The 69,001-nt window shown below is 36.4% G+C and overlaps 3 protein-coding genes across 4 annotated transcripts; 2 read left to right on the top strand and 1 right to left on the bottom strand.

The window, feature by feature from the left end:
- The first annotated feature begins 13,725 nt into the window (after positions 1 to 13,725).
- On the top strand, positions 13,726 to 46,041 carry LOC147070703 (uncharacterized). 2 transcript variants are annotated; one of them, XM_085948892.1, is made up of 22 exons: positions 13,726 to 14,499; positions 15,484 to 15,669; positions 16,621 to 16,758; positions 17,905 to 18,012; positions 18,663 to 19,014; positions 20,207 to 20,383; positions 24,174 to 24,292; positions 25,318 to 25,499; positions 25,606 to 25,732; positions 26,439 to 26,605; positions 26,982 to 27,128; positions 28,488 to 28,839; positions 30,012 to 30,200; positions 31,311 to 31,440; positions 32,006 to 32,074; positions 32,199 to 32,314; positions 32,458 to 32,730; positions 33,305 to 33,410; positions 39,208 to 39,305; positions 40,150 to 40,239; positions 42,360 to 42,477; positions 43,780 to 46,041. In XM_085948892.1, exons 1-22 carry the CDS (start codon positions 14,026 to 14,028, stop codon positions 43,911 to 43,913), a joined length of 3,852 nt encoding a protein of 1,283 aa, XP_085805018.1. In that variant the 5' UTR covers positions 13,726 to 14,025; the 3' UTR covers positions 43,914 to 46,041. The 2 variants fall into 2 exon arrangements, with proteins under 2 accessions (XP_085805018.1, XP_085805017.1); XM_085948891.1 differs by having other exon boundaries at positions 25,603 to 25,732.
- A 3,481-nt stretch (positions 46,042 to 49,522) lies between these two features.
- Tfb5 (transcription factor B5) lies at positions 49,523 to 61,080 on the bottom strand. The gene is made up of 2 exons (XM_085948902.1): positions 61,038 to 61,080; positions 49,523 to 52,560 (listed from the first exon to the last, which is right to left on the bottom strand). Exons 1-2 carry the CDS (start codon positions 61,070 to 61,072, stop codon positions 52,374 to 52,376), a joined length of 222 nt encoding a protein of 73 aa, XP_085805028.1. The 5' UTR covers positions 61,073 to 61,080; the 3' UTR covers positions 49,523 to 52,373.
- Positions 53,793 to 58,135, top strand: LOC147070702 (meiotic nuclear division protein 1 homolog). The gene is made up of 6 exons (XM_085949166.1): positions 53,793 to 53,882; positions 54,337 to 54,473; positions 54,730 to 54,835; positions 56,333 to 56,479; positions 57,136 to 57,231; positions 57,974 to 58,135. Exons 1-6 carry the CDS (start codon positions 53,793 to 53,795, stop codon positions 58,133 to 58,135), a joined length of 738 nt encoding a protein of 245 aa, XP_085805292.1.
- Positions 61,081 to 69,001: the final 7,921 nt, after the last annotated feature.

Genomic DNA, 69,001 nt, shown 5'->3' with positions numbered 1-69,001 from the left:
ACAGAATATTTACCGCAAAATTACGAGTTTTAGTTGTATCTTTCTAAATTCCAATGCGCCAATTTTTCTCGACACATAAATACAGGTCGGTAAGCCATTTAAGTTTTGAATAAACGCGAAGTCTCGGTCTATTCAACATTACATGCACGGTTATCCTCTTCCATTTTCTTTGCTTCTTCTTTGTAGCCATGTCAAATATGGCAGAGAGCATCTGTGGCAGAGCCGCACTCAAGGGGCCAAAGAGCCGCAGTTTGCCGACCACTGCCCTAGCCTGACGGCCCGTTTCAGGATGTGGGGGCCATGGTGTAGGTACACCGAGTGCAATAGACAAAAGACTGATAAACGAGATATTAGGCTGTATTGTATTGAGTAGGTTGTGTATGCAATACTTAATACTTTTTTTGTCCATTTTCGATTACTATATTGGAACCTCAATATTAAAAAACCAAAAATCTGCGATAAACATTCGGCGAAAAGAACGACTACACTCACTACGGTGGTGGTGTAAATCAAAAGAACATTTTTTTCGGTGGAATTTGGCATAAATATTGTAGTTCTCTAGACCAGTGTTCCCCAAACTTTCGACATCTGTGTACCCCTTCTATAATATTCGTCGAGTACTCCTCGTCAAAGAAAAATGCATGTACTTTAATAACAATCAAAATATATTTATATATTCCTTTTGTAGTACATAAACAAAATAATAAAAACGAAAAATAAAATTCATTCATAATAAAATATAAATAAAAGTTATATTATAAAAAATAACATTCATTGGTTATTAATTTTAATCTAAAAGCTGTTCTTTTTTTATACGTAATGTCTACAAATGCTGAACAAGCAACTTCACATAGATATGAAGTTGGAAAAAGCAAGATGTATTTCAGGAATGTCTCTGTTAAAACTGGATACACATGTTGCATTTGCAACCTAAATGATGTTTAAGTACACTCCTTATATTTATTTTGCAAGAATCCGTCTGAAGCTAATAATTCCATCGATTGCTCTTTTCCGCATGCGATAAACCTTCTAGCATGGATATTGTATTAATGCTTATTGCACCAGGCGTAGCCATAACCCGGTGCAGCGCATACCCCCACCAAACTCTTCCCGTACCCCAGGGGGTACGCGTACCACACTTTGGGAAACACTGCTCTAGACCAAGCGGGTAGCACAGTCGATATTATTTAAGTAATCTTTTAGCATACTAGGTACTATCACTCCCCTCCATTTTGCGTGTGTGTGTGAATTTTTCTCAACTGTCACTTTTATTTTTAGTTTTCTTTTTTTATCGTCTGTATTTGGGATGAAGGTGGATAATTGACACACTGGAATGGTTTCGGAAACGACGAGGTTTATTTGGTGTTAATATATACTATATGGTTACATTTTTTATCATTTAATTCTACGGAGCGCAAAATGTACGCGTTCGCGATTTTACTGCTTGTCGCGATCTGCCCGCCAAAAAAAAAAACCGTTGGACTCGCGAGCTGTGCACAATGCGACGTTGCCATACGTGTTTTTTTTGGACAATGTTGCCGGTCAGATATTATTTATTAGTGGTATTATACATTATTTAATTATTTTCGCAATCAGCCGTTATTATTTGTTGGCTTTGATACCGATTCGGGCGTCTCCAGGTACACAAAGACACACCCAAATGGGGACCATACGGGGGTGTCACAAGCGCACCTCTCTGGAAAGGCCCGAATGGGGTCGGGCCAACTAAGGGCTGATTACGATAGCGTGTGTAACTGGACAGTGCGGTGGCTTGATAAGGGGTGGTTGCGTCTCTAGACGTTGAAGGATCGAAGCCCCACCGGTACGTCGGCGGCCGGAGAGACTCGGATGCAGCACTGTAGCATAGTGGTTCGCGGTTCCCGGGCCCACCGTAAAGCTGCTGAGAGAGGAGGGCGCCGCGCCCAGCCCTCTCAACACCCTCGGACCGTCGGCAAACGGAGAGTTTCGGATGCAGCACTACGCCGCTTTGTAGGCGTAGTGGTTCGCGGCTCCCAGGCCTACCGTACGGGCGGATGCTGAGAGAGGACGCCGCACCCAGCCTTCCCAACAGCGACCGTCCGAAAATCAGTCGATCCCTCACGAAAGTGCATACCGGCACATTACTCGACCCCCTTTTTTGCTCGCTTGCCCTGCCGCGGCTATCGAATTACACGCACTGCACTGATATTATACTAATATAATATGCGAAAACTTAATTTTATACTTAAAATGGCTTTAAAGTTTATAAAAATAATTTTAAAAATATATCAGGGCCCGAAATGGACCGGAACGCCATTCTGCCTCATACAACCGCTCCGGGTTGTAAAATTTTTCACTTCGAGCACTGAAATAACTTAATATACATCGCTTCCAAACACAAAACACTTAAAACTAACTAATCTATGATGCTAATGGCTGAGGATGCTGCTTGGCTGCTTTCCGCTGATGGAGGCTGCTTTGCTCAGCTGAAGAAGGCCGCTTTGTAGCTCTCTTCATCATGGTGCATCTGGGCCAGGGCTGATTGCAAGGCTCACAGACACGCTGCTGTTGACGAAGAGGGCTCAAGCGGCTGATGATGCAGGGCATTTAATGCCGTTTTCCCTCGTTGGAGCCAGGGTCTTGCCCGATACACTCGTCCGTGGGCCAAGTTCGCTGGCGGATGCAGTTGGTCGGGAGTACATCGGGAGCCATGACTTCGCAATCCGGGTGTTTCTGCTCTTTTCTTCACTGGCTTGGCTTTGGCAGCATCCTCTTTCTACTGCTTATTATTATACTTTGTTGAGCGCCACCAGAGGCAAGCCTCTGGACGTTTTTTCCTCGCCGTTTCCTATTCCGGTGTTTGGATCTCAGGGTGTGTGTTCGGGTGAAAGAAATTCCACCTGCTTCTTGATTCCAGACGATCAAAATCAAGAAGCGTAGTCCCACGTTGACTGGGGCCACTTATCACTTCCCTCCATTTTGCGTGTGTGTGTGAATTTTTCTCAACTGTCACTTTTATTTTTAGTTTTCTTTTTTTATCGTCTGTATTTGGGATGAAGGTGGATAATTGACACACTGGAATGGTTTCGGAAACGACGAGGTTTATTTGGTGTTAATATATACTATATGGTTACATTTTTTATCATTTAATTCTACGGAGCGCAAAATGTACGCGTTCGCGATTTTACTGCTTGTCGCGATCTGCCCGCCAAAAAAAAAAACCGTTGGACTCGCGAGCTGTGCACAATGCGACGTTGCCATACGTGTTTTTTTTGGACAATGTTGCCGGTCAGATATTATTTATTAGTGGTATTATACATTATTTAATTATTTTCGCAATCAGCCGTTATTATTTGTTGGCTTTGATACCGATTCGGGCGTCTCCAGGTACACAAAGACACACCCAAATGGGGACCATACGGGGGTGTCACAGTACACATGTCCAGCATGGTCACTGTTCACTTCCAATCCTCCAGTCGCTGATGACACGCTCAACGGTTACCGCCACTATGCCTCCAATTTAATAAAAACTAGGAGAAACTGTACAAATATATCGCCGTGCATTGTGAAAATATGTAAAAATATTTATATGAAGAAGAAAAAGAGCCTATGGGACTAATTTACATTCTCCTCCTTGGGGCCCCCCCCCCAATAATAAATCCTGGGTGCGCCACTGATTGACACAACCTTTTCCAATTATTGGCACAGTTAATAGAGATCCAAAAAAGTGTATTAATCATGCAAATCAAACACGTTTTAAACTAGTATTCATACATTTATTCTTAGATAACATTATTTTTAAAAAACCTCAGAAGAAACAATGCTTATATTTAAATAAAAATCTAGTAAATTTGGGAACTAATTGAGATCAAAAGATTCTCAAAAAATATTTAGGTGTCTAAAATTAAATTACGTAAATTCTTATGATGTTAACCGTTTAAATATTTAATCATCATCGTTTAAAATGGCTTCCAGTTCTTCCAGCGTGTATGGTTTCTTACGACTGCTTAAAATTTTATCAAAGGGATCTCTAATCTCATCATTTTTCTTGTCTTCATCAACTATGGGATTCGAGACTTGTTGGTTAACTATTGGCATCAGAGGCTTGTTCAATCTTATATCGGCCAGTACTTTGATTCTTTTCGTTTCGGGTATCATATTCTCTTCTTTACATTAGGTTCTCTTTCCACTTGACATTCTCTTTTAGTTGTATTTTGCACAGGTACGAAGTGCACTTTCTTACTCTGTTTATTTATTAACGTTGCTGCTGTTTTTTTTGTAAGGTTTTCTTTTCTCCTTGTTTAGTTTTCACTTCCTTTTGTTTTTGGATTCTCTCCTCTTTTCTCTTCTTGACTTGTTCTTCTTTAAGACTTTTTTCTCTCCGTTCCTGGGTTTCCTTGCTTTGCCATTCATCTGAAGTTAAGACAAAGGAAACTCTTTCACTTTGTTTAACGCCTTTTCTTTGAGGTGTTTTCGGTTTTACTAAAACGTCACTTAATTTTACAGGGGTTAAATATTCTTTCTGATGACTAATAATATCCATAATCTCGCATTCTTTAACTACATGTTCTTCGCACGTTGCTATTAAATCACTCTCTGGAATCTCCATTTCGTTTTTATCTAAAGTAACTAAGTCACTTTCAAGCAAAGTTTTGTGTTCTTTTCTTTCAAATTTGTTTTTTCACATTTCTTCAATAGATTTCTGCACAGTAACTAAATCAAACTGTGAGTTATCAAGGTTATCCAAAAATAAAATTGGCATCTCTTCTATAGTGATTTCTTCTGTAAGGTTGTCCTATATGTAATATTTCTGATTCTTGGTGCTTTTCATTATGTTGGAAATAGTTCAAAAGCTTTTTCAGGATTTTGTCACTGTCTATTAGAAAGTCTTCGGTAAGAGTTTGTAAGGCATTCAATTTTTTCTCTCCCACTATGTTATAAAACGTATCTTTCGATAGAGACTTTTCTTTGAAATTGTCATTGTTCTTCTCTTCGGTATTTGATTTTTCAACAGTTTTCTGACGTATTAGGCATTTGTTAAAATTGATTGCATCACAATTCCATGGACATAAACCGGTGGTTCTAAAACCATTTATAATAGTAGAAGGCTTAATGCCGTTTTCAACAGCTTCCTTGAGCACAGGAACAAAATCTGTTTTTGTGAGTGCTGCTAAGGGGTTTTCAAGCCTCCACTTCAATACACTTTCTTTCCAAGCTTGCTTAAGTGGCCTGAATGCTGAAACATCGGCTGGCTGCAACAATCTTGTTGCGTTTGGATATAAAGCTACCAGAACTATGTCCAAGCTTTTACACAGTTCACTCACTTCCAGAGAGAGGTGCGTTTTGTGTCCGTCAACGAAAAGTAAAACGGGGAGTTGTCTTTTTGTTTTCAATAGATAAGAGTGTAAAACGTTTTTTATATAATCATAAAATACCTCTGCCTTCATCCATCCCGAATCGCTCAAACCAATACCCCAGTCTCCTGGCACATTTAATGTTATATCCTTAGGCAACCTTTTATTCGGAAATATGATCATCGGAGGCGTGGTATCTCCATTGGCAGAAAACGTGAATAGAACTGTCAGAGCAGATTTGGCAGATGCATGGTCTACTTCATAAACATCATTCTCACCTCTCATTGCAATAACCTTTCCACTTTTTGGGCATAGCTGAAAGTTTGACTCGTCACCGTTGAACACGTGACTTGGATCCGAGAGAATGGTGAAGTAACTGTTTTCTTTTAAGTAGGTTTCAATTCCAATAAACCAGTTTCTTATATCTTGCTCTGACACTGCCGCACTTGATGCTGTGACTGCCTCAGGTGCCCGTATACTTAATCTGGGATGACGATGCAAAAAGAGCTGGTACCATAATTTATTACCAGGTATTCCATCTTTGAATGGATTCTTTCTATTTGCTTTCTTTATGAAATGTGCAACACTCAATTGAACATCTAGTTTTCTTCTAGGGAATCCGCAGCAATCGGCAACAGTCTTCAATCCATTTCACCAAAGTCTCTTCCTCGTTTTTGGTTAATACTGTACTTGGTCCTGGAAGGTCTTAATGATCTACTTTCCGTAACCTGAACTGAATAGTTCCTCTCGGTACTTGAAAGGTTTTTGCGGCCAGTTTTTTACTCATACCGCACTTAACAGCCTCAAGTGCTTTTACCAAGTTATCATGGTTATATTTTTTTCTTTTTATTATTGTGTTGTCGAGAGTCTTCTTCTTCTCTTTCCTCTTTTTCACATTAACTGGATCCATTTTGAATTCTTCAGTCTGAAAATAAAGACACAAGCTATAATTTACCCTATTATTGGCACAAGCCAAAACCAATTATTAGCATGGGGGCTAACATTTGGAAAAAACGAGTGTAACACATTTTTATCAATGGAATTACTTAGAGCCTTAATGATATAAGCTATAGAAATTAAAATCTGTTAAAAATAATACTTTATCAAAATAACCAATTACTAGCACATGTGCCAATAATAGGAAAAGTACTCAGTCACGATACCAAATGTTGGCACCCTTTAAACATAGACAACGAACAATTAACCTTAAAATTAAATTTTAAATTCAAATGCCTGGCTTTATCCCGCAATCATTTAAATCGTCAGTTTATTGATAAACACTTAGATGTAGACAAAATAGCAAGGCTATTGAAACATTTTCTTACCATGGCACAAAGAAAATGGCGGAAAAAATCACAAAACACAACGGAGCACTTTCGACGCACTTTTTCCCGCTATTTTGTTAATCCTGGTGTGATGAATGTTGCTTGTCCTAAACAATATTAATTGCTGAATACATTTTTTATACTTGGCAAACTTAACTATGCTTACATTCGACGGTGTTTTGGCCAATTGATGTAACCCTCAAAATTGAAATTGTTCAGGAGAGAGTAAAAACTGTTTTTATCAGAAATATTCTATTATGAGGTATAAAAAAAAATATAAATAATATGACTATAATTATTGAAGTGTTTATTATTTACTAAAACACATGTATTTTGAACCAGTTTTACATAAAAAATGTTTCAAATTAGAAAATGAGGGTTACATCAATTGGATGGTTCAGTTATTGTCAATATCTCATTTTTATAGGAGATTCCTTATGGGTTACATCATTTGACTTTATTTATCATAAACATAACATTTTGTTAAATATATTTTTAAATTACAAATAAAACAAATTTATAATTATTAACATATTTTTTAATTGCTAAAAAGGAAGACAAATTCAAAAGAAATATAATTATTATATCTTAGTAGTAGTAGGTAGGTACCTTATAACTAAAAAGTAATGCATTGTTTTACTAAAAGTTTTAAACAAGAATTATGTTATAAAAAATAATGTATTATAGTTAAGTATCCATAGAATATTACATTATAAATTATTAGGTGGCTCATCTTCTTCGTCTGTTCCATTCAGTGTATCACCAACTGAACTGTGATGTCCCATTGTCAAATATTGTTCATGGTATCTGTATGGAATTATTTTATTTTGTACAAGTTTAGACAGATCTTTAAATTTGGCGGTTGAAATAGAAATTGGTGTTTCGTATAGGCATCGTTACGTACGGTTGGCTCAGATATTCGTCGGGAGACCTTCCTCTAGCAAAAATGTAAAGGTACTTTTCTCCGCATTAGGGTTCAATGAATAAGAAAAAAGTATGTGGTCAGAGTCTTTGGAGAACCAGGCCTTTTTAACATTTTTTAAACAATATTTTTTGATTAGCTTTATTTAATTTGGGGAGAATTGCATTCTGAAGACTTTTATAGTCTTTAAAGTCTCCATGGGTCATTATAATTACGTTGTATGGTTTGGGGTTGATTCTAGAATTACTTATTAGTGTTGGCCATTCAGATGACGCCCAAATAACTTGATTCTTTAAATTATTTTCAATTGTCTGTCCAGGTTCAAGGTATGTTATGCTGATATTTACAATATTTTTTTCTGTTCTTAAAAACCAAATGATACAGGCCAAAATTAGATGATTTTTATTCTGCCTGGGGCATGAATCACAGTACAGCGACACCATGCTCACTGAACCCTTTTCATCCACTATATTCAAATAGTCATTTAAAATTGTACAAATTTCATTGACTCCCCATGCCCATCCTGTTCCCCCCATAAAAGGCAATAACCATTTCTGGTCGCACTTTCATATAAAGTTTCATTAAAGATTGTGTATTTTCGTGAATAATAAAGTGTTAACATGTTGTTTCCATGTGGTGTGTTTATGACTTTTTGGAGATCAAAACACATAAAAAAATGGATTTTCCTTGGCTAAATCTTGTTCCTTTCAGTGTATAGATTTGGAAAACTCGGCTTCAGATTTGTGCCTTTTGTAGAAATAATTTTCTACATTTATTATATTCTCTTCAGCAATATTCTTTAATTTTTTCACATGTATGACATTATTTGTCTTTTTTTGGATGGCAGATACCTAAATTGAACTTTGTACGAAATACATCTTTGAACACTTTCTCAGAACATGTTATAAAATTGCGTATCTTACATTCGTCTTTGTATAACCTGTAAACAAATGATGTATACTTCAATTCTGCATTTAAATATTTTCGTGTAGTGCTTGCTCTACAGTAGTGCGAAGGAACTGCTGATAATTTTTGTATAAACACCTCAATGTCGTGCAAAACCTCTAAAGATGTTTTGTTTTTTGGAGTGTGTTTTCCACGACTATATCGTTTGGCTGTATGAAGTTCTGGTTTGTTTTGAATTGTGTAGAAAACCTTATTTTGGGAAATATTAAGGCTATACTTCAGCTGGGGCACGGTCTAAAACGATTGTGAAGACGCGACGCGAAGATTTTGCAAACGACGCTTGTAGAACAAAACATAATTTGTCATAAAAATTCAACATGCGTCCATTTAATTTCTATTAGTAATATTAATAATATATTCATTGACATGTTTTCTTTTTCGAGTAAATGGTAACGTTTTTTAGTCATCTTTACATGATTTAAGAATTTATTTCCCCGACGCCATCACAAAACAAATTGACGTGTTCACAGCTCGACTATTGTTCTCCGATTGGCAGCGAGTCTGAAATTTCGTCGCACCTATAATTGAAAATTATTTGCCTTTTCACCGAAGTATGCTCTTAAGAGTCTTAAGAGTATTTAATAAAAAATTCTGGCAAACTTTTCGGGTAGCGTTATTAACTGGAACAAAATAATATTCTCTTTTTATACACCTTATACTTTAAATACAACTCCGATCACTTGAAAAACCGCACGTGGCGAATAAACTTTCCGAATGAACACACAGGGCAAATGATGTAATCAACATAGAATAGTAGCTTACATCAATTGTCTTATGAGAAAAAGTCTTTGCAGTGGGTTACACTATTCAGTTACATCAAGTAGCCGGATCATATTTTTTATACCTAAAACTAAAGTAAAATGATGTTTCCCTTCCAAAAAGTGGTAAATTATTTTTTTTAATTTACAACATTTGGCCCAGACCTGCTCTGTCGTCTTTTAAATGAGATCTAATCATTAACTCATTTTCGTATAATTTGAGGGTTACATCAATGGCCAAAACACCGTCGATATCTTATATTCTTGTTGCTGCCAGCGCTCCATTGGCGAGCCAAAAGTCCGACGACAATAAGTCTTCAGATTTTTCTACGTTCTGCTACTGGCCAACAGACGTTCAACGAAACGAGTATATAATTAATTTGACGAGTAAAACAGTCGACTTTGACAGCATAGATAATATACGTATATCTGACAGTTAAATCGTGATGTCGTTAAATGATACCGACGTTTTATGTTTTTTGGGTTATTGGGTGGCAGATAATGTAATAACGAAGCAAAGGGTACACAAATACTGGGTGAAACATTGGATAAGGAAACGAACGACATTATCCCACACAAATTTAATACGAGAATTGCGTTTGCAACCGAGCGATTTCCGCAATTATTTGCGAATGTCGGAGGATGTATACACAGAACTGTATAATTTGGTCTCCCCATTTATTAAAAAAAAAAATACTATGATGAGGGAAGCTATTTCTCCTCATGATAGATTATGTGCAACCCTGCGATTTTTGGCTGCCGGCGGAACATTCACTGACTTGCATTATAGAACTGCGATTGGAAGACAAACTCTGGGCAAGATAATTCCCGAAACTTGCCAAGTCATCATTGACGTTTTGAAAGGAGAATATTTCAAGGTGTGTATTATATTATACGTCATCTAATAAAGTTGGGCAAATTTACAAATATATCATTAACAAGTAGACATTGGTTGGTCTTATAAAGTGAACGTTTAGTGGATTGTTTTACCTATATAAATCATAGACGGCAACATCATAAGAATGGCAGACAAGATGCATTTGAGATAGGTATATATATAGTCACAAATAAGGCCATCGTTGACATGCTAAATATTCAATAGACCATTAGAATGCTGTACCTAGCCAGGACTCTCCATATAGGCTGTAAGCAAGCTGCTTAATTATTCCTGTTGAATGTATTGTAATACTAGTCATATTCTTCGAAAAGCAAGCATGGAATTTGATTTCTAAATGAGGCCACATAATAATATAGGTTTGCTAACATAGCTCAAATACTTACCATTTGTTGTATCGCTTAAGCTAAGGTTTATAGGCATAAAAACAAACAAAAAAACAAATATTTTTACAAGATATTTATTCATACAAAAAACATTAATTTATTATACCGGCTTTTGTACATTTTTGCTTAATATACGATAAACTGGTTGAGTATGAACAGTAGTTGCTGGCGTTATTTTGTCACTTTGTCCCATAAAGGCAACTTCATGCATCAGCTTCTCGGCCAGCAATCTTTGTCCCTGTGACATCGATCGTAGTTTCATGGCCATCATTTTGCCAAAAACATCAAATTCATCTTCAGTCTTGCTTAGTTTGTCGGTGATTAATTCTAACACTTTGTTGGCGCTATCATTCGATTTTTTTCGTTTGAACGATGGGGGTTCTGGTGCTCTATTGAGATTCGACCTTGGAGTAGTCGACAACGTGGATGTTGAAGGCGAATATTCTATCTGTAAATAAAATGTTGATTATTTTTTGTTGCAGTTCCCTGATACGCACGAAGAAATGGAGACGATTGCAGAAGAATTTAATAGTAAATGGCAATTTCCAAATTGCCTGGGCGCAGTTGATGGGAAACACATTGCAATCGTGCCACCTGCAGGCGCCGGCTCCCACTTTTATAATTACAAACATTTCCACAGCATTGTTTTGATGGCGATTGCAAATGCTAATTATGAATTTATTTATGTTGATGTTGGAACAAATGGACGTATTTCTGATGGAGGCGTACTGAGAAAATCTGATTTTTTCAAACGTTTAGACGAAGGCAGATTAAAAATACCTGCACCAAAAAAACCTACTGCTAATTCTGATGCACTGCCATTTGTTTATATTGGCGATGAAGCCTTTGCATTACGTAACGATTTCATAAAGCCGTATTCACAAAGGCAATTAAATCACAGTAAAAGAATATATAATTATCGGACATGCAGAGCCAGGCGAATTATAGAAAATGTTTTTGGCATTTTAGCTGCTAGATTCCGCATTTTTCAAGCTCCAATAAACATGAAAATTGAAAATATCAATACAGTTGTATTAACTTGCTGTGTGCTGCACAACTTTCTTCGTCGCAAATCAACACATACTTATACTCCTTCTCATGACCTTGATAGGGAAAATCCTGAGACAGGTTTAATAGAGCTCGGACTGAGGTCACAGGACACCTTAGCGCCTTTGGAAGCAACGACTAATCGGAACTCGACTGCCAATGCTAAGAAAGCGCGAGGAGATTTCGAAAAATATTTTAATACTACCGGGGCTGTCACATGGCAAGAAAGTATGATAAGCAATAGATAAATTAAACCAATGTAACAATTTAGTTAAAATGTTTTACCTCAATACAATCTTCGTTGTTTAACGAGTTGGAGTAACTCTCATCAGGAGACATGTTTTCCAAATCGTCCACCATGCTGGATATTGAGCTCGATTCTGTAAAACAAAATGTAAATTGTTAAAATACAACATAATACTCAAACTTGTTTTTTATTATCTCTCCCCTAAGTACCCATTCCTTCATACGGTTAATATTGATATTGGTATAATTGGTGTAATCCAGTATATCGGGTATTTTCAAAATGTGTTTTCCGCTGTATTCCTCATAACCAAACTGTACCATTAATTTTGATTGATGATTGACGATTTATTGATTGTCTCTGAAGGAACCTAACTCGAGCGATTTTTGATTTTATGATCATTTCTTTTCTTCTTCTTTCGACCATGTCCGATCATAATATGGACCTCCACGGAGTGGAGGTTTGTATTGACAGATTTTGTTTTTACGAGAAATGGATGTCAGCCACTTGCTCAACATATTAGGTCCATACTCGGACTCATACACAAATTGAAATTCAATGTGTACTTGTCAGACCCAGGATTTGAACCTGGGACCCGACCACGACTCAATAAGCCGCGCTTCCACCGCCATGATCGTACCTATATATTATTATTTCTTACCTACCTCAGCAAAGAATAAATAATTTTATTGTGACTAGAAATGATTCATAGCTGTATGTTTTAATTGCTTAATAGTAGCTAATCTAATGCGATGTCACTTTCAGAGATACGACAATGTCATAGTCTGCACGTGTATAATAAATAGCTTTAAAGCATTCCCTCGTACCTATATATTATTATTATTTATTACCTACCTCGGCAAAGAATAAGAAATTTTATTGTGACTAGAAATGATTCATAGCTGTATGTTTTAATTGCTTAATAGTAGCTAATCTAATGCGATGTCACTTTCAGAGCTAGGTACGACAATTTCATAATCTGCACGTGTATAATAAATAGCTTTAAAGCATTCCTACGTACCTTCCATTTGGTCGTTCAAGAACTCCAAATTTTTATAGTACCACAGTTTGGGTAGATAAACTGCGTCTGTGCCGGCTCCGCTTCGATATGATGTCCTTACTTTATTTCTCTCCTTTCTGTAACCCGACCTCAATGTCTGTATTTTCTTTTTAACATCGTCGACCCTTGCCTGCGGCTCCACCTTGATTAAAATCTCCAAAAGTTCCGCATACGCCAAGGACTTGGCATCACGATTCTTGTATAGTGGGCTGGTCGTCTTCCACAACGATGGGTTGTCTTTAAAACAACTAATAAAATCTTCCAAGAAACTTTTCGAATGCACTCGTAGATCTACCATTGTTGTTATCGATGTGAGATGTCCGAACACTTTGAATGACAGTAAAATAATGATGGCGCTGTCGTCCGTCGGCATAGATATAAATAATGTGACGGTAAAGCGTGGTGAACGTACGAATTTCAGCGGCTCGGCGAGTAAAATATCAAACATGTTTGAAATCCAACGAGCCTGGTCTGCGGATTAAAAAGTCCGCAGACCTGGGGTGCTCCACGCGAAAAAAAAGTCCGAAGACTGTAAATCGTCTGACTTGCGTGCCAATGGAGCGCCGGCGTGCTGATAATTGGTGGAGTGCCAACAATTGGGTGCGTTTATATTTTCACTAATATTATGTATGGTGTTGACAAGTTTTTTTGAAGCAAAAACTATCATTATTAATTAAATATGAAAAATATTTGAATAACAAATAAATCAGATTTTTTGTTAGAAATATCCTTTTGCTCAAGTATAACGAAAAATATAGTTTACTCAAAAATGGTTATTTGAAAGTTGGCAGTATCGTTAAAATGTCTCCTCACTCACTGGTCGTATCTGCCTTTTTCTGCTTGCGCTTTGCGCCCGCCTCAAATGCCGTACTATTGATGAGATGTAAATATTTAATCTGCCGGTTATTTAACTTCTTGGACGAAACTTGAGGTTCAAACACGCTCCCCTTTGTAATGAATTTGTAAAATACCGGTTGTGCAGTGTCGGTATCTCGCTAACGTCAAATATTTATAAATGAAAAAATATCCAAAAATGCAATCATATTCACTGTTTAATGACGCGTTTGTGAAGACGGGTGAATAGATTTGATGACAGATACTCGGCGGACAGTTGCCAGGTCAGATTTCGCAATTAAAATGGATAGCGAAGGCAGTTCTCCGAGCGATGAGTCGCAGAGTTCGTCGGAGAGTTCCGACGAAGCATCTTCAGGCCAAGACGAGGAGCGTCTGGAGCCCGCCACCATCCTGGGGACGGCATTCGAATTCCCGCAGGACCTGTGCGAGGATCCTGAAATATTTAAGGAGTTCCTTTCCATGAAGACGTGGGAATCTCTCAGCGAAAATGAAACGGAACATCTCAAACGATTTCTGCCGAACTTCGAGGAGAATGACGCTGAGGAAAAGAACGTAACAATCGAGAAACTGTTCGCCCGGGAGACCTTCAACTTTACTTCGCCGCTGGTTGAATTCCACCAGAAGCTGCGGGATGGAGCGTTCCGACCTGACATTGCTCGAATGCACAAGGTCCTTCAAAAGGCCCGGCAACAACATTCACGGCATCAGGTTATTATAGTTTGCCTTCTGTTTTTGTTGTTAGGTATAATGAGAGGTTAATAAAACCACAAAAATACTCTTGTGTCGTTATAAATATCTTCTGAACTGCCTTCAGAATATGGCTATGTACTGTGGCGCGGGCAAATAGCCGACTGTCCCCCACGTTCTCCCTGTGGTGGTTAAAAATGCAATGGCTAAATGTTGAAGTGGGCGCCATTGGCGAAGGGTGGAGGTAGACTGTCCAAGATACGACATAAACAGTGGACACTAAACTTTGTCAGTCATACTTATGTGTTTTCATTGAACTAAGAATACAAATTGCAGATAGTGCTGGTTAGTTTTTAAAATTAAATTAAACCCTGCCTAAACCAAACTATAATAGTCTAGTTATGCTATATGGGCGATCTGACAAAAATAGTGCACACTTTTTCGGTCGTACTTATTTGTTTTCGTTAAATTAACAATACATGTTAATATTAAAGATGGCGTTGGTTAGTTTTTATAAATTCATTAAGACCTGCCTAAAGCAAACCATAATATTGATAACAAATATTCTTCTATCTATAAAATATCCAAAATGATGTATGATTTAATGGTATAATTTTAGATATTTATAGATACTTAGATGAATATTTTTTGACTATTATCTATTACGCAGGGCTTAATTGAATTTAAAAAAATATCTGCAATTTGTTGTCTTAATTCAATGACAACAAATAATACACATGACTGAGTTTATTGTGCACTATTTATGTCAGATCTTATCAGCCTACTTCCATCCTTCGTCACTAGTGGGCGCACAGCGTAAGACCGTACTTCAACATATGCTGGGTCTAAACAATCAGCCCACTCTCAAGTTTGTCAAACTGATGAATTATAAAAAAAATATTACACAGATTATGCAATTCCATGAATTTATCAAAACAAAAATGTCACTTTAATCAACAAATAATACTACCGTATCTTTACAAAAACATATTGTTATTTATTCAGTGGCGTGCAGAGTGCTACAAGACGGTGCAGGAGGTGCTGGTTTGCCGCGAGAGACTGTTGGCGCTGGCTCACGCCTCCGCCCCCGGAAGTCACCTCCCCCACGCATCCGCGCGCCCCCCTAATCAAAATCTCCAGGCCCCGTCGGCTCCCTCGCTGCATCTCAGGGCCAAGAGGCGGTACTTTCAGGTTTGTCATGTCACTTGTCAAAATAAATGCTGGATAAAAAATATATTTAAAACGATTGCGATATACTTAGTAGGAGAGTCACCTCTACTGTAATTTTTGTTTCACGTAAAATAGTAGTTACACACCAATGTTATGAGTCTACTCACCAAGAAAACCAGAGTGTTGGAGCAGACCCTTTTTTGAGTTGGTCCGCTCCGAGACCTAATACTTGCTCCGGCTCTAATCCGGGGCCTGCTCCGCCCAAGTAAAAACAACTATTATAATATGTATACAAAGTATTTAGTTTTAAAATAATTGTCATTTTCATTATTAATTCTATTAAACAAAATTCCGACAGCAAATCTTTTCTCATTATTTGCCTCTTCTGTCAAAAAAAGTGATGTTATTTAGCACTCGGTAGTGTTACCCTATTTCAAATAATTCCAGTGTTGCAAAGTGTCAAAATACACTATTTTCATTAAATTTTAGGACGAAAATTTAATAATAAAAAACATCCGGAGCAGTGGAGCACTACAAATCCCATTGCTCCAGTGCTCCGTGCTCCTGCTCCGAGCTCCGCTCCAATGCTCTGATAAAAACCACTAAAAAAGGCTCCTTAAAACGCTAATATTTTCAATCTTCCTATATGCTGTTGAAACATAAGTTTTGGAAGAATCCGAAATGAAGAGAAATTGGCGCATTTGATATACGGTGCTACCGGAGGATGCTCTGCATTCCATGGACGGCCAGGCGTACAAATATCTCTATATTGATCTCTCGACTAACTGCAAGAGACCTAGAGGGAAAAGTGGTCTTTGGTGGTGACAAAGAGAGAAGGTTGCGAGGGCGTGCGCCTTCCAGATGGAGTGACACTTTCAAGAAAGCGACTGAATCAAGGAGATTGTTGGCAATGCTTGTAAAGAAGACCATGTATAATTTTTGCCGAAAAATATTAATTTCATGTCATTTTAGGAGTTGGCTGCAATTCGCAGCGAGGTGTGCGGAGGCGACGGTGATGCCCAGCCGTCAGAAGACGAGAACTTCCCCGACGGGCCCCCACCTCCGCATTCCAACGCAAAGCAGCATCGCAGGCAGAATTCGCATTCTCAGGTTCATTTCTTTTATTATTTATATGCGGTAGCTCACTTATACCAATTGATGCTTGGGGTTCGTGGAATTTCAATTTCAATTTCAATTTATTTTACATATTGTGGACATTACAAATTATAAGTTTAAGACGTTCACAACATGACATTTAGAAACAAAGAAATATTATTAAAACAGTATTATGTAATACTGTAATTATGCAATATTAAGTTATTACAGTATAAATACAAAAAATATGAAGTATATAGGTACAAGGAAGTACACCGGATGAGTTAAGCAGACCCTATTTTAAGAATTTATAAAATAACATCCACCTATACTCATTCTCACGTAGATGGAATATATCAACATCCGAAGCGATTTGGTTGAACAGAGTTATTGCCCTCCCAATTGGCATCACCAATGGCAGGTTAGTTCTGCTACTCGGGAGAACAAACAACTGATGCTCCCGATTTCTAAGATAGTTATCAGGGACACACAAGTCAATACTACCAAGAATGGCAGAGTTATCATTCACACCACGTATAAGTCGAAAAAAATACGTGGCCAAATATTGATATCTTCTAGCACTTAAACTACAGTATGTAAGCATACCTAAGAGAAAGTCAGTTGGATAAAACCACGGATAGTATCCATATAACCTCAAATAAAGGAGTCTCAAAAATTTCTTTTGAACTCGCTCCACCATAAGGTCATATTTCAACTGATGCGGGGCCCAAACAATCGACCCATTCAAGCCGGCTTCTCACTAAGGAATTATAAAGAATTTATTATTTATATTAGATTATATATTTATTATTATATAGGAACCCATTTGGTTATATTGAGAGCAACATTGGCAATATTGACATGCCATGCAATTCAAGCAATAAATGGTTAAAGTTAAGAAAAAATTAGTGCCGTTGAATTGATCCTAAGATGATCATAATTTGGGCCTCCACAGAGTGGAGGTTTGTAGTAACAGATTTTTGTTTTTACAAGAAATGGATGTTAGTCACTTGCTCAACCTATTAGGTCCAAACTCTGACTCCAAACACACAAAAAACAATAATATGTGTATTTGCCAGACCAAGGATTTGAACCATGGATCCACGACATTATAAGTCGACGGTTAGATGCTCGGAGTGTAAATGGATCCTTAATTTACAGATTGGAGCGGCATCAGTTGGTGGGTTAAATGGAAACTTCCCTCCTCTCACGGAGGAGTGGCGGAGACGAGCCCTGGCTGCACATCGGCTTCGCAAGGTTAATCAGCCGGTAATATATACCTTCATAACAAACTCTTTGTAATATAAACTTGATGGTGATTGTAGAACGTTGAGTGAGTTTGGAAATCTATCGGAAATAAAATACAAATGTCAGCTTACCGACGCTCTTGCTGTATTTACTTGAGTTTACACGATTGTTCTTCTAAATCCTAAACTTCTGGGTTCATAAATGGTTTGTGCTCAATTCATTTAGCTAAGAATGAAATGACAGGCACAATTTTCGTAAAAAATCACTGAATACCATCTCTGGACTCATAGTATGCATCAGTCAAAAATGGTTCTTCAAACCCATCAACACACATTAATTATGGCTTGTGTAAAATGTATATAAAAATAATTAAAAATATTTCCACGATCGATTCATATGTCACAGATTTTGCTGCCACATAAATTTCTTTAATTTTCCAAAATGAATCCACCGTCCTTAATTGGATTTTCTTCTTTATCAACAAACATTCAAATTAAACACAAGTCCATGGAATGTAATCCAATGTTTATGTTCTAGTTTCATACATGTATGTGGTGATTTGAACTCATTTTACAGTTATGTACATGGCACCTGTACTTGTTTAATCTTCAGCCCCTCTTAATAACCATGTTAATAATTGTTAAAAGTGTCTAAGTGATATGGTATTCTAGGATCATCCGGAGTTGAATACGGCAGGAATAACATTGGGCTGCGTCAGAGGACGCTGCGGGGGCGTCAGCGCTGCTCCTGCTGAGGGAGGAGGTAGGGCAAGAAGACCGCCCCGATCGCGAGCGCCTCCACCTCCCCCGGTTCCCGCAGCACCCTCTGTCCATGCCAGAATTCTTTCGCCACACCCGCAATCCAACATGCAACATCACCCTGACTCTCCTTCCGATGAAGAGACATTTGTTCCTACGCCCCCCGCTCCCCCACCTCCACCACGGCTGGCTGAGCCTCCACCTCTGATTGTACGGGCGCCCCCGCCACCGCAACCAGCGCCACCCCCTCCGCCGCAAGAGCCTGGTAATATTTCTGCCTTTAACTAATCTTTTACTATTGCACTGTTGCAATCTAATATATTGTTTCCAACTTCCACTATTCAGTCTTTATTGTATTTGGTTTTTGGAATGAGACCATGTAGTCTTTCTCCTTCTTTCCTCAATGTTAGATTTCGTTTCGGAGGTCATTCTCAAAAGATAACATATTGTCCGACAACAAGAAAACGGCGATAACAAAAAGTCACTGTAGTTGCATGTAGCTCAGTGACGTACCTGTCATGGCGGCAACGAGTGCTAGAGGCGTGTTTAAATAATGTATCGGCTCTCCTTTTAGATGCGACTCCTTTTCTTTGCAATAAATCAAAAGTTTACTAATAATAATTCTAACATCACTCTTAATCGTTTTAGGCATATATTTTTATTTTACAAAGCTTTAAATTACGTAAATTGATAGATCCGTACACCACGAGAACGTAAAATGAAATGATAAATTTGGGGGCGTTCCTCAAGTGCGATTAGCTGCACTGAAGGGAATTGTTAGTTCACATTTTTAACACATGGACAAGAAGTTCTTGTTCGACAGTAGTAAAGTGTATCGTTAGGTGCATGGATGCAAACACCATTCTAAGTGTTTCGGAAAGTGTTCTGTTCAGCTGACAGTAAAAGTTGCTCGGAGAAAAAATGGTGATATTTTTTTCGACCAAAGATGCCACATCAGACATTGGATTTTGCCAATGGAACCGGAAGCCATGATGTTTTCGAACATAATCCGTCGTCCCCAACAATATTCTCAGCATTTTGGCTTATTTCAACGGCTTGGGAAGAAGAAGAAAACTTTCTACGCAACGAGGAAGGAAGGTGAAGAGACAAACACATGTTATACTATCTTCATCATCATTTATGGCAGTACAACCCTGGGCAGGTCTTGGCCTCCTTCAAAAACTTTCTCCATCCTGGAGGATCGAGCGCAGTCCAGCCATCTCAATTTCGGCCGTCCAGGTTTTTTCTTGCCCTCTGGAGTTGCGTTCATAGCTCGTCTTGCTGGTATATCCTCCGGCAGTCTTCATTCACGTGACCGATCCAGCGCAGCCTGCATTTTCATATGCCAGTGTGTTTTACTATTTTACTGATCCATATTGGTAAAATTTTAATAACATACATAATGTGGGTCTCTTGTGTATGTAACGTTGAAATTATTAATTAGAAACTGTTAACAGCGCTGGGAGAAGATTTGGGTGTGGAGCTAGTACAAGCGACGCACGCGTGTTTCCTGTCGGTTGTGCGCGACCTGGTCTGCGGTACGCCCCGTCACTGCCTACCACTACCGCAACTTGCCGCGCGGCTGCGTAGATGGCGGCAGAATCCAATAGCACCCCTCAACCACTGGTATTCTGGTAACGTACTATCATTCATTTATAAATTGCATACATACCATGTGACGTCAGTGTCTTTTTCAAGTGACAAAATGGAAATTTACAGAATTGACAAAAAACTGGGTTTAATTGAATTTTAAAAACTTACCTACACCATCTGCAATTTGTATTCTTACTTCAATGAAAGCAAATAAGTATGACTGACTGAGTTTAGTGTCGGTGTCGGTTAGTTTTTTTTTTTAAATTTCTGTTGGCCCTAAAGTAAACCATGATGGGTAAGAAATATTCTTCTATCACTGGAATATCTAAAATGCTTGATTTAATGGCATAATTTTAGATATTTTTTATATATGTGAATATTATTTTTGACTATTTATCTATTATGGCTTGGTTTCGTAGGGTTTAATTGAATTTTAAAAACACCATCTGTAAATTATTGTAGTCTAATTTCAATGAAAACAAATATGTTTGTTAGACAAAGTTTTATGCGCACTATTTATGGCGGATCTTAAGGCGAATTCTTTGCCTCAATTTACGATCAAATGTGACTTCAACGCCATCTAAAGGCATCTACAGGCATCTACCATGAATTTCTAAAAATGTGTTACTAAAAACTTTCGTCGATCGCAACCAGATGGCAATAAAATATAAAATAAAATATTGTGTGTCGCCACATATTAAAAATCATAAGCTTGATAAAAATGCATTTAAATTTATTATATATTTACTTACCTATGTAAAAATATTTACAATTAATATTTTCCCCATAAAATATTTACAATTCTATTTGATTTGATTTAAAGTGTTTATGATTTTTACATTTTGTTTACCGTAGTTTTTTTTACAGTGGCAATACAAGGGTATCCTGTCCAGTCAATGAACCAGATTTTTTTACGTTGTCAATACGAATTAATATAAATATTTTTCTACAGTAAAATTCATTTATAGTAGTAAATGAACATTTAAGTACAAATGTTTATAAGATTGAGTTTAATCTTGTACAATTGACAATTACATCGAATTTCTACTAGAGGTGGAATAAAAGAATGATATGAAATGAATAGCAAAACAAATGCCATTCGAATTATTATTAAACAAAATAAGGAATATACAGTTGTACTTGGTTATTACTAGGAAGGTTGGACCGGCTGAATGTGCTCGTTATAAGCGGTACTCGTTATATCAGAGAATAGGTATTTTTATTGTCGGCGAAAACAACAATTAGACACTTAACTAGTGTCATAAACGTAATCTGTCCCCGGCGGCATCCTGTCCGATCGGATTTTATTGCTTAGGGTCGAAATGTCTTTAAACGATCAACACATTACCAGTATTTTAGCTCGGTATATCCGATAAGTATCTCGTTATAACAGTGAATAAAAATGTACGGAGAAAATCATATACCAAATGTCAACGACTGTTTCCTCATTACATCCGAGATCTCGCTATGTCCGAGATTGTAATAACCGAGTTCGACTGTAGTTATAATTATGACAATGTCGATATTATATAGACATCCCAATTCATTTCGTTTCAACCATGTCCGATCCTAATGGGTTCATATGGGCCTCCACAGAGTGGACGATTTGTATTAACTAACTAACTATATCTGAGATAAGAATAAAGTAAGACACGCAACGAATTGAATAAAAAAGAAGTTGGAGGTAAGAAAAAACGTAAATAAACATGCGAACAAATCTTGATAAGCAAACCCAAGGACAAAATAAGTGACAAATTAAAAAAAAAATTGTAAAACGTAAGAAAAAAATTTAGAATTTGAAGTAAGTGCACCACTGATTACATAATATTCTAAGAAAAAGACAGAACGTTATTTCTTTGAAAAAATCTAATGTCGATTTTAAAGAACAGTGCAAGATAAAATAAAAGATAGTTTTATTTATTTTACCTACAAATGTGTAAGTGAAATGGATTTGGAGATATAAAAAGAAACCTTATTGGCCCAGTGGTTTCTAGGTGTGGACTTTTGTAATTCCCTGAAGATCTCGAATAAATAATTAAAAATTATCAACACCTATACCATATTCCTAGGTATCTACTATGATTGAAAAGTAGATCTTAATTTTTTGTATTTATGATTGCTTCATAAAAAAACAATATTTACGACTTTATGATGTAGCAGATAAATGAGCAACTAAATAGTGATCCAAATATTATGAAAAGTTCAACTATCAAAGCATCACGGCATAAAATTAGTAATACCACGGTTATACACAATTTATTGTACCTACCTATTGTTATAATTTTCTTAGTTCATTTAATCGTTTTTAATTTAATTTATTTTCAAATTCACCTCTTATGTGTTCATTCACTGAATTGTTTACCCTATATTTTATGGAGACTAATAATAACTTCTATTTTCTACATACTAAATTATCAACCTCCACTTTTTGACAGGACGGCATACAGTTATATAGGCACGTAGATAATAATTTTAAGGCCAACAAATATTCCAGTATATCGGCTATTTTCAAAATGTGTTTGCCGCTGTATCCAGGATAAACATATAGAACAAAAGTTAGTGAAGTGGAAGTTTGTCGAGGCTGTTTTGATCGGGTTAATTTGTCTTTGAATAATATTGTGACTAGAAATTTTAACAATTCTTATTATTTTTAACATTGTATATTGTTCATAATTTTCGCGACTACCACGTGAATAGACGATTTTTTTTTACTTATAACATTTTAAACACTTAACATAAATATGGATAAATTGTACAGTTACTAGACAATGATTAAATTTGATGTGTGTCAGAAGTATCTTAGGCATTTTCGCTCGTATGCTTTCTTTATATTATTATGAAACTATATTTATTTTAAAATCGCTTTATAAAAGGTAGGTACGTCAAAACAGTAATAAATATCTGAAATAATTACACAACACTATTTCAGAAAGTGGAGGTTGATATATGTAGTCCATTGACATATGCTCCAATATCGCAAACAAAAATTATTGACAGCAGAATTAACACAGTTTTTGTCTTCGTACCTGGCGAACCTTTATTTTCAATGTATGTGTGTGTGTATGTATTTTTTAATCTATGCAAGTACTGTTTCAAAAATAGTTCGATTTATTTCCGCGTTAGCAGCATATGTCGATAAAGTCTTGTTAAATATTCATTTTATTTACAATCGATTCGTTAATATACAAAAATACAAGATTAAATTTAAATAACTAGCCTAAAAATTATTAAATAATATTTTTAATAGAAACGCTAAGCGTTTTTTGCGATAAATTAAGTCTGAACCGAGATGTTTCGATTTTAATTGCATGCTTTCTAACCTCTAAATCGATGTTTTTTAAATTTGAAAAAAAATATATAAGGATATAATAAATTCCAATTAACGTTTAGCGTTTCCCTAGGTAATAGATTTACGTACATTTTTATCGTAATTTTGATAATAAATCTTATGTCATTCATTCTTACCACCCGATAGAAATGTACCGAATTTGACACGTATTTTTGGTATATAGAACTCCACGATACATCTTAATTTTTTATTTTATTTTTCTCATTACTTTTGAATATATATTTACCGATTAATAAACTTTTCTAGCTATTTTTCGATAACAACTTTACCTAGAGACATCACCTTAATAGCCTACTGCCTTACTGGTATGAAGTTTGCTACAGAAGAATCTACAATGAGAGACAACTTGCAGTTAGTCTCAGCAGTGGTTTTGAAGCCATATATCTAACTATGTATCGTTAAATGAAAATTTTCATTCCAGCAGATCTATTTCGTAACACAAACTCCGAAATCATAAAAAAATCCGATGTGTTGACTTGTAGGGGCGGAGGATTGGGTGAAGGCTCTCCCGTCAGCCGTGGCGTTCCTTGCTGGCGAGGGAGAGGGTGCTCCGTCACCTGACGACTTTGTTCCTTATCTGCAGTACAAGCCCGCCACACAGGTTACTATCATTCGTCTGTCTTCATCGATTAGCTGTGTGTTATTTATATTCTAATCACATAATTTATTGATAACATTAGAATTTTAATTGTACCTACTAGTTAAAGTATTTGACAAGTGCGCTCTTTTCTTTTGTCTTTATTTTTTATTTGTTTCATGTACGGGCATCATCAAAAGATGAAATTATCAAATGTAACTCTACCGATAATATAGTCTATAAGCTTTGCTAGTTTCATCAATATTCGGTCAAGCAGTTTTTGAGTTATAACCTAACAAATGGACAGACAAATCAAGAAAGCCCAATTTTATCAATCAGTATAAATCAGTGTTTCCCAACCTTATTTGTGCCATGCCCCACTTTAACGCTTCAAAAATCTCCCTATCAAAATTTCATAGTTAACTAACAAATTCTGAAAAAAAATGAATTGCTTCAAATAAAAAATGCACATAGGCTATATGTACTATTTTTAATTTAACTTTTGTAAGTAAGTACCTATCTATGTATATTATATTAGATGTAGAACTCGGAAGAAAATTAGTGCGATCCTTGTGCTTGATGTGAGCTGCAAAGAATTTTTATGTGAGGTACTAATTTAGTCAATTTAAATCTTAAATCTCCACAGTTTGTGATATCAAAAACAATTTCTTTTTTTTTCAGTAACAAATCATTTACAGCGCTAAAGCGCCGCATTCAACTAAATATTGTGATGGGATATTTAACAAAAAAAATGTACCAACTATTAATGATTTGCACATTACCCCCCAAAACATTCAAATTGCCCCATGTTGGGAAACACTGTACATAATCTAATCTAAAACATAATCTATACTATAAAATGTCTGATTGAAACCTACCCAATGAGCAATGAAAACAACCCTTATCTCATCTACTAAGTTAAAACCTACTGTCTCCACTGAAGTAATTCATTTTGTTTATCATTTGTTCATGTCCATTGGCTTCTGGCTCTGAGGTTTAGCGAAAAACTACAATAAATTTTATTGTGTACCTACTGTATTAATTTTCAGGTTTACCAATGGATAGGCGCCGGTCGCGACTCGGATGCATTACTCTCACCATTGTGCGCCACGTGGCTAGCACGGAGGCAGGCCGCCAAGCCCGTCCCGCGTACCACGCACTCTCTGCCCGCTCCGGCTCCACCACCGCTCGCCACACCTCAGAGACTCACATCTCTCAGTCAACCTGACCGGTCAGTTCATTACTTTTGCTATGCTAGTAAATCCATGTACGTATAAACGGGATATAAGTACATATATTATGGCAAAAATTAATAATTAGTATTGTTGTGCCAGCAGGTGGCAGAAAGATGAGGGCATGGAGTTGGAGTCTTTCCGCTCGCAGGAGAGGGCTCGATTCCAGAGACCGCATCGCGCCTTCACCTACCGTCTGGCCGAGGCCATGGCTGTTGTGGGACCTCTCAAGGTGACCTTCAAGGCTTCCTTCTGTGCCCATTAGTATACTGTATGATTTTTTAATAAATGCAGAAACACTTACAACATTGACTATTGAGACGAATCCCATTATATTTTTGTTCCATTATAATCATCTAAATATTTTATACTCCTGTTGGAAAGTTGTAAATATTTTTGTAAGATAGTTTGGGTGTTGAAATAGGGCCATGGGGAGCGAAAGGGAGAGATGATGAAATTCATAGCGAGAATAACTGTGAAATTAAAGTGGATAAATAAGAAGAAGAATTATATAGTTGTACCTATTTTTAGCATTCAATTCTCACTAATGGATATTATACATGCGTACATATTGTCCAAACATGCGTTCGTAAGCAGTTAGCTAAGCTTTGATTTTTTTGTTATTGTCAACTTATCATTGCGTAATCCCAGGATTGAATATGATGGAATTCCTGGATTTTAGAATTAGTTTTTATGATTTTTTTTTTAAGAATGACAAATCTGTCAACTAAAAAAGGTGGTTAAGAAATGTATCGTTAATCCCGTATATTTCACGCGATCACGGATCTGTAAAGGTATATAACTTCATAGAACTTAGTTTAAATTGATTGCGTCAATGATTGAGTAAACGGTAATCTCGGGATTAAAAATATATTAGTTCAAATATTGATAAAAATTTACTGTGCACCAATGTGTCTCTAACGTATATGATATTCCAGGGCGTTTACGCTTGCGAAGAGAATGGCGGTGGGAGGGGGGCGCGTGGTCACAGCCTACTGGCGAGCGCTCGGCCGCGGCATGTGACACTACTGGCGCTTGTACGTGATGCTGTTGCGTGTCTCCCTGATGGAGAGGGCACCCGCGCGCACATTACTGCTCTACTCAGGTAACGTATATATTATTTCATTATTTAATGTTTAACTTTTTCAAATGCTCCAAACATGATGTTGACCGAAAGTTGACATAAAGCCATTCTTATTATAGAGAGGTAATTATTTTTTTCTATTATTAGAAAATCATTTTGTAGAGATCACAATAATATAATTAATGTGTGTTTTACAATTAGAAAGATTTTTAGTTTTACTTTTCTCAAAAGTTGAATTACACTTTCAATTGCGATACAGTAAATAAGATTAAATTTATAATTGAATATTACAACATAATTATTATTCACCATGAGAACCAATAAAACATGTGTTGTATGTTGGCCAGATTCATTTTGGAGTTGTATACAGTAATGCTTTCTCCATTTGATACACCAGGCGATCGCAGTATCTGGTGAGTGACGCGGGGGAGCAAGCACTGCAGGCTGCCGTGAGTGGAGCCTTAGACCGGATGCACTGCGCTCCCGACCCATGCGTCAGATACCTGCCTGCCAGGAAGCTCTGGCTCTACTTGCACCGAGACAGGTATGAATGCTATTTCCTTCCCATTATTTGCTGATTGATGATATTTACTTTTTTTATGCCTCACAATATTCTTTTCTTTCTTCTTCTTTCGACCATGTCCGATCCTAATAGGATCATATGGGCCTCCACAGAGTGGAGGTTTGTATTGATCATAGACTATAGATACATCTAGACGCCACCCGTTGCATTGCTAAATGAAGCTGCGTGCCATGCGTTTGGTTTGTGGGCGAGCGAACGCATTCGTACACAAATGGTCGAGACCATAGACCATTTCGCTAGTGCTCGCCCAAAGTGCTCGCACTAGACGCTCAGAATTAAAATATAATTTTCTATTTTTTTACGTTATATAGTATTTTTAAGCTGTCAAAATGCAACCATTAGGTAAAGATATCCATAATTTAAGTTATTTTAAAGAAACACTAGGTCACTGATATTAAAATATATAATAATATACAAATAAATTATCACGAACATGTATCAACTTACCTATGAAACGTAATACCATCTTCTTGCTTATCAGTACGGCTACCATATTTTAACACAACACACAGAACCATCTTTCCTACTTAATTAACTAACAATATTTACCACTGACTTTATGTTTAACACAAAAAATAGCAATTTAGCAACACAAGCTACGACGCTACGTGAAGCGATTCACCACGATCTTTTGGCGATACTTTTGGAAACTAACTAAAACATATGTAGACCTTTTATCTTACTCTAGCGCGTGTCGCAGAGATTATAAGGGTGCCGAATACTTTCTCACTCGCACTCATGCATCGTTTTTGTTCAGGCCTTGGTATTGATAGATATTTATTTTTACGAGAAATGGATGTCAGCCATTTGCTCAACCTATTTGGTCCATACTCTGACCATACACAAATTGTAAAAGTATTTGCCAGACCCAGGATTCGAACCTGGGACCCTCTACACGAGAGGCCGGCGCTTAAGCCACGCGGCCATTGTGGGTGACAATATTACTATGGCAGTATCTGACAGCCCGCACATTTTTAACGACATACGTTGAATGTAGAGTAAAGCTCTTACTAAAATCGCAGTAATATCAATAATTTGTGGCTTAGTATTTAATTTTTTAGATTATGCAAATCAATCGACAGTGGCTTGTAATTTGAGTTTAAAGTCAGACGAGATAACTCGCGAAATTTGTATGTGCGGCCTGTCGATCATGGCCTCATAGTATAGCAGGCATATTTATAACCGGTTAAATTGTGGCTTAGATATTCCAGGACGCATAAAACCTGAGTATATGTGATTGTTTCACTTTACAGATTACACTACCGTAATTGGACCAGATGGCCTGTTGTAGTATGAAAAAGAATATATTATGTATTTCAGAACGGAGGAAGAATTCGAACGTCTGCACGCAGAGGTACAAGGAAAGACCGCTCCTAAAGGCAAAGGAGGCGCAGCTGCCGGCGGTGGAGGCGGTTCCAGACGTGCGGGTGGCACTCGCGCTGTTGCAGCCCCCGAAGTGGTGGCTCCACCACCTACTCCCCCCCGTGCACCCACCGCCTCACCCAGACGACGCCCCGTACCTTCTCCTTCGCGCTCCATTAGCGTGAATGTCTCACCTGCTGACGATGAAGATGCTAATGTGGATGTCGAAGGAACCGAGCCTCCCCTATCTCCCGCTCCGTCACTGTCCCCGCCTCCCCCTCCCATTTCACCCCCCGCCCGGATAGATGCGGTGAGTCCACATTCACTTCATATTATTTCAAATATTCCTGTCAACATACTTTTCAACAGGGCCATATAATATGATGTTGCTGATTGATTTCTGGTTTGTTAGACTAGTTAACAACCCTAAAGATATTCACCAAGTAATAAGCTTATAATGTCGTGTGTCCCAGGTTCGAATCCTGGGTCTGGAAAATACACATTGTTTTTTAATTTGTGTTTGCAGTCTGTATGGACCTAATAGGTTAAGCAAGTGGTCAAATATGGTCAAAAAAAAAAGAAAATATTTCTACATCAGGCATGTCCAATGCATCGATCGCGGCATAAGGACGCCCGCACAATGTCATCATATCACATGATTTGTAATGTATTACTCACAGCTTACCTGTAGCAGAAGTGAGAGAAAGAGAATATGTGAATCCCCGCTCTTTAAACAGAGGCGTAGTTCTCTTTACCATCGCACAGTAGGAGAATAGTTTATTAGGTGCCTAAAAAAAGACAAATAGGAAATTGAGTACAATAGAACCTCAATATAACGGACTAATGCGGGTGAGGGGGTGTCCGTTAATCCGTTAAATAAACAAACAAACAAGATCCTGTTTATTCGTCTTCGCGTGATATATCCAGACACCCGTTGTGGAGTGACGTTAATGTTCGAAATCGACGCGCTTGCTTTCAGTAATCCTGCTTTGAAAAATGAATGAAGTTTTGTTTGCACATCTGAAGTCTGCTGTTTTTTTTTTATAATTGTAACTCTAAAATTACGAAAATGTGTGTAATATAATTGAATTTCGTTATCTGACGAAGAGTCAATAAATTTATTAGACACTTAGATTTGTGTTTAAACAGGATGTTTTTAATAATTTTCACATTTGACCGGATATCTTGTCCGGTATATCTGAGGTTCGTTATATCGAGGTTCTACTGTATTTCTTTGTGATGGAAGGCAAATAGTTTTGTTTAGTCTGAAACGCCTCAGTGTCCTTAGCCAAATATAATAAATTTAGTCAAGTTGAAGAATGACAATCGGAGAGTATCAGAGATCACTGCCAGTCTTGATACTCGATAGTAGATCACAATCTTCTTGAATTTGGACATGCCGTGTCTAGACGATAGAAAAGTTATAATGGAAGTAAAAATACTCATGTGATTCAAAAGTGCATAATAAATTTGTTTTTACAGACAAGTGCTGCAGTTTCGAGCATATCCGGCATCTCGTACCAGAGAGTTGTTCCTGTGTCAGTGTCGGTCTCTTCGGAGAAGATCAGCAACATGAGTGCGACTGTCAACGTGGTCACAGCGCCCGCCGCTGCCGCTCCTCCTCCTCCTGTTGTCATCCCTGTCAGCGCCCCCATCGTTGCATCCCTTGCCGTATGTACCCATTCATTATAATACAAATCTGTTTATTATTTTTATCCGTCTGCACTTTGAATATGAATGTGACAGCATTCTCTTCGACAAGAGTGCGTCAATATTGATTAACGCAACACTCGTTAATAATTGTGCGATAAGGCGGAGCTGATATCACATTCTTGTTGACAATGAAATGAGGTTAAATCGTAAAATGATCTGTAATTGTCCGCCGACACATGTATGCAAATAAAAATGCATACTGTCAAACAAGAACTTCTTGTCTTGAGTATGAATTACAAATTCATAAGCATCTCCGCAATTTCCGTTTGATACTCTGCAGAAAGCAAATAGCTCCAATTTTCAAGGGACCCTAGAAAAAAAACGATAAATGCGGGATATACAATTTAAAAAAAAAAAACTCGTTTTTCTCCTGGATTTTTTCGACGTCTTTAATTATCTTCAGTTTCTCAGCTAGAGTTCTAGTTTTCTTCATGGGGGGGGCATTTTAGTTGCGACTTATAAAAAATCGTGATACGGCCTGTGCAAACAAAGCGACGCGACTGAAAGGTCTGTATGTATCATAAATAATTCTACGAAACCGAAATGAAAAATAATCAACAAAAACTGTCAATCGGGATATTATTTGTGAAGGGACCATAATATTTAGGCGATAGATCGAGGAAAATGATAAATCGGAGAACGGTTAATGCGGGATTATTTAACATTGTTCTTATGGGTGTTTGGCGGGACTTTCAAAAATGAATGATCCGTGCGGGAAAACGTTTTATGCGAGAACGGTAGATCAGGGTTCCACTGTAGTTTCATTGATAATTCAATATTAGTAGGTTGAATAACAATGTACGATTAGTGCTTTAATTTCTTCGATAATTGATTTGATTTTTAAAAGCCTATGAATATTTGATATGAAGTAATTAGTTACTATTGATGGAAATATATGTAATTCTAAGCAAATTTTTATGAAATATTGCCTTGGAACCCAGCGGTATTTATTTTACATTTCTGTGAAGCTACCTTAATATCTGAACTGATAGTGAAAGCTTTCCACAAAATATATATTTTTGCAACTCATATATGATAGGCAATCTAAATGAGTTGAATTGATTGCAGAGTGTACGGCAACCGCAGATGGCTGCAGCCCGCAGCATGGTCCGCGTGCTGAGTCCGGCCACGCCCGGAAAGTCCCTCATCAGTCCCAGGGCACTCCGGCCTTCTACCCCGCCTCCATCTTCACCGAGAGGTAAGCGGGCCTTCATTTTACATAATTGATTTTATCCACCAAACCCAGCGGGTATCCGTCACTACATTGTGCTTATGCAACCTACTGGAGGGAATGGGACAACTGGACGCCAGGACAATTGGGCGCTGCACTGTCGAATGAAATAAATAGATGTTCCATTACGATTTTATACAGAGTGTAGACAAGGAATTTTAATCAGTTTCTATCTACTAATTCATTTTGCTCTTAACATAATGTTATTTATTGTGAATTGAAATTATAATGCCCGAGGCTTTTTTTTTTATTACCTTCATGGAGGAATTTTTTTTATTACCTTCAAAAAATAAGTAATTTTTGATGTTTTAAAGAAAAGTCTGTCACAATTTTCAATCACTGGCTCATGAAATAGTGTACTTTATTACGATTTATTGAATGTTTTTATATGCCAGCACTCTGAAATCATTTTGAATTACGAAATTCGAATTAAAGGTATGGTTTTATATGAAAATAATGTTCAAGGGACTTTTTTTTCGCGAAAATTTAGAATTATCAGTGTTCTTACTTATTTGTATTTGTATGTTTGCAGGTGGCGGAGTGGTGACAACGCAAGCCAAAGTGGTGGTTCAGAGGAGTGCAACGCAGCCCCACACCACTGGTTAGTTATTCACATTGTATTTTTTTTTATTGTAAGTGAATAAACGGACAGCATGACCTTGTAAGTAACATGATTCTGCTTTGAATTGGGTAGAACTAATGTGAAAACTTTGTATGCTATTCAGGAGCCCTCCCGCTCTCCCACCAGAGGATCCTCCTGGAGTCTCTGATGCAGCATCAGCGGACGCACGGCCAGCCCATGTCCCACGATCAGCTTCTGCACACCATACACTCTACTCAGGTACATAGATAATCCATTAAGATTGCCACATATTTCATATACACTCAATTGACTTATTTTCAAATCAAACATTGTAAATGCGAAGGGAAGAACACGACATATTTCATTTGAGTAGTGTGATTATTAACCGTGTCTATTTATAGAAGCTGTCATCATCTCCGCCCGTGACCCCCGGAGGCGTGGCCACAGCTCCCAAACCGCAGCAAACCATCCACCTGGCCGGGCAGACGGTGCAGCTGGCCTCGGGACAAACGGTCCAGTTGACCGGGCAAACCGTGCAATTGACCGGACAAACTGTACGGCTAACCGGTCAGACTGTACAGCTCGGCGGGCAAACTGTTCGTCTGGCCGATCCCTCCCTTCGGCCACAGAAACAACCTGGACCCTTAGTGGCTAAAATTCTCACCAATGCTCAGGTTAGTGAATTATTGTCCTTTTTTTCCTATATATATATATATATATTTGGCTGTCTCGTAGAGGGACGAAATTAACCGTACGAAACAAAAATGCCAAGTCTAAAAGTAATTATTATAAAAATATTATATTCCCCGTTTCTTGTATGCATAAGCGAACCATAATTTCGATTGCATCTACCATAAGTAAACGGGAATCTCGGCGTATGATTTGATAAATATCGCACCCGTGGTATAACCCTGCTTTAGTGACGCGTTTCGGTAACTCAAGAAAGCTTTTTTTGTGGGCAATATGTTTGAATTATTCAAAACATCAACCCCGGCCGGTATATCGCATTTTAAGTGGAGCGTCTTTGGACACGCATTTTGTATGGCCGGCCCTTTTTCTCGGAATAGAAGCGTGTCCTAAGACGCTCCTAAGAAAATGAATATTATAATTGAGAACTGGGTCACACGGATCCGATGATATACATGTTTAAGTCAAATTATCATGATGGTGGTGACACTGTAAAAGTAAATTATGTAACAGTTAGTTTGTGTCTTACGTCTATTTATACGATTGAATTGTGTGTTTCAGACGAGTGCCAGTTCTCTGGTCGGATCAAACATGACAGACGGTGTCGGAACGACTGCCACTCTATCCCAACCGCAACCCCATCACACCCTTCTACTTAGCAACCTTGGTGAGTGAGACACATTTGCTTAAGCTATTTGAATGGATCATTTTGGAGTGATGCCCTCATTATCTAATTGACGAGTAATTCACTATTCTGTCGCACTGCTTGATCCAAATGATAATGAAAGCCTTAGAGTAATAATATTAAGAGAATGTGTATTGTTCAGCTATATGAAGCCGTGTTTCTTGCGTATAACACACAGTAGAATTTCAGTTTTATTATTACATATCGTCATTAATTTTCTACAAACATCTATCTCAATTTTTGTCAGTTTTGAGTTATTTCGCACCGTGAGTGTAAAACCAAGGCATCTGCAAATTTTGCAATTTCGAGATTAAATGCAAAAGAACTGAAAAAGTCATGAAGTTGATAATGTAAAAGTGAAGTAACTGAAAGAACATGCAATATAATTTAATAATATAATAAACCAAATATTATGGAATAAATGGATAAAAACAAAACGAAGACTTCAAACCCGGGTCTAGGACGATTTGGCACCGCGAACTGGCCTCCGCCGATTGGCCTCCGGTAATTGGCCGCCGGTACAATCGGACACCGACCCAATTGGCCTCCGGGACGATCGGACGCCGGTACAATCGGGCGCCGACCCAATTTGACACCGGCCCAACTGGCCTCCGGGAGATTGGACGCCGCACGGCTGAATAAAATGCGCAAAGGAAAAGACCTACGTAACGATTTGGTAGAGAAAGTAGACGCGACACTTTAATATGCTTCTATCTACTTAGTGGTTGTACCTAATATATTTTGCGCTTAACGTATTTTTATTATGATTAATAATAATTATTACTTATGCTTTATGCTGTTTATAAAAAGAAAAGAATTCTTTCCTCGTCAGAAATTGAAGATGTGCATAATTAAGTGGTTTATTGTGTTTACCTACCTATTCATATTAAAAAAAACCAAATATTAATAATGAATTGGTTGGTTAAAATAATATTTTTTAATTATATAATATAATTCATATTATTTATTGTATCTAATACCTCATAAGTAATGTATTTATATTCTTATAAATATATAGGTTATTAAGTAATAGGCCTACTTGGAGTTATACAAAAACTATCGGACGTATTGAGACATTTTGTAGTTGTGAAAGAGTCCATTATAATATTCAATTGGATTTCTACAACCATAATCCTGTATATTTTTTAAATACGGTTATCAGCAGCTTTAAATGATTGTATTTCTGAGGCCTTTCCTTGTTCATTACATTAGAATCTACTAAATAAATAATATATATACCTCAGAGGCAGACGGCGGCAACTGCCATTTTCTCAATTTTTTTCAAAGAGCAAAAAAACAATTTATATTTTTGATGAATGCCTATAACTAATAAGAACTAAAAACATAAACAAAAGGCGATCATCTTTTTGGTAAATTTAATTCATTAAAGCACTGGTAGAATATTTAAAAAAAATTAAACGTTTAATTAAATTTAGAATATAAACTAAATTATTATTAAAATAAGCAGTAATGATTAGCATCATATTGCCTCTTACGCGAAAATAGCCCATCATTCCGACACATTGTCTTGGTCCCAAAGTCAACCAACAAGAACTTGGCAATCATTTAGTTAGATAGTCACCAAGATTGACTGTAGGACATTTTTATCAATTATTAAAAATGGTTTCATCTTAATTATTCTGTCAAAAACTCATTTTTGAAAAAAATGGAGTTGCATTAATCTGCTTCCGAAGAACAGGAATAACGTTATGGAATTTATATTCAATCGTAAATTTATCATAAATTTCACAAATTTATATAAGTAATATTACACTGACACTGCGACAATGATCAAAGAAAATGTCTATGACGAGGATTATACATTTTTTTATTTTACGATTTTTAGTTGTTATGAAAATCTGCCCCGAAAATATACTCCGAAATTATGGTCTATATTGTACACAAGGTATTTTTTAAACATCTCAAAATACTATTACTAAGTAGATAATGCAAAAGTTAAAAGCATTAACCCTACAGAATGCACCTAGATCAGTGATGGCGAGCCTGTGACACTAGTGTCACGCGAGATAATTTTTCATGGCACGCGAATGTTTTATTTTAAAAAGAGAAAAAACCTACAATAATTTAATAATGTACAATAAAGTTTTGCAAATAAATTAATGTTCCTATAAGTATATAATATTAAAAAATGATAACGACAGAGCAATGCGTGTTTTCTTCGGTGTTTAATATTATTTTTACCAATCGACGAAAGTCAGGCAAAAATGACAGATAAAAATATTCAACCAACAATGATGACAACTTGATGAAATTTATCGGCAGTCATTAAAATATGAACAGCTGCTTATTATTTTACCTCAAACATAATCGCTAAAAACGGAAAACCGCTTAGTGATAGGGAATATTATAATAATATGAAAGAAGCGTTGCTAAAATGCTTCCACGATCTCCTTGAAATTTTGAAAACAAGGAAAAAATTATTCAACAAATAAAAAAATAGTTTTCGGCTAGAAACACGGTGAAAATATAATTTGAGAACTTAATTACAATCTTTAAACTTTTTTAATAACATTCTTAAAAACTGGTTTTCATCTTTTTCTCATGAAAAACTGCTCGGTGTGTCAGACAGTCGAAAAATTATAATAGGGAAATTTTGGCCGGCGTACGTAAAAAGGTTCGCCAACCCTGATCGAGATAATACTATTAAACCTATTTTTCTCCAAAAAAAGGGGTTTTCAAACTGTGTTCACTCCTATAATTCTGTTTAATATAATATTTCTTTTATTGTGTTAACTGTCAATTCATGGTAGAAATGAATTGTATTATTGATTTAATTTAATAAAACGCAATTTTTTATCGTACTGACTAGACTAGCCACTGGGTGGACGAAACTGGTCGCAGTTATAAAGGTTCATCTGATTGGGTCATCGACATATTTAATATACATATTAAATTCTGTTCATTTCTACATATTAAGTCATAATTTGTGTTATGCTAATAATTATTTAATTTATAAATAATATATATAATAGATTTAATGATTTATTTTCTTCCAAACTCAATAATTACCCAGTATAACCTAACTAAAAAAATACGACATCCAACAGGATTCGCGCCCAGACGCGTTATTGGCAATCGGCTTTTATATTTTAAATCAAAGTAGGTATTGAATTATCGATTTCGGGATCACTCCAGTGTTTTATATTATATTTTGCTGATATTTTTGTTTGGCTAGGTATAATGAATCTGGACGAATCCACTGGATGGCCCTGCCCTTAGACTATTAGCCGATGAGTTAGGCATTTTTCGAAATTCTTGTCCTATTAAAAATATTTTAATGCTATTATAATATTTTGTATGATTTTCATGAAAATGACCAATCATTTTTAACCCCTGACTAATGATGTAGTTAGATTAGATTATTTTTAAATACCTGGGGCCTTAGCGCGTACCCAGGTATTTCCACGGGTAAATTAAAAATAATTCCCTATCGCAAACATCGACTTCCTAGTGATTTATATAATAGGTATTATATATTTCGACGTAGTTACACAAAAAAATACAACTCGTAAAAAATAAATAAAATAAAATCGAGTTGGCTTGAAAAACAGCCTTGGTCAGGTGACAGGTGGTGGTATTGACTTTTGTTGTCAAAGAGGATATATAATTATTAAGTTTACACTTTTACTTATTCCAATTCTTTATACTATTTTTGTTATATTAGGTATACGTATTCATATTCTGACAGTAAATTTGGACCTTTTTGACATTTTCATTTTTTGTGACATTTTCTTCAGAAATAATATTTATCTTCTTCTTCTTACTGTGCCATCCCCTAGCGGAGGTCGGACACCATCAAGGTAATATTAGCTTTGTCGTCTGCTACCTGGAATAGTTCAGTGGAGCTGCACTCGTACTAATCACGGAGGTTTTTAAGCCGCGAAATGCGGCGCCGTCCTCTGCTACGCTTACCATTAATCTTTCCTTGAATGACAAGTTGGGGAATACTGTACTTTTGTTCTCTCATAATGTAGCCGAGGTACTGTACTTTCCTGGTTTTGATACTACGTAGAACTTCGTGGTCCTTCCCTATTCGAGTAAGAACTTCAACATTTGTCACCCGGTCAGTCCAAGAAATTTTGAGGATGCGTCTATACAGCCACATCTCAAAAGCTTCAAGTCTCCGTGACATCTCTTAGTATAGCGTCTATAATAATGTTTATAATAATGTATTAATGTTAGCTATACTATCTATCTTTCAACAAAAATATGTATTGATGAAATACACATGTAAATTAAAGGTGAAATTTTTAACATATGAACATTTCGACTTAAATTAATATCTACTTCACTCTACTCCAGTTATTTTTAAAATAATGTAAAAAAATATACCACACTATGAAAAAATATTCATTTACCTATGCACCATGCTGAATTTTTTAAGTCAACTTTTCTTGAAATCCATCTAATGTGAGTTAGCGCGTTTTTTATAAAATACGTTTAGTAATAAAAATGGAATAAGCAATTTTAAGTCGAAGATACCTACTACCTATTTCAAACGATGGTGTATTAATAATAATATACACCTACATACAAATCCGCTTTGTCAACATAATACTCGTATATAATAAAGTAGGTACTGAATACGGTATAGTTTGCTAATTATTATAGACTTATTTTATTTATTACGTATAAGGCGTGATTAATATAAATTGCACCTAATTATTAAAGATCGATTGACCAACACATTTCAAACAATAATATAATATAAAAATTAGGTATGTGGGTACCTTTCAAGTGGTTTACCTACATATATTGTTTGTAATTTCATAATCTTCAAAATACTTATTTACGGATTATGTACACATATAAAGATCAATTATAATAACATGAAATCGAAAAAACGCCGAAAGATATTATTTTAACCAACCAATTCATTATTAATATTTGGTTTTTTTTTAATATGAATAGGTAGGTAAACACAATAAACCACTTAATTATGCACATCTTCAAGTTCTGACGAGGAAAGAATTCTTTTCTTTTTATAAACAGCATAAAGCATAAGTAATAATTATTATTAATCATAATAAAAATACGTTAAGCGCAAAATATATTAGGTACAACCACTAAGTAGATAGAAGCATATTAAAGTGTCGCGTCGACTTTCTCTACCAAGTCGTTACGTAGGTCTTTTCCTTTGCGCATTTTATTCAGCCGTGCGGCGTCCAATCTCCCGGAGGCCAGTTGGGCCGGTGTCAAATTGGGTCGGCGCCCGATTGTACCGGCGTCCGATCGTCCCGGAGGCCAATTGGGTCGGTGTCCGATTGTACCGGCGGCCAATTACCGGAGGCCAATCGGCGGAGGCCAGTTTGCGGTGCCAAATCGTCCCATTCCCTTCAAACCCTAATATATCCAAAATATGTCTTTTGCAGATGCCTTGGTTTTACACTCACGGTGCGATTTGATGCAATGAATTCAGAATTTGAATACGCACCTATTCCACTAAGACATATCTCAAAACATACTTTGTATCGTAATAGATTTAAGCAATGAAAGTCTGGTTTGGTAACCACAATGAAATGCGTTGCTCGTTGCTATAAAATTTCTTCATTTTTAAGAAACCAGTGGCTTGTCGGGATAATAGCAGCTATCTAGGAGTGCTATCTTGGCCTTAGCTCGCTTGCTTATACTATACTTGGTCCAGGTCATTGATTCAAGCCATCAACCACCAAAATAGGTTCAGTGGTGTTCGCATAATTTGAACTACAACACGGAATTTTGTATAAAAATATGTAATGTATCTAATTGAAATTTTTAGGTGGACAAGTGGTCAGAGTGGCTAGTGGGGGAGGAGCTTTGCTTGGACCTGCGTTACGTCTGCAAGCAGCGTCACCCGCCACGCACCACCTTACGCAGGTACTGTATTCCGTTCTATTCATTTTATCGGTTGATGCATTATTATATTGACTTTCTGGATCTCTTTCAAATCATATTAGAAGGCAAGTATCTCATGAGATAATAATTTAATTTAGAATACAAAAATCGATTGCCTACCGTATCTCAATTTAGAGATCGCTTATGAGCAGGTATTAATAAGGCCAATAGTTAAAATTTGTCGCAATTAAGCATGGCTGTCGTAGCGTAGTGGTAATGCACAGGGCGCGAAACCCAAGAAACACTGGTTCGTTTCCAGCCGGGTGTCTTACTTTTTTCGAAAAAGATTTTTTCTATTGGCTATATTTTCTCATGAGAATTATGTTTATTCTATAGAAAGGCACTACAATCCGTATTATTAAACTAATTGGTCAGTACACAATAAATATTGTTTTGTAATATCATAGTTATTAATTTTATTCTATATCTTTGAATCAGTCGCCAATGAGATGTCATTTAGGAGACATTTTTAACCGATTTAGGTTAGGTTAAGTAATGTGTTCATAGTTTTAATATTTCGTGTGGGGCCCATTCATTGGCACGTTGGTATGCAATCAATGATATTTTAACTCACTATTATATCGTAAGCCCAAACTGACAGTGGACAATGCACGATTTTGGTGCATAAAGGCTTCCAGTAGTGGCAACAAAATATAAGCCAGTTGGTCCTCGCGCAATTAATTGTTTGGGTCCGCCACCATCAACCTGCAGTGCTACAGCAGTGGGGTCCTTGCTTGCCTTATAGTCTGAGGCTGGAGGGCGACATGGTGAAGTAATTACGTACATAATATACTGAGTGCGAATGAAAGAAATTATGTTGTTGCAGGCTCGGGCGACCGGTGTGGCTGGCGCAAGCGTCCTTCTGGGCGGGCAAACTCTCAAACTTCAAGCGGCTCCCGTGCGCTTACATCATCAGGTACCAATCTCTTCTCCTTTCCTCTCTTGTGTTTGTTTATTTTTTAAGCATTCCTTGGATCGTGTTTTTCTACACCACGTGTTACACACGATTGCCACTTTCATTTCATGGCCTACGCCCACAGAACAGATTGATAAATAGAATTCAGATAGGCTAAATACACTACATTTTGAAGCAGGGTTTTGAATGTGTGAGTGTGCTACGAAAATGATACACATATTATAAACGTGCAATTGTGTGTGTTGCAACCTTCAAATACACCAATATTGAATGGGCGTCGGTACATAAACTGAGAGCAATTGTGACTGAACGAAGGACAAGCTTATTCTTGACAGGTGTTTAGGTTTATCCCATATTCTTCCACACCAGTTTGGTTGCCTGTTACTCCACACCCGTTAGGTATTTCAGTTCTCATTAATTCTGTGTTCCCTGCCTATGCCTTATCACTACTGACTGATACTGAACCCTGCTTACCTCCGAGGCCAACTGGCAGAATGGCTGATGTCGCGAGATGCGGGATTGAATGTGTTTTGACTTTGAACATCAACATAATACGTTTTTGGTGAAATTTAATTTAATTAATTTAATTTTAACAATACAACAGACCGTGACGGCCAACGACAGTAGTGTAATTAGTAATAGAAATAAAACAATAAACACATAAATATATTGTGACCTCATCGGCAATTGAATCTAAGACCCCCGGATGAAAGGCCAGCACCTTATACACTGGACTACGAAGGTCGCTTTTGAGTGAATTACTATAAACATACATACTGCTTTACCATGATAGGCAGTAGTTTCGCCACGAACAAGTCATAGTCAGAGGGGCACTGGGCGAAAGAAAGTGACGCGATAGACTTAATAAAAGTATCATCGACAATAACAACTGTAATGATATTTACATTAGCCCTGTCTAATTGCAACACAGGAAAGAAATTTCATCTGCGCAATATTCATGGTTAAATGATTCCATTTTATTAAATATTTCTCATAAAAAAAGTGTGTGACAGAAGTGAAACTTCGAAAGTTTGACGTGGGCAACTGGGGGTGTTATTTTTTTCAAATTTTACCTACATACACAGTAAAATAATAACAGGAAATATTATTGCCAATATGAGCCTAGGGCAAGTCTATAGCTCAGTGGCAAAGTGTTCGACTGCAAAGTCAGTAGTTACGCTTTTTCGCTACACAGATTCACTCTAACATCGATTTGCTGTACTGCAAGTAGAAAAAGTTTCTGTTCTGGTTCAAAATTTTTTTCATAAAAATTTTCGGGAGACAGTCAGGATTTACACCGGATGTAGAGCCAAATGAAAAAAAATTAAGATTAATATTAGAAAACACCAGAAATAATGGGAACTGAAATACATAACGGGTAAGGCAGGTAACCGACTTGAGTAAGGAAGAATCCGGGTTAAACTTACACACGTGTCAAGAATACGTTTTACGTCGAATACTGAAAACTGTTCTTGGTTTATGCACTTACGCTCATTGAATGTTGGTGTATTGCACTTACATAATGCGTGCTTCATTTTCGTAGGACACATCATCACACAGCATCAACATGCGGCGTATTGAATATAGCCTATCGGTATTCTATTTATTATTTGTTCTGTGGAAAACACCCTATGTGTAATTAAAATATCCTGCGCATATTTTATACATAAGGCGGGTACCGTGAGTACCTAGTTAAGCCTACCGTCTAAACTGTCTATCTCGCGCTAAAAGTTACACAGCCATAAGAAGTGCTCTTAAAACATAGAACTTTTTGACAGTTCAGTTAATTTATTGTAACAATTAACTGCCTCAATACATAAATATGATAAACTACCCTCGATAGCCGCCTTATGTATAGGATAGACAGATGCGCTGGTGTGGTTACCAAAAGTTGGTTGATAATTTAGGTTATTTAGTTAGATTTAACAACAGATGTCTATATATGAGGTGCCCAGTATATGTATGCTAGAAAAAAATTCCAGGTCATCCGATACATAGAGAATGTCAAACATCAAATTGCAATTACTCCATAACATGATTTCGAGACTTACCAACTTTTGGAAGTAACCCCCACGAATATTGCTACACATATGGTAATTTAATACATATAATGTTTTCAGAATGTGACTGCCAGCGTGGGAGGAGTGTCTGCGACGATGACGGGAGGTCGAGTTGTCCTGGCGGGCGGGGCTCGTCTCCACGGCCTCAAGTTACTTCCCATGCACCACACCATCCGAGGTGCGTATGCCCTTTTTGCTATCTTTACTCATTGTAAAATACAGAAATACTTGGGGAAAGTAAAATTTTTGTGACCATTTCAATAATACATTCTAGCTGCATGTGTAAGTTAGTTTTTATAGTTCGAGGGCTTAGTGTCAAACAACACTATCTACAAAAGTGCAACTTTACAGGAGAGCCAAAAATCGTTATTTTAGATTCTTGTCACTCAACAAGGTTTATTTAAAACTTAATGTTCATATTTTATAATTTATTGTGTATTGTACATTTATCTTGCTTATGATGATGTTAAAATTTATAGGGATAGTTTTAAAAAAATATGAAAACAAGGGTAACTAATGTAGTTAGCATTAAACTTTACTGACGATTTAATAAGAAATTAGAAAAGATTGACATAACGCTGTTTGACTATCATCTAGCCGTAAATGTAAAATAACGTTATCTCAAAAAAAAAAAAAAAAACACTTTTTTGTAGGTAACGTTGTCTGACTTTAAGCACTCGAGTTTGTTTGTCAAGTATAATAGAGATTACTCATAGAATATGGAAATAGTTTGGACATGTGCACCAACGGTACACTATGATTTGAGATACCCCATCTACACCCATCATGTATATGCAGCCACGATTTGTGCATGGTCGCCTTCCATGACGCGATAAACGAGTCAGAATGAAAAGATTTTAGTACCACAAAGAGCAAAGAATAGTTTAGAAAGAGCGAGTACTCACTGTGGCTTTAATCCTCATCGGAACCCATTCAGACAAAAATTGCTAGGTTTGTGAAGATAAAGAGCATCATAATATATAAAAATGTGTACAGTGAGAGTTCCCGTTCTCACCTTGGTAGAAATATCCTTCGATTTCCTTCAACTTATTTATTTATCAGTGGGATTGATGGCTGGCCAAACTAAATGCAAAACCACCAAAACAGTGGGATGACAATAAATTAGGAATTAGCAAAGTTATGGCCAGAACGCCAAGAACCTTTCACGCCGGTTTTCGATCACGTAATTGACGCGTGGTCTTGCACGGTAAATAAATTTGGACGTAAGTGTCGAGACTAATTAGTTAGAAATGTGGAAGCCAGTCCCCACAGACTAAGACTTTGAAGTCGATTGTTTTATAATTTCATAAAATCGGGCTTATTTAACTGACGATGTTGACCCCTGACAGCTCTTCCTGCATTATTGAAACATAAACTAAATGTCATGTTGTGAATATATTGAACTAAAATTGTATTGCCCATAATGTGTTTAAAAAAATTAAATATTTTGGTGTAATATTTTTGCTTTTACCATTTTCAGGTGTGGGTGCAGGGCGGCAGGTCTACGCTCGCATTGTGACCCCGGCGTCTGCTCCCCGACCTCTCCCACCCCCCGTGCAGCCCAACGATCCCTCGGGCAACGCTGCGCCCCCCACAATACCACGAACGCAATAAATTTAAATCAAATTAAAGCCTTTCAATAATTACATGTGATATCGTGTTTATGTTAATATTTTGAAGGTTTTCACTGTGTTTTGACGATTAGATTTTTCAGTATGATTAACGGATTTTCTCCCTGTAGATTTTATGCAAGATGAGATGTTTTTATGATGGCTATTGAAACTAAAACTTTCTATTGTTTATCTCAGCAATGTCTTTAAATTTAATGTTTATTAATTTTTACGTTTATCTAACGAAATTAACTATTTGAGTCAATCTAAAATCTTATTTTTATTGCATGTAAAGATTAATAAACATAGTCATATTAAAATTTGAAAATGAAAAAAAAACTGACTCTAAAACTAATCATTGCTTGAAACACAAGAACATTGTTTATTACACATATTGAATTACGGACTTTGGTCGGTATTTGCAAACATATTAACAAAAGACATCTCTTATAAAAAATTTTACTCTTTAACCTTTCATAATATATAATAAGACATGTCTATGATATTACTATGGCAGTATCTGACAGGCCGCAGATTTTTAACGTCACGTTGAATGTAGAGCGAAGCTCTTACTACAATCACTAATACTGATAATTTGTGGCTTAGTATTTCATAATTATTCAAACAGATGTCATTGTGTGTTGAATTTTTTAGATTATGCAAATCGATCGACAGTGGCTAGTAATTTAAGTATAAAATCAGATTACAGCCTCATAGAGCGAGAAAACTTGATAAAGGCATAGAACTGGTTAAGATTTAATGTAACGATTCTGAAAGATCAAATTGACAAAACACATAATGGTGAAAATATAAGGAACATTACAAATTGAAGAGCGACATTCCAAACCGGCCTAAGTATAAAAATCTGATTTTGAGATAATCATATTTTTGTGATTTGCAATTTACCTCTTAATTTTTCGGTACTATAATGTTTGGCAATTTCATAGAAAATTCAAAGACTCGAAAACATAATATATAAATAACATTAAAAAGTATAGTAAAACTTCAAAAAAATTCATTCAAAAACTGACTTTTTTTTTCAAAATGGCCCTAAGTCTGTACTAAGTACAGTTTGGGACACAATAAAGTAAAGTTGAATGTCTTTTGTGTATACAATTATGATTGTGTAATAGAATGTGGTCATGGACAGGTCTGTTGGGATGATTAATGAATAAAAATAATATAAAATTTCTTTCACTTTATTGCATTTTTTAATAAAAAGGTAAACATTGTAACTTTTACAGCATAATAATATATTATATAAAATAGTTTACTGATGTGAACATAAACTTATAAAAGACAAATTCTCTAATATTTCGTCTGACGTGTTACAATATTATATTATGGCCACTTGGAACGTAAATGTAGCAAAAAGAGTTCAACTGCGCATGCGCATATATCCTTAGGCCAGTTTGGAAAGAATCAGTCGTTACCTTAGTGCTGTTTTGAGAAAAAAGGCACATTTCGACATCAAATTTAAGAGACTTAGGATTTTTTGTAAAATATAAGTTTTAGTGAGAATAGATCTCAGCACACTCTATCGGATTCCATCAAAACATGAAAATTTGTAATTTTGGACTAAGGCCGGTTTGGAATGTCACTCTTCAATTGATAATAAACGAAAATAAATAGTGAAATTTGTAAAGGTGCCACTCACACGCGCCCTTGAAACCAGTTTGATCGAATAATATTGTGTTTTTTTTGTTAATTTTTACGTGATCTTAGAAGTCATATATTATTGTGAAGTGAGCCTTAATTTGATAAAAGCATTGCTTTGAGTTGGCTGTGTAAATTATAAAACACTTATACAATAGTTATTTTCCTTGTTGTACTGCTTTTTTCAGTCTTGTCTTTAATTGGTGAAGCAGCAAAGAAAATAAATTCAGCTATGAAAATTTTGGTTGTTTGGAACATTTGACTCCCAATTCAGGGCTACAAAATTATTTGAATTACTTGTATTGAATTAAGACACACTGCACATTGTTTATGGTTCCGATAGAATATCCCCGTGTAAATATATAATACTAATGTCTAGTTTTAGGTACCCATTGTATTTTGTGAAATATTATTTCTGATGTCAATTATTATATTGGTCAAATATTGTAAGTTATTAAATGAAATATTGTTATGAATTGCTGTTTTATTTTACAAATTCCTGGGGGTACACATCGCAGGAGATGGCATTTTGCAGAGAGAGCTTGCTATCCGAATGGGAATGACAGGAGCAACATTTAACTCGATGCAGTGTCTGGGACTCACAATTATTACTCAAAATCAAAACCAAATTCCGCCTATTCAACACTTGCATAGTGCTGCTTTACGGTAGCGAATCATGACACCTTGTGAAGGCTCAGACAGCAACCGTATAGTGAGCTTCGACAACAGATGTTTGTGACGGATACTGGTTGTGTGACTTTAGGAGTAACGAGGAGATAAGAGAAAGCATCAAGCAGCCTTTCATCTCACTGAAGAAGAAGAAAAAGTGTAATTTTATTTTCCTCCAATTACATTAATTTTCTACATGAAAAATCCATCATTGAAAGGCCAATATCGTCACTCTATCTTATAAACCTTTTAAATACAACACAACTTGACAGTAAAAACCATATTTACAAAAAAATAAAAAGATGATGTACAAAAATAAGAGGTTTGCAAATTTTCCATACTACTAACACGGATAACAAGGTTTTTATCGATTTATTTTTTAAATAATGAGATGTCATGTTATGGGGGTACAAGAATACAAGACATAGATATTTGATAATACTATTATTCAATAAATCTGGTAAACCAAAACGGGATATACGATTTTTACAAGATAGACAAATGATATATTATAATATATGGTTACCAAGTTTTACTATAGGATTTTAAACAAAACCACAGAACTAGTCATATAACAATATATATACATATACACTCCCAAATGGTCCCCATTTGGGGATGTCTCTGTGGATCTGGAGAAGCCCGAAACAGTATCGAGCCGACAAATAGTAAGGGTTGATTGCGAAAATAAATAATATTAAACCGGCAACGCTGTACGTGTTTGGCGCCAAAATTTAATATTGTCAACGCCGCATTGGTACCGCTTCGTAAGCAGCCGTTTTTTTTTGGCGCGACAGAGCGCTGCAGACAGCCAAACAGTAAACATTATTAACTCGCGCTACGCATAAAAGAAATTATAAAAATGTAACTTAATAGTATTACACTAAATAAATCTCGTCAGTTCCGACCACAATTCCGGTGTGTAATTTGTTCACCTCCAAGTCCCGAATCCAGACGAAAAACCATAAAAAAATAAAAGTGACAGCATCTTTTCACTTTCGTAAATGGAGGGAGATGACAAAGTCACAGTGGGACTAGAAAGCCATCAATCCACAACGGCCCCAGGTTTGGGCTGGTGTATGGCTGAAACTCCTCTGGGGAAGTCATAATATATGCTGCATGACTCCACGATGTGTTCTAAATCTCACCCCACCTTTCAAGTCTCACTAATGCATCATTTATGAGCATATTATATTTGCGTGGAAGCCTAAGACTAGGTAGGTCGTCCAGCGGATCCACAATTAGAAGAGAGTTCCTTACGCCCGATGCTAGCCAGTCACATTGCCAGGCATCGTCCTGCTCGCTGTCAAACGAAGTAAACGTATTTCTCGATACTGCTATTAGAGCTAGCATCAGTCCAAAATTACTGTAGCAATGTTAGACAGTGAGTTTCTTGAAGTTATTCAGGTACAATCCACAATTTCCCAAGTCGGAGAACTTAAAATCCCCTATTTCAATAGTGAAGAAGTGAAAACCTAATGGCACACAAATAATAAAGATGTAAGCATTAATTTCAATAGCACACAAAAGATAAATTACAGGTATATTACTGTATTGACCTTATTATTTTTCAAACTATCAATTTTTACAATCATTAGCCTCAAATACATATTATGCAGGTATACTTGTACTAATAGTGATACCACACTAATAAAAAAAGTTTAGTTTTTCAGTTGCCTAAACTGATTTTTCCAAAATGGCACCAAAGTGAAAAGTGATAACTTGTCAAAATTTAAATCTTATTAGTTCTGCAACCTGTACACAAATTAATTTATATTAAGCTAGGATTTATTTCACAAAATACACTACCCTTGATTGATCAAACCAGGTAAGGGGTATACTATTTAATTTTACATTCATACAATAATGAATAAGTATTTAAAAGTTAATTTGCTGATTTTAAAAGTTACCAGACATGACAGTTATTATTTTAACATCTCACATTTTACCTAATATTGTAGTGTTATAGGAAAATTAAGAGCTTGATACATTCATCATTGATACCAAACCTAATATTATGTATTGCTAATAATAATTGTTTATTTTATTAGGCCCATTATGTCATTAAAATTGGGAATGTAATCGGTCTGGAATCAATATTATTTTTTGTATACATAATAATATGTATTAACTTTACCTAGATTACATTATAGGTTTTTCTGTATATAGTTTTACTAGTGTGTTGTTGATTAATTAACATATTACAATAAAATGCATTGTTTATTAATGTATTACTATAGGACGGTGGCGAAAGGAGGAGGTAGGCTGTTAAGATCCAACATAAATATGTAGTGCACACTAAACTTTGTCAGTCAAGCATATTTGTTAATTAAACCCTGCCCTAATCCTAACCATAGTATATAATAGTCAAAATTTATTTATTTATCTAAAATCTAAAAGTATGCAATTAAACCATATTTCATTTTCGATATTTTATAAATAAAAGAATATCGATTATGGTTTGGTTAGGCAGGGCTTAATGATTTTAAAAAACCAATTAACATCATCTGTAAATTGTATTCTTAATTCAACGAAAACAATGAAAAGTATGCACTTTTTTGTCGGATCGCCCATGGCATACCTCAACTATTATGGTTTGGTCAGGGCTCGAAATGGACCAGAACGCACCGGAGCGCCGTTCCTGTTCGTGAAATCGGTAAAATTATCACTCCGTCTCGTGGAATAAATAATTTGACCGTCTGAGCTGGATTGGCCACATAATAGAAAATCTAACACACTTATTTTTATGAAAAAAATACATAAACTTTGACAACTTTACTATGTAAAAATCTTCAGAAAACTGTCGAACGCTCCGGTTCGTAAATTTTTCCATTTCGAGCGCTGGGTTTGGTTTAGGCAGGGTTTAATTGAATTTTAAAAACTAACCAGCAACATCTATAAATTGTATTCTTAGTTCAATGAAAACAAACAAGTATGACTGACAAAGTTCAGTGTACACCATTTATATCGAATCTTAATAACTTAAACACGCGTTAAAGAATATGTTAATTTCAATAGTTACGCCCGTATCATATGCATGAAACTTTGTCACGTAAATGTACCTAACGCGCATTCAATATTTGAACAGTCAGCGCGCTTTGTTTAACTTGTGTTTTATAGGTTGACTGTCATAAGGTACTGATACACCCCTGTTACAGGCGGGCTTCTCCCGGTGTAAAATAATCATTTAGTAGCTATCAAGTCGAAACGTAACCCTGACCTCTAGAAACGGCTTCGTAAAACATCTAATCTGATTCCTTGCTCAACCACGTAAGTATTTTTTTTTTTATAAGTAAAGGCCTTCGTCCGGTGTGTGAAAATCATATACTGGGCGGAGGTGTAATTAAGATAAATTTAATTTGATTTAAAAAGTATAAATGATGATGGATGAAAGAGATAATTTTAAGACTAAATATAAGTATTCAAATATAATAAATTTTGCCGCGCATTGTGCGTGAAATCCTCGCGCGCCGGCGCCAGGGTCAGGCTCGTGATTCGCCGAATCAAAGATCATGCGATCAGATTTGGCCAATCACTAGTCCCTTTTACTAGTTGGCGTGGGTCTGAGGAATTTAAAAAAGAAAAAAAACATGTTAGTAAGCATCCCTTTTCCAATAGGATAGGACCTGCGACTATAATCGTAAAAACCCAGATAAATTTGTGAAACTAAAAATCATAAGAAAATATAAGACCACGTCACGAACACGAAAGACCGAGTTTTATTTCCACTCTAATCGTTTATATTTTTTTTTTTGTGAATCCGGGGTTCGATGGACACCTGAGCTAGCCGCTGGAACCCCGGGTATCTCAGTACCCTGCCTAAAAAACTTGCCCCATGGCATTAATCTGTTCTATAAGGATAGAGTATTTTCCTAGAAAATAACTAATCCCTTGCTTACCCGATTTTGATTTTCTCTTATTTCTTGACCAAAGAAAGGCTTTATAATTATCGCTACCAGGCAGAGTATTATGCCGTTTGACAAGACCTTAACAAGAAAATGCACTTGTAAACACGTATTAGTGTGCAAGTTGCAAGATTGCATGCATGCATCAAAAAAGTTCAGATGCTTCTGAATATTAGAACGATAGTCGTAAACCAGCCAGAAAAAAACGAACTACACCGTGCAGAACATTTTTGATGTTTATCAATTTTCACAATCTATCAAATAGCACCATACAATGACAACGCGTCTCGCTTACGCTTGAAGAATGAGATTGGCGAGACAGTCGGCACTATTACATGTAAACAGCTATTATCGCGATAGTTTAATTTACACTATTAGTGCCAGTAAATCCAGGCAGGTGTACAGGCGCTATATGGCTACTACATGTTTAGAGTGATATAATGGAACCATCAGACAACCTTGACCTGAATTTTCATCAAAAATGATAACACAACAAAAAATGATCATAAGACAAATAATTCAATATAAAATATTTTATTTTTGTAGTATTATTATCTAGGTATGTGTTTTTACAATTTACATGATAATAAATCACTATTAGAACAATAATGCAATGACATAGTATAAAATTTTCATGAGGTGAAAAGTATAAAGTAGGTAATGTAAAAGATAACTTTCTATGGAACAATGGCGTAATTTTACTATGATATTTAGTCTAGTTGTTCACACCTTTAAACTTACATAATCTCAGGTGTATGAATGCTAAATACCTATTGAATTTATACAAGTGATTTTTTTAAGATAAAATATATAGTACAACCTCGATATAACAGACTAATGCCAAAAGTCCTTTATATAAAAACACAAACAAAATCTTGTTTATTCGTCTTCGGATGATATATTTAGACACACCCATTGTGGAGTGACGTTAATGTACGATGTCGACGCGCTTGCTTTCGGTAATCCTTAAAGGACTTTTGAAATCTGCAGTTTTTGTTATAATCTAAAATTATTAATAGCATGTTTTAAATGAAGTTATCATCATTAAAAACTATCTTTAAATAGAATTTTAAATGAAAAAAAAAAGAACGAACACTACAAAACGACAATAATTCTTGGTATTTACGAGGTTTGAACATATTTCCCCCCGTATATACATGAATTATGAGGTTTAAGTAGATTGATTTTTTAAATAATTTGCCTAGAGTCTTACACACAGGTAGATATTCGATAATACTAGCGTATTAAGGCCATGCATTAGTTGAGGCACGGTCTAAAAAGATCGTTGCTAGGCGATGTGCGGATTGCGGGTCGCGGGTGCAAAAGACGCCTGTCAAACGAAATATTATTTCTCATATAAATCCAACATATGTCCATTTTATGTTCTGTTTATTATTCTATTAGTAACAATAATAATATATTCATTGACATGTTTTCTTTTTAAAGTAAATGGGTAACGTTTTTAGTCATCTTTACACGATTTTAGAATTAATTGGCCCGTCGCCATCACGCAGCAAAGTGACGTATGTCTGACTCGACGTTCTCTCAAGGAATGCGAAGCGAGTACAAAATTTCGTCGCGCGTACAGTTGAAAATTATTTGGCGTTTCACTGATGCGTCACCTTAAATAAAAATCTCTTATTTTACATAAGCGGGATATGTGAGTACAAGACAGACGATAGATATTACAACCAGGCAGTATGTACATGAAATACGTGTATAATATTTAATTTATTTCTAATGCTGGCCTTCACAATGGCCCAAGTCAGACAAATGGTTGTGGTCACGTGATGCTCACCATTGTGAAGAGGGCGACGTTCGCTTTGGCCATCTATCGACACAATGTCGATATTTCAAAATGCATCAAAGAGTGCCAACATTTTGCTTGACTTGGGCCATTGTGAAAGGTGCCATAATATCACCACCATTTCACTTAATTGTCTTTGGCAATACTATAGAGAAACATTCGACATTATTAAATTTATTTGTGCAATTGAAGATGATGGCGCCATTTTACAAGCAGCCAACATAAAAGGTTGACACAACACCGTATCAGCTATCACACATTTATCTATTTGATAAACCTTTAATTATCGAAGCAATTTCTAGTTGAATAAATGCAGATTGATTTCACCAAGTTTCGCAATTACTTATATTCAATATTGCTTTTATTCAATCTGGATTTTATCATCGTTTCTTTGATATATACGAAGGGTGACATCTACGAAACCAATTTACTGTCCTTTGTCGTGTATTGGGAAATTGATTTGATCCATGAGATCATCCACTTTGGCCTGCAGCGTTTCCACCATGTCGGCCGAGATGAAGAGGTGCGTTTCGTCCAAGTCTTGCAGGATGAATTTCCTTCCGAATGCGAGGGTCTCATCCAGATGCAGCAGGAACTGCCTCATGGCCTGATCGCTGGAACATTATAATATAACATTCATTTTATTTAGAAGTTAACAATAAAATTACTAAAGAACTAACATTCTTTCCGCGATGACGGTTATGGACATGATTACTTTAGATAAAAACGCATGACATATGGTCACCCAAATACAATATGTGGACATCTTCCGCTATATAACCTGCCAGCCCATTCTAAACATCGGTATTGTACGTAGAATACACTTTGAACGTAAACTGTATCTCTGACATCAACTTTCTCAATGTGATTTTGTTGGCATTCACACAACACATGCAACTTGAAGTATGTACTGTCATACACACTGCAGCATTGTTGGTTGGAAAAAAAACATCAATTCTTGCATGCAACTTTGTTGGAAGCGCTAAACTTGAACATCGCTGAAGTATGTAGTCCAAAAAGTCTTTGCCACCAAACACAGAAGCCTTTAGTCATAGAGTGCGAGACGTTTTTCAAGGTAGTTCAAACAACCGTGCAAAGAGAGCGAAAACGTCAATGGGAGCGCGATCATATTGAAATGAAATTTTAGGTTAAGAATTAATATTCTTCCAATAATTGAAATACTGCATTGGTATTATAGTTCTAATTGTTAAATATACCCAAATTTCCGCATATCAACCAGCAAACTAAAGTTTTGACCAAAAATGAGATTTTGATGGCTTTCTATCATAAAACATGTTTTCTATGCTAATACAAAATTTAAAACTCCTGAGCCTATAAATAAATGCGTTATCGTCCTTCACACAAAACACCCAACTGCAGGTGCCACATTGACAATATCGTAAATGGAATAACTCCGATCTTTATATATAAAAGGAAGCCAAAATAGTTTATTAATTCATATTGCAGTTTAATTGTAAAAAAAAAGTTTTCCAAGTGTATTTTTGGAATTGTTAAATTCCGCTCGATAGTAAAATTACGTATTATGTTTTTTCTTCTTCCTGAACAATTTTCCCAAATGCAGATTAGGCAGTCAATATGTCTTATTTTATTACGCGCTAATACAAAATCACTGTTCATTGAATAATTTGACATTAGAGTTTCGTTTGTACTCGTAAGTCATATCTCTGTGCGTGGAAGTGAAAGCAACTTTGTAGGCAAGCTGAGTTGGGATTATGTTGTTGTCAAATCAAATGTCAGTGTGCATTGCGCCTTTGGGTTATGATCAACTAATCAGTATTGAATCCGCTGTTTTAAAATTCAAATGTATTTTTTTTTGTTGGTAGCCATGTCGAAACGAAAGGGAATGAGCGCTGACGACAAACGGACCAAGATGCTGGAACTGTTTTATGAGAAGAAAGAGTTTTTCCAGCTTAAGGTTAGTCTATTAATTCAACTGGCGTTTACATGGTAAAAACTCTATTACTAGGGGTTTTGCATACCCGTGTATATTTAAGTTTCACATTAAAAAAATCTAGAATACAATATATTTCGTGAGAAATAAGCATTTCCTTAAAATTTGCAGTGTGTGCATTAAATCTTTCTGTAAAGCCGCATTTAGACCAAGTGAGCGTTTGTTCTTTCCCCACTCCAGCGAAATTCTCTTGACTTAAACGCTTTTTGTTGAGCGAGCATAAGTAAGGAATTAAATTTACTAATATAAAACGGAACAGAAACTACACGCAAGCAGTAGGGAAATGTAAATTCCGAGCACGTAAAATCGAGGTTCCATTGTACTTCATTTGCTGTCTGTGTCTGGACACCATAAATTTGCGTTGTGGATTTAAATAAATTGGAATTATTCTAGAATACATTAATACATTTTCTTTCAGGAATTGGAAAAAATAGCCCCCAAAGAGAAAGGAATCGTCGCACAGTCTGTAAAAGACGTAATACAGGGATTGGTTGACGATTCAATCGTAGACTCCGACAAGATTGGAACATCAATTTACTACTGGGCTTATCCAAGGTTACCGTTTAAAAAATTATTACATAATATTTCAAATCCTGGGCTAGTCATATCAGATCTCTAACACCTTGTACATTGAATCACTAACAGAGGTTGTGTTGTAAAGAGAATGTGTTTCTAAAGCATTTTGGGTCTGCCTCAACGTGGCGTGATTCTGCAGCATATAGATAACTCATATGACTTCCTACAGAAATGATAGTATGAAAATTAAATTTTAACTTACGCAATCAAATGTGTATAATTTATATGTTTTTAGTAAAGCAAAATATGAAAGAAAGCAAAGATTGGAAACGTTGTCGTCAGCTCTGGAGAGATGTAATCAAAAAATTGAAATCACCAAAGAGAGGCTGGCAGCAGAAAAGGTGAGATTCGTTGTTGTCCCGACTAGAATCAGATTCGAAACCTTTTTGAGGCAAATAACAACTTTATTCTCTCAGTTTTTAATTTAGAAATAATTTTTCTTCTATGAAATATCCATTTAGTATAAGTTACATATATTTTCATGAAAAGAATGCGTTACAACTTTACTGTGAATACTACTGCAGTAAACACGTATCTTGACTTACGAGAAAGAGCTTCAGTATAATCATCTGTCGGAGTTCAGTATTCTGTATACTTACAAACACGTAACTCAAGATACGAGTTTATAATATTTAGAAAAGTCTTTTATTGTGATACGAGTTTTTGTAATTGCTTAAATCTATTATGTTATAAAGTATGTTTTGAGATACGTATTAGTGGAATATGTGCGTATTCAAATTCTGAATTCATTACATCAAACAACTCAAAACTGACAAAAAATGAGATACGTGTTTGTAGAAAATTAACGACGAAATGAGGTGTTGAGGATTTAAGTAGTACGAGTCTTCAGATAATTTAAAAAAGATGGGTTATAAGGTTTTCACATCACCACATGCGTGAAACATGATACAAACAAGTAACTGCTTTGTATGAAAAAACATACGTAAGCCGCTTATTTAATTAAAACATTGGAGTGTGGACGTGGTATATAAAATATCATTATTTTCATAGCAACCATATATCGTCTCTGTTCTGGCAGAACACACTAACTGGAGAATACTAGTTTAGAGTAGTTTGACTTTGAAGTTGTTAAAAAGTTTGAAATAATGGTCTATCATGTGAGTTTATTAAGTAATCGTAAAAAGGATGACTTTAAAAGGTTTCCAGACGGTAAAGTTTGAAATAAGGAACATTTTGGTACTAACTCAATATATCATTTTTTCGAATCAGTGTCTTCTGCCAGACAGTGACGATATGATAAGAATGTTTTGACTTTACTTGTCCTCCTTCAAACACTAAAATAGATACAGTTTACCACAAGTAGGTAAAGTGGTCAAATAGCAGCGTGGAGTGGCGAGGTGAGATATGAATATAGGGGCACACATACATTGAAACATTGTCAAATAACGTATTTGCAAAAACTCATCATGAGTAAGTAAAGTTATGATAGCAGCGGTGGAATGGTGAGATAAGGTGTGGGTAAAAAAAGTGCATGTTGTGATTCAACTGTTGTCTATCCCATTGATTTGCAAAAAAATCTAGTTAAATTAGTCTATTTATTAATTTTATGTATTTATTTCACACAGATCATTAATTAGTGGGATATCGCTAATCTAAAATAAAGGAGAAATAGTAACATTAGCCATAAGGGAACAGCAGTTTAGAGTTTGCTCACCCGAAGAAAACAGAGATGAAAGCAACAAATCTACCATTGTGTTCAATTATGATATTCTGGATCTATTATTTTTTTGTTTAGCATGCGGCACCCCTGAGAATTACTCATGACTACTCCAGAATTATATATATACTCTTTTATAAGACATTCTTGTGTTTTTCAGGGCGACCGGGAGGATGGCGTTGAAAGAACGAAAGTTGTCCACGAGGTGGCCGAGCTACGCAATGTTCTCGCTGGTCTGCAGCATCAATTGGCCAAACACTCCCACGCAGATCCAGAAGTCATGGAAAAACTCAGTTCAGATATTACTGTAAATACCGCATTCACATTTTGTAATATCAATTAAATTTAGTATAAGATTTTTTGATATCAACCAAAAGTATTGACGGAGACGCTTTTCTATATTGGGTGAATGTTAAGAGCATGGCCCCCACAAGGGGGGGGCTGACAGGGCCCATGCCTGGGGACCCGGGTTCAGGAGTGGCCCGGCGAGGCGAGTTGACCAAATAAGTGAGATAAACACACATCATAAATTTGCCTCACTAGTTATAAAAAAGCGCTATATTACTTCTTCATGTTCTTGGAAAAGAACTATATTTTTTTTTAGAATTTTAATTTCATCATCAAATCTTCGGTGTTTTTCGAAATGCCTGTTTACACTAAATAACAACAAACGGCATATTTTAAATCCTCTTGTTGTAAAAATATGAAAACGGTAATCATATATTTTTATTTCTACTATTTCCTTATATCATATAGAATTCCATGAGAATTACAAACTTTTGGGACATTGACAAGCTGACAAACTGTTCCAAGAAAAATGATTAGATTACCAGCTATGAGTCATTTCGCATTGCAGATTCATATGTAGCAGACTTTGACAACTAAGACCAACACACTGGGTATGCCAGTTCCTGACTGGCCACGGTGACTTCGCAGCCAAGCTGAACGGTTTTCATTTGATAGGATATAGGCCGGAATTCACATGCGGGTACGACCATCAAGACGCTGAGCACTGGAGCTTTGGAACTGCCTGCTGATAGGATCCGACCGACCGGAGCTGTTTGCCAGGGTCCGTCCAGACATGGGCCCAATTGGCCACGCTGACTTGATATCAACCAAGGCCAATTTTGAGGCATTTGAAAATTTTGCTGTGTCATATGGAAGACGGAATTATTCATCACTTTCAACTCCTGACTCCTCTGTTTTGGCAGAGTTTCAGTACAGGGGTACAGAGGACACTTCATGTCATTAATGATAAATGACGGCAGAGCATGTCTTTCTTTAAGCACTAAGGTGGATGGTTGTTATATCAGTCCCGTGCAGCATCGTTTCGGGATAAGGAAGTGTGGCACTAAAATATTTTCATTCCGACATGTTTATAGCGTCATAGAAGGCGGCCATGCACAAACCGCGACTGCATATACATGGCGGGTGGTATCAGTCAAAAATCGCAAACATTTCAACATAATTTTTCAATCTGCTTGAAACAGTCAATTTGAAAAATCATTATATAATATGCAGATATTTTGTAGACAAACTCTGAAATTTGAATTTGGTATGAACGGACAGTATTGTATGAGAAATTAATACTTCATACGTTTACCATTTAAAACACAAAACATGTTCGACTTGTACCGGAACCAAATCGTTAACATTATAGTTACAAACTTAGTTACAACTGACCTGAGAAAAGACAGATCACGTCAATTATTGGTCTATGTCAAATGTTTTAATACTACGTTCATAAGGCTTCCTCTAGTAAGTATAGTCCAAGCGTCTTTTACTCATCTTGATAATTAAGGTTAATGTTTGGTTATTGCAGGAACTGAAAGATGCAGTGAATCGCTGGACTGATAATATCTTCGCAATGCGCAACTGGTGCAAGAAAAAGATACAGATGGACGAAGGTACATTCAACAAACAGTTCGGCATAAAGGAAGACCTCGATTACATTGAATTATGAGCTTCTAGTTTTGACAATTGAGAATTTAATTTTATTCAGGGAATAATAAACGAGATTTAAGAATATAGCATTCTTTATTAAACATACATAATTTGGAACATCTCAGAAACATATTATGTTATTAATTGATGTCCCTAGACAAAGTGCCTCCCTTAAGCAGACTTAAAATACCGCCCCTTCTAATTTTAGTTTTAAATTTCGTTAGGCACCCACTTAGAGTCTGTCCACAAGGCGTGTTTCGGCGCGCGAGTAACAAATTGCGCGTTCTTCAGGTACATGTAACCCAGTTCAGCCGTTCACAAGCGCTAGACTCTGGACGATCGCAGCGTTTACAGCCTTTACGAAATGAATTACGACCGCTTGGCGCTTGAACGCGTGTCTTTTTATTGCTACTCCAAAATAAATTACGTCACCTGGCTTGTAAAGAATAGGTATTGAAAGCAGTGGCGGCCAGTGGTCTTCAGAATAGCATTTTCTGGTAGTGCGCAATGGTTTACCTTCTATACCCAGCATTGGAGCATAGGGCAAGCACAAGTTCACGCCACTTCCCTCGGTTCAACGCCAACTCTTGCGCCTCCCGCCATGTCAGACCTGCAGCACGTAGGTCGCTTTTGTAGCACCGCTGCAGGGTGAGGGAGGGCCGGCCATGGGAACGGAACCCTTGAGGCTGTGCCATAAGGGTACGCAGTGTCACACTCTTTGGCGGCATCAGGAACACTTGTCCTAGCCACGTAAAGGTCGTAAAGCGTCTCTCCATGATTACCTTAATCACCGAAGGCTGCCGTGTCAATAAGCTAAGATAATAATATCTTAGTGTAAAAAGACCGAAACGTTGAACTTCTCAGAAGGTAAATTAAATATGTCTTTGTTTATTTATTATATTTCTTAAAAAGAGTTTTTAAACAGTTCAAATGATTTAATATCAATAAAGAAAAATAAAAGTCACGCTTTACGACTTTACGCTCTGAGCAAACAATGCTTCAGCCAAATAAATAACCGCTGATGTGTTTTTTTGTTTATTGAATGTATTTGAGTGGTTTAGAAATAAATGCGGTTGTTTGTATTTTCGTAAAAGTTTGGCGATTCATTAAATCTTAAATTGTTAAAAATTAACTCGCCAACATTGCTATAAAACAGAAACTGGCGTTTTTGTTTCTAGAGTCCTAATTTCGTGCGCCGATCTAAAAGTGTGTAAAAAATTCTACACAAAACGCCATTATGGGAACATTCGACCACGGTTTAAGGAGTATATTATAATGACCTCATTGTAATCCTGTGCAAACTGAAAATCAGTTTGGATCGTAATCGCTTTGCGCACGAACGGAGTATTGTTCATAGTTCGCGAAGTGAGTGATACACGTATGAATAACAATGAAAAGATGAGCGATGTCTTCAAAGATGCAGGCGGTGCGTAGCACTTGGATGGTATTAGAGGAGCCGCCGCAGATTGAAAGTAATCGCGAAATACAAAATTTCGTAGAAACCGACACAACACAATTGAGTTGTTGTGCTTTTTTCTACACTCGCGTTTGTTTTTTATGCCGATTCAAAAATGAATTACTTCACCTAGTTGGTTCAAACGCGCATACTACGCCGTTTCTGGACGGAAGACATTTCTGGTTCTCGAGCGTAAATCGCGATGGGACTCGTTTGTGCCTTGTGGACAGACTTTTAAGTACGTATTTTATTATTTATTGTAAACAGACCGAAAATCTTTAAATTGACATACACACCATATATTTAGAATGGGAGTATTTTCTTGAAACCTACCCTCAAACAGTGGCGGTTTTAGGAACGCGGAGTTCTGTGGCTCTCTTCAGGTTTGGAAGCACCCTTGTGAATAAACCTATTAGAATATTGGGTTCTTTTCGGTTTAAGGGAAGCCGGCGGCAAACAAATTTAGAAAACAGCCAATATACTGGATTATTTGTTAGGTTAGGTTAGGTTTTCATTCTTGAATTCATGAATTTTGCCAAAATCGGTTAAGAAAATTAGCGCGGTTCCCACCTGGTTTCCCGTAAACCGACTTGTACCCAATATTGTAATGTTGTCAGGATCTTTTTTATACTTCCACTATTTTTTAAAGTAAAATGTCGATTCTTTCTAATGAAGTGACCGCATCGTTTGCTTCATGGAAAATCGCCACTGCTCTCGAAAGGTGTAATATTTGTTGTTGTTCCTTCATTTGCCGCCCCTATGCTCTTAAAGATAGGCACGTAGCTTCGGTACTTACGCGCCTAAGAATGGTTCTACATCGCACTTTAAGTTCTCCACAGAGTGGAAACAGGAATACCTGATGGGCATCAAAATAAACAAGACCTAAAGACAAAATAAATGATCATTGACAAAGCGAACAGGCTGCTGTTGGACATTGAACGCAAGAGGCTTAAAACTAGTTAACATTTATGAGATATGTGCATCTATTCTATACACAAGACTGCTATCGAGGGTAGTTTATCATACTCATGTATTACAGTATTATAATTGTTACAATAAGTTAGCCATCTAAACTGTCTATCTCGTTCTAAAAGTTAACAAAGCTAAGAGATGTGATGTTAAAATATAGAACTTTTTGACAGTTCAGACGGTTAACTTATTGTAACAATTTACCGCCTCAATACATAAAATATGATAAACTACCCTCGATATAACCTTGTGTATAGAATAGATGCGCTGATGCTCGACAAAGATACTCCGAATTCCTAACTCACTAACGTCTCTACCCTGAAGTAGTTAGGTGCACATCCAGGACAGATTCTTTCCTTGTAAACATAACCATAAAAATATGACAATCTATTGTTTTAGATGCATAGACTCTTGACATAATTATGTCAATTCAATGTGAGGTTGGGTGACCTCACAGTTCAGCAATAGCAAAATAATAATTAGAAATTATATTCACCATTCCACCAGCACACCTTTCATAACATTCACCATTTTTCTGTGATTGTAGACATGCGGCGTTCTCGAACGAACGTATCTTTTTAAACTAATCTATAGCCAGCGAACAAATCGGTCCCGTGTCACGCTTATGTCGTTCGAGGCGAACGAGATTCGCGAGAGTATAGAGATAGGAAGAAACGTGGGCAGTGTTGCCAAGTCAAAATCTAAAATTTCAGTAGATTTTGACAAAAAATTCAGTAGATTTCATAAAATTTCAGTAGATTTTTGAAAATGTAGTATATTAGATATGATTTAAGACTAATAAGAATAAAAATAACTAATAATATTAATTTATTGTAAACAATGATGATATTATTGGGTAAAATGGCGCTCTTGGGTAGAGTTACAATGCTTTCTTCGTCAATTTAGAAGTGTAACCCATCAAAAAAGCTCGTGCGTAAATCATTTCAACTATATTATTAAAATAATCATCAGTCAACTTACAATTATGGAGAAACACAAATATCAGTAGATTTCGAAAAAAAATCAAAAATTCAGTATATTGGCAAAAATTATCAGTAGATCTACTGAAATTTCAGTAGACATGGCAACACTGAACGTGGGTACGAAGGACACGCTGCCAGGCGAACTGAATAAGTAGTTCGAGGCGAACGAGATTTGCGAGAGTGCGTGCGCAGTATAGGAAGAAACGTGGGTGCGAAGGACACGCTGCCAGGCGAACTGAATATGTCGTTCGAGGCGAACGAGATTCGCGAGAGTGCGCGCGCAGTATAGGAAGAAACGTGGGTGCGAAGGACACGCTGCCAGCAGGGACGGCTCTAGTAAAGGAGCAAAGTGTGCAGTGCACTCCCGTCATAGATTAAATAAAAATATATAGGTAATATAAAACCCCCATGATTCAGAAAAATGCGATATCGAAAACTTATGCGAAATCACTCATTTTAAATTCCGCGCGTTTTCGAACAATGGTGACGCAAGCGTTTCAACACTTCGCCTCAGCCACCCATACACACAAATGTCGAAAAAACAATGTCGATGAGACGCGACCAATACACACGTAATAATTCCATCGATGCAGGAGCATTATTCGAAGTGTTCCTTGAATTTACGCACATTTTTCACGCATACATTTATAGCGGACAACCACAGCGACAAAAGAAATGAAGCTTGTAGAATCAAAATCACCAAAGTTCTATAAGACTACATGAGTCTTCGTTGGAAACGATGTTTTTCATATTCTTTTCATTTCAAGTACAGTGCACCGGCCGAAAGCACACACACATAAGCTAGTCATTTGGACTTTATACACAAACCTCACAAACCAATATGAATATTCCTACATATAACTCAGGCGACGCGTCGAGGTACAGTTGGAAGCCTAATTATTATAATGAAATGACGAACTTCATGTCGATGCATATTGTGTCAAAAATATAATCATATTCACGACTGTTAGTTTGGTTGATATAGTCTATGGGTTGATCGTTCGACAGTTGGGTTTATAATATAGATTTAATAGTATTTACAATGAGTACCGTGTATTCAATTGCATATATTAAGGACAATCGTCACGATTTTTCCAAACGAATTGATATTAAAGTGGCAGGCCGTCCTTTACCATGTATAAATTTAATTCAAAAGTGTACAGTGAAATCGAAGATTGTTAATCGGAAATTTAATGTGCAAATGTACTCAAAAACACAATGGCTTTGCGGATGTAATATTCTTAATACCCTATTTTGTTTTCCGTGTCTGTTGTTCGGCGGAGATGTTAACTGGACGGTCCATGGGATTCAAGACTTGGTCCACCTGTCAGTAAAAATCAAAAAACACAGTGGTTCAGAAAAACATATTTTAAATGAAATGCAACTTGCAGTCTTGGGAGAAATAGATATACGTTCACAATTGGATGCAGGGTACCGTTTATCTGTGAAACAATTTAACGAACGTGTTGACAAAAATCGTTATATTTTATCCAGATTGATTGACTGTGTGAAGTTCTGTGGTGCATTTGAATTAGCTCTTAGAGGACATGATGAATCTGCAGATTCAAATAATCCAGGTGTTTACCGAGTGCTTATTGACTTTGTCTCGGAAATTGACATAGCCATGAAACAGCATTTGGAGAGCAATAGTGTTTTTAAGGGTACGTCAAAAACGATTCAAAATGACATTTTAGATTCGATTCTAGAGGTGTGCCGTAACGAAATTAAAAATGAAATATCACAAAGCAAGTTTGTAGCTATACAAGCAGATGAAACAACGGACATATCTACTACAGAACAACTTGTTTTGGTCATAAGGTATGAACTACGCGGACAGATACATGAACGATTCTGGAAATTTATGACGCCGAAAAACCACACTGCGGCAGGTATTGCATCTGAAATTTTGAAAGAACTAGAAGTTCTCGACATTAAACAAGCACAACTAATTGGCCAGAGTTATGACGGCGCATCCGTGATGAGTGGCCGATTAGGTGGTGTACATGCTTTGATAAAAGCTTCGTATCCACACGCACACTTCATACATTGTTATGCACATCAATTGAATTTGATAATGGAAAGAAGTGTTTCAGCTAACACCATAGTCCGAAACTTTTTTGCTAATTTACGAGCGTTTCCAATTTTTTTTTCGAGGTCTGCGAAGCGAACTGATATCTTGAAAGAAATAGTTCATAGAAAAATACCAGCAGCACCAACAACGAGGTGGAATTTCAATATAAGAACAGTTACTGTTGTGCATACTTATCGCGATCAGTTAAAAGAGTGCATGGAACACATTTTAGAATCTGAAAATTTAGACGCCGATACCATTAATCAAGCTGGAATGTTGTTACGGTATTTAAACGAAGACAATTTTAACTATTGGTTAGATTTCTTTGCCAAAATTATGCCAAACTGTGATATACTTTTTAAACAACTTCAATCGAGGTCAAAGGACGTGTTGGAGATAAATATGGACATTGAACACTTTACGCGTGCTATACAATGTATTCGTCAAAATAATCATATGTCACAAATTCAACCATCGAAAAAACGTCGTCCCAATGATTTACCTCATTCTGTAATATGCAATGAAGTATGCGACATTATAGTGAACCAAGCGAAAGATCGTTTCGAATATAAAGGTCATTTAGTAATAGCCAAATTGTTTTTTAGTGAAAAGTTCCGGGATTATCATACAAATTTTCCAACTACAGATTTTAATACGGTAACCACATTATACGACATTATTGACAAATTTAAACTTAAAAATGAACTAATAGTCTTATACAGTAGAGAAGATTTCTACGTTACTGATGGAGCATTGTCGATACTTCAACTTTTCACTAATAATAATTTACTGGAAGTATTTAGTGAAAGTGTTACCCTATTAAAAATAATTTGTACAATTCCGATGACTTCAGTGGAAAGTGAGCGTTGTTTCTCAACTTTAAAGAGGGTTAAGTCATTTTTGAGAAATACCATGTCTCAAGGCAGGCTAAATGCTCTTGCGATGCTTAGTATAGAAAAACAATTGATATCGTCAATACCAGACTTTAATATTCGTGTTATTGACGTGTTTTCAAAATCCAAGGATCGGAGGATGGACTTCTTGCATAAATAGGTGAGTCTTTTTTTCACTCCCTCATATTCTTGTCACCGGCCGCCACTGGCTGCCAGGCGAACTGAATATGTCGTTCGAGGCGAACGAGATTCGCGAGAGTCCGCGCGCAGTATAGGAAGAAACGTGGGAGGGAAGGCTTATTACGACAACAAAAGACACAATTGATCTAATCTGTCCGAATAAATCGCTATCCGTAATTGACCTATTCGGTGGAGTCCTTATTAAGTGACTCATTTCCCATATCTAGTGATTAGTGAGTCAATTTAATTCGGATAAGTCTTGTTACACACTACAGGTAGACGTGATAGAAATGCATTCTTTAATAACTGCTCGTCTCACGATGTATTTTTAATAACTATTCAATTAATAGTACTTAGTTACAATAGTATAATACTAGTAATAAAATAAAGAACTTCTATAAACATTGAACATGAGCTTCCAAAACGTTTTTTTTATTTTTGACAGATGAGAAAGTGTTGCAATAGATAGTATTGGATAAACAAAATATGTGTGTTGTAAGCTACAAATAAAATTATACCTCTTAATAACGAAATAATTCGTGATGCAATAATTCTAGCAGAATTTATTTCTATTACGAGGTTAAGCTGGAGGCATTTTTTGACAATATTAATCTGTTTCAATCACAGAAATATTTCTTATTAAATTATACACGTGACATAGAGTCGATTTCTAAAGACATGGGGTCGAAGCCTGGCAAAAAATTACCTACATCAATGGCTGACAACTTTAGAGTCATATTATTAACTAAACTGTCACTCTGTGGAAATCCATACACTCTGATCATGGGCGAAAATATTAATTGACTTATAAATCAATGTTATGGATTTACTGCTGACAGTACGTATTATCGTGCAAGCTGCAAGAATGCATCAAAATATTTCGAAAGCTTCTGAATTTTCACATAATAATTGGTAGGTACCTACTTCTGCCTGCTGAACCTGCCTGAAGAAGTTCGAACTACACCACACAGAATATTTTCGACGTTTACCGATTATCTATGAACTTGTCAAATAACACCATACGATGACAACATCGTGTCTCGCTGCTTGAAGAATGAGATTGGAGAGACCAGTCAGCATTTTTACATGTAAACAGTTATTATCGCGATAGTTAAAAATACAGACTATTGGTGCAAGTAAATTCATGACATGTACAGGTGCTATTACATTAGTTTTGATACCTACCTATGTAGCCTATGTAGTATTCACAATATGTGGGTATACAATACATATTTAATGTCTCTACCTTAGAGCTAGTGTCTGAAATATTAATTTATGAATCTTTCAGAGTCGATCCACCTTTTGAGTTTATTTATGACATAAACTTGAAATTCTTAAAAAAATAATTAATTACATTCATACAATAACATGAAAAATCTCAAATAGTATTTTCCTACGTGTTCCTTTTGGAGTTTTTTTTTAATACAGTGAACCCCGATTCTACGGTTTCCAAGGGACCCTAAAAAAATAACGATAAATGCGGAATACTTATATATTTTTTATATGATATAATAATCCAGGATTTTTGTCGACGTCTTGAATTATTTTCAGTTTCTCAGCTAGAGTTCTAGTTTTATTTCTTCATGGGAGGTATTTTAGTTGCGACTATAACGAAAAATTCGTGATACGAGATGCGAGGCAAGCCTGGGGCCTTATGTTCTAACTTGTGACATTAAGCCACCCGACGACATGTCGTAATTGTTACGTAAGCCAATACACGGTCGAGGCAAGTCCCACGCCAGTGTTTGAGCAGCGTTAATTTCTCGAATGCTATTATCACTCCGGTAGTACGTCACAATGATGTCATATGACGTCATGTCGACCGGGCGACTGGGACTCGCAAGTTCTAACATAAGGCCCCTGCACCGCGATTTCCTAACTATCGACTCGTGTGGCACCAGACGACATGACGTAATTGTGATGTCAGCCAATACACGCTCGAGGCATGCCGCCCAGCGCACAGTGCTCACCGTAGATATTATTACGATGAAACACCTATATGTGTATGGTGACAATGAATAGCGCCGCTGTCTGAGTAGCGTTATTTTCTCGAATGCTATTATCACTCCGGTAGTACGTCACAATGATGTCATGTCGACCGGGCAGCTGGCACTCGCAAGTTCTAACATAGGGCCCCTGAGCGCCTACCGACATGTGCAAACAAGGCGACGCGACTGAAGGGTCTGTATGTATCATAAACAATTCTATGAAAGCGACATGAAAAACAAAAACGTTGAATCGGGATAATATTTGTGACTGGACCATAATATTTAGACGATAGATCGAGAAAAATTATAAATCGGGGAACGGTTAATGCGGGATTATTTAACATTGTTCTTATGGGTGTTCGGCAGGACTTCCGAAAATGAACGATCCGTGCTGGAAAATGATTGCGAGAACGGTAGATCGGGGTTCCAATGTATCATTATGTTGATAATAATATGAATACGTGTATAGCTGTCAGTATATTATTGATCAAATATCTATTTTTAATGTATGAGGCGTCTAATTCCAAAAAGCGATAAATCCACATTTGGTCAAAATCGAGAAAAAAATACGCACGTATTCTTTGTATAATTTTACACAATATGTATTGATTTATAAATTCCAAAACGCGACGTAACCCTACGAAAAAAAATATTTTAAGTCTCGATTTATTACAAAAAGCGCCAAGTCCGTTTTTCATATTATTTAAAGCTTGGTTGATTTCGCGCCTGTTTAAGTCAACCAATAAGGGAACGTTCAATATTGAAAAGGGCGTCTCCCATGCTGTAGCGTCTGGTAAACTTATGACAGTGGCACGGAAATGTGTGTCTTATGCGGGATAAATTAAAAAGTACAAGTAGCGCTAAGTCCAATTTTATTTTGCCAATATTTATTACATTTACGAGTTTATCGGCTAAAACAAATTGCCATTTGGTTCTAATTTTGACATATAATACAACAGAAAAAAAATCTCACGTTAAAACAAACAATTGAAGCTAGAAACATAAAAAAGTTGTTTCCCGAAAATATTGAATTGTGGACTTCCAGTAAATAACTTATTACCTGCGTCACCAGATTGATTGGCGATATTAAATACGGTATCGCAATGAAAAATTAGTCTAATATCCATTCCCATAGTATCATATTATATTATGACTGTAATAATAAATAAAATTCACAGCTACTCGTATTTAAACCGCTGACTCTTATATAATTATGTACTAGAATATAATGTTTAGGTATTACTTTCGACTGTATAAATTACGAATAATGATTTTTCAAAATGTCACTCGAATATACATTGCCAGTCTGTTACCATCGCAGTCTCTATATCGCTTCGCCAACATCTGATTGTACCGAGATGTGGACCTCAGATCCGTACTGACATATCTAGGGGGTGTCGGGTAGCTCAGGTGGTGGTGTTTATCACCCCTCGATAGTACAAAATTAAAATTATTATTCTTTTCACTTTTTTTTGTAACTTGTTATTTCTAGTCGTTCTCGTTGATTATGTATATCCGGGTGTGTAGCACAGCTTTATTTAATTTCTAGTAATAAAACGCTCAGAACTTTTCGAGTTATTGTTTATTCAGAACACAAGTACACTTTAACATTATTTTCTCGATTATTTTGGTAGTCACAAACTGCAAAAAGCTAGGGCCACTTTCAGTGAACCCCTGGTTTAATTATAGTTCATTTCTAACTTCACGGTAAAGTTAATTTTATTTAAATTAAACTTCATTATTATTGGCAATTAAATTTAGGGTCCCACTAGGAGCACCTCTGGTTTAGTATATTTACTTATTTATAACTTATTATTTAATTAAATATAATTATTCTATTTTTAGGCCTACAAAACCATATTTCCGACTTCCCATTTAAGACGAGAAGTCCATGGGTATGTCAAACGACCCCTCTCAGATTTGGCCTAAATGTAAATCTTGGCCTCAATTCGCCACAGACCGCATCCCTTGGTAACTTACCCGTTAGGTATACAATTTTTTTTACATGTTTTTTTTTTGTTCCATACAATTTTTATATTCCAGTCTCGGAATTTGGCGATTCATTTATAACATACATTCAGTAATTATATTCCAGCTTCGGAAGTTTATGTATAGTGCGATCGTAGCCTCAGTGGCCGATCTATCTCCTTCAGAGTTGAAGAGGGATTTTACAGAAAGCTCTTTGACCTTCGTACTGTCTACGGACTAAGAAGTGAGAGCTCGTCATAAAATTGGCTCACGTTCTAGCGCTATACATGGTCACGGAAGGGAGTCCATCCGGTCAAGGAGAGATTGTATTGGCCGAGGGATTCCGGCCTCTATCACTGGACACAGACGGAACCTCT

The sequence above is a fragment of the Rhyacophila brunnea genome, unplaced genomic scaffold (genome assembly GCF_057557595.1).
Source record: "Rhyacophila brunnea isolate RB1 unplaced genomic scaffold, BYU_Rbru_1.0 scaffold_21, whole genome shotgun sequence".
NCBI lineage: Eukaryota > Metazoa > Arthropoda > Insecta > Trichoptera > Rhyacophilidae > Rhyacophila > Rhyacophila brunnea.
Note: the sequence above shows the minus strand (reverse complement) of the source record. Positions and strands in the feature narration are given on the sequence as shown.

Bases quoted from the DNA above. Each gene is read 5' to 3' on its own strand.
- LOC147070703 (XM_085948891.1), top strand. From the start codon at position 14,026: ATGACAGATACTCGGCGGACAGTTGCCAGGTCAGATTTCGCAATTAAA. The intron at 14,500-15,483 runs GTTATTATAGTT...TTATTTATTCAG, and splicing joins AACAACATTCACGGCATCAG to TGGCGTGCAGAGTGCTACAA. The intron at 30,201-31,310 runs GTATGTACCCAT...AATTGATTGCAG, and splicing joins CCATCGTTGCATCCCTTGCC to AGTGTACGGCAACCGCAGAT.
- LOC147070702 (XM_085949166.1), top strand. From the start codon at position 53,793: ATGTCGAAACGAAAGGGAATGAGCGCTGACGACAAACGGACCAAGATG. The intron at 56,480-57,135 runs GTAAATACCGCA...TTCATTTGATAG, and splicing joins AACTCAGTTCAGATATTACT to GATATAGGCCGGAATTCACA. The intron at 57,232-57,973 runs GTTTGCCAGGGT...TTGATAATTAAG, and splicing joins GGATCCGACCGACCGGAGCT to GTTAATGTTTGGTTATTGCA.
- Tfb5 (XM_085948902.1), bottom strand. From the start codon at position 61,072: ATGGTGAATGTTATGAAAGGTGTGCTGGTGGAATG. The intron at 52,561-61,037 runs GTGAATATAATT...ATAATGTTCCAG, and splicing joins AAAGGTGTGCTGGTGGAATG to CGATCAGGCCATGAGGCAGT.